At 34.2% G+C, this 72089-nt stretch overlaps 4 protein-coding genes and 1 non-coding gene across 5 annotated transcripts in view; 2 read left to right on the forward strand and 3 right to left on the reverse strand.

Moving 5' to 3' along the window:
• Positions 1-4553: 4553 nt before the first annotated feature.
• Positions 4554-9594, reverse strand: LOC112034607 (protein phosphatase 2C 57). The gene is made up of 11 exons (XM_024067421.2): positions 9163-9594; positions 8025-8153; positions 7792-7894; positions 7364-7474; positions 6781-6860; positions 6597-6650; positions 5820-5936; positions 5583-5637; positions 5414-5446; positions 5270-5316; positions 4554-4925 (listed from the first exon to the last, which is right to left on the reverse strand). Exons 1-11 carry the CDS (start codon positions 9483-9485, stop codon positions 4802-4804), a joined length of 1176 nt encoding a protein of 391 aa, XP_023923189.1. The 5' UTR covers positions 9486-9594; the 3' UTR covers positions 4554-4801.
• A 657-nt stretch (positions 9595-10251) lies between these two features.
• Positions 10252-14538, forward strand: LOC111995748 (protein CPR-5). Its single transcript, XM_065773942.1, has 5 exons — positions 10252-10794; positions 11880-11936; positions 12269-12304; positions 12453-13187; positions 13656-14538. Exons 1-5 carry the CDS (start codon positions 10393-10395, stop codon positions 14190-14192), a joined length of 1767 nt encoding a protein of 588 aa, XP_065630014.1. The 5' UTR covers positions 10252-10392; the 3' UTR covers positions 14193-14538.
• An 864-nt stretch (positions 14539-15402) lies between these two features.
• On the reverse strand, positions 15403-15483 carry TRNAL-AAG (transfer RNA leucine (anticodon AAG)). Its single transcript has one exon. It is a non-coding gene; the product is annotated as a tRNA-Leu (tRNA).
• A 4086-nt stretch (positions 15484-19569) lies between these two features.
• Positions 19570-29470, reverse strand: LOC111995801 (protein HEAT INTOLERANT 4). The gene is made up of 14 exons (XM_024027739.2): positions 28932-29470; positions 27964-28002; positions 27825-27878; positions 27632-27695; positions 27374-27432; positions 25888-26012; positions 25581-25640; positions 24025-24083; positions 23657-23736; positions 23450-23488; positions 22893-22955; positions 22731-22778; positions 22513-22641; positions 19570-19996 (listed from the first exon to the last, which is right to left on the reverse strand). Exons 1-14 carry the CDS (start codon positions 29085-29087, stop codon positions 19949-19951), a joined length of 1023 nt encoding a protein of 340 aa, XP_023883507.1. The 5' UTR covers positions 29088-29470; the 3' UTR covers positions 19570-19948.
• Positions 29471-54902: 25432 nt separating this feature from the next.
• The window catches only part of LOC111995769 (E3 ubiquitin-protein ligase RKP), a gene marked incomplete at its 3' end in the record, with an annotated part of 21164 nt that continues 3977 nt past the window's right edge, over positions 54903-72089 (forward strand). The window contains 8 exon segments of the mRNA XM_065773943.1: positions 54903-55137; positions 56671-58311; positions 61309-62133; positions 62874-63034; positions 64088-64226; positions 64995-65078; positions 67575-67856; positions 67994-68125. Coding sequence (XP_065630015.1) covers positions 56812-58311; positions 61309-62133; positions 62874-63034; positions 64088-64226; positions 64995-65078; positions 67575-67856; positions 67994-68125 — 3123 coding nt within the window.

The following is a 72089-nucleotide window of genomic DNA, read 5'->3' on the forward strand; positions in this document are numbered from 1 at the left end:
CAACCCAGGATTTAATATTGATCTTCTCAATTCATTATGTAGCCATTCATAAAATTATTTGTATATACTAAATTATATGTCTCATTAAATTATTTAAATAAATTACATGGTCTTAAAAAAAAGTTAGTTCCAGCTACAATGAGTGATCAGCTTATGGACAACTTAGGTGCTCAATATTACAGCTCCAATGAGTGATCATCTACCATAAAATAAATAGTCAGCTTATGGTCTAGAGGTTTAAAACTGAATTTTTAAAGGCTATAGGAGCTTTCCTTGTATATCAGATATTTCGTATTTATGCAGTTCTGCAGCTATTGCCTATTCTGCTATAATAAAAACAAATCAAGTTTCTGCTATTGCTGTAAGCCTGTAACACCATAAAATATATAAAAGACCTTATTACCAACAAAGTTTTCTTTAAGCCAGTTTAGTTTTATTTGACAATTCATAATACTATTTACGTGTACTAAATTTTATATTTATATATATATATATATATCATTAAATTTTTTAAATAAATCATATGACTCATGAAATAAGCAATGAGACTAAAAATTTTCATTGATATTTTATGAATTGCCCTACATCATGCAAGAGGACATGGCCCTACCCCCTGGCTCAAAATTTGTAAATAATTTACATGAATTGGCCCCTAAAAAAAAGTTTTTTAAAAAGATTGTAGTATCTCATATAAAAACAAGATTACAAATGGACTATAAAATTTTTATTAAAGTTCCACTCAAATTCATTATTTTTGTAAAGATAATACATGAGAACTCCTTAGTGGTTCTAATAAAATTATATTTAAGGCATTTGTTTTCTTAAAAAAAATTATTTAAGAAATCTGGCTAAAGAAAATACATTGTCATACCCAAAATAAAATGTTGTTTAGTATTCACATGCACTAAAATAACTAAAATGCTATTTTTTAGCACCCAAAACAATAACCCACTACCTCATAGGTGTCAAAAGTCGAAATTTTTAATACCTAATTACAAAAAATTGTCATCTTTGGCATAGTTGGGTGTTAAACACATAAAAACATTATTTAAATGAGAGAGAGAGAGAGAGAGAGATAAGTGGTAAAAGAAAAAAGTAAAGAAAGAATATTTAAATGAAGTAGTAAAAGGATAAAGTATTTGATATCAACGTGGATATAATGTGTATTGTAAAATGAGGTATTAAAATAGATAAAATTTTGATTGCTAAAAGCTAAAATTTTTAACACCTTTGATGTGAATGCTCTAATGAGTTTTAGCTTTTGTCAAACAAGTTCCAACAATTTTTCAATTATGTGTTCAATATGCTCAATCTTTATAATAACCTTGAGTTCTCAATATTTTTTTTCAATTTATTGATATTTTCTTATTTCTACTATCTTGTTTATTTTTGGGACAGAAAAAAGTGCAAATTGATATGAGATTAGTTCAAAAGAAAAATGAGTTTTTTTAGAGATTGATTCTTCATTTGGTGTATTGTTTTGTAATTAATTTGTGGGTCAAATAATTGTTATATATGCTATGTATCTAGTGCATTCTTTATTTTTTCAAAATAAAATTTTAAAGTTCAAGAAGTTAAATTTTAGATACATTTAAATAAAGTTAAAAATATATTGCATATACCATATAAATAATTGATTAGATTATATTTTTTTCATATAAAACTTTAAAATCTTTCAATTACTCAATAATAATATAGTACTTATTTGAATTGATATGAACTCAATAATATATGACTTATATAAATTGACATGAAAGATTATATTTAAACAAAACTTATATATTAAAAAAATAAAAAATGAACTGAATTAAAAATCTCTATAATTTTAATTTAGTTCTCTCACAAAATCTGAAAAAATTCACTCATAGTTTTAAGCAAAGAGCAAATTCATGATGTCTGCACTACAAAAAATGAGTGCTATAGCTGCATTTCTATTAAAATGCAGCTATAGGCCCGTTTGTTTATAGCTGCACTTACACACACAGCCTATACTCTGCAACAATAGCTCCTGCAGGTCTATAGCTGTGTTTTTTTTAGTTTGATATAGTTTCATTTTGATCCTACGAGTTAGTCCTTTTAAAAATGATTTTTAATTTCTTCGTGTGAACTGTCACATAATAAATTTGAGGAAAGAGACTTAGAAGTAAACTCTATCCTTATTATTACAAGATATAATTACATAAACAAAAAGAAAGGAATAGACAGAAACAATTGGCATTCAAGATATACTTGGCTAGAATGGCCATGCACGACGTTTACTAGTTGACCAATCTTAATTAACAGTGAATTTTCCGAAGTAATTATTACTCAAATACAATAATTACTTTGGAAAATGATTATTATATTTGAGAATCATTACTTTGTTCAAAAAATGCTCTAGAGAAGATGTATGTCTATATAGTACAGTCAAAATTGAAAACAAATGGCCAGTAATTTTGTGACTACAATGCAAAGTCAAAATATAATTACAGAAAGAACAAAGCACCTACAGTTCTTTCAGTAAGAGCCAAGAGCCAAGAGATCGGAAAACTCACTTTTAAAATTTAATGGTTTTTTTTTTTTTTTGACATTTTCTGTAATCTTTGTTCTCACCGTCCAAACATTTCTTTCTTGCAATGATTCCATGTTCTGACTGCTTTGAGAAATTGGGTTTCATAAATATCAAGTCAAGAATATACATCGTTATGCACCTTGTAGTTTTCTACTTTCTACACAACACAAAATATTGAAGGATCTATTATTAGTGCCTAGAAGATAGTGGCGGTGGGGGTCCCCAATTGATAGAAGCAAGCTTTGGCAAGTTAGTTCCATCCACTTTCCTCAAAACTATTTAATACTTGATTTTTTTTTTTCCAAATTGATAGTCAAAACTTGGAAGTTTTTGTACATCAATAGTAGGTAATATGCTACTTAATTGCTGTTTTCAACTATGGACTTGAACAACATATGACTATAAAATAACAGAAACCATGCACATGATATGATTTTGGGAATTCAAAGATAGTCTTTTCAACAGAGAATCCAATGGTCTATTGACTGTGACTTTAAAAATATCATTAGGCATCAAACTTCTTAATTACCAGCAAAAGCTGTGAGACTCATTTCTTTTTAGAAGTGCTCCTCAGTGCTGACTTTGTTTTTTCATCCTCTTCTCTGTTACAACATTTTTATTGGAACTCATTTATCTAACACAATTCAACTTCACCATTACACTATGGCTGATCATAGCACACTTAGATTACTGGAAACCTCTAGAGCATGTCTAGTCTCTTTCTATGGATAGATTAGCCCTCTCTAATCGAGGCACAGAATTTCAATAGCACAACTCTGTGGTTTCTCAACCGAGTTAGAACTGCATACATAGTCTATGCACAATCATGGATGGAACTTTTGTGAATTAGACTTGATAGTGACATCTAATCCCTTAAAATTAGGTGCCTTAGTGACAAAAAAGAATTCCCACCCCCCTTTTTTTTCTCTCTCTTGAACATGATTTCTCATGGAACTTGATTTACTCTCCAGTAAGTTCTATTTGACAGGACAAAAAGCTCCCTCATCTCACATTTCTTGTGAGAAAGAATACAGCCCTTTTCCTCTTGCAAAAATCATGGTTCCCCTTCCACCAATTGATTCAAGTAAATGTCCAATCATTAAGGGAAGGATTCAGAGGGTAAACAATGACCAAGCTTTCTATAGATTGATCCCTAACCACAAAGTAAAAGGTCCAAAACTAGCTGTTTATTTGTTGTGCTTATTATTTTCCATGTCCATTTATTTTCTGGATGAATTACACAAATTTGAGCAAGTAACAGTAAAGACAAATAAAGAACAATATGTACACACAATAGAGATAAAAATTTACACGAGTTTGCCTACATCCAAGGAGAGAAAAATCAACTCCACTATTCTCAATTAATATATCAGTGCTCAATCTCTCACATAGCTGCCTCACAACAAAGGCTCACTGACTGTGATTACTCTCTTTGTTTCACTTAAAGTTCTTTTAAAAGTCTTTTCCTCTCCCCCATATGGGAAGACCTTATGACCAAAACCACCAAAACTTCTATTCCTTCATGAACATGATATATAATATTACACCTTGATAATGAATACCAATTGTTTCTTTGACAATGAAGAGATTTTAAAAGAGGTAGCCAAGTCAACTTCTATTTCATACCAAGAAAACCTAAGTAGGTAACCATGTCAGAATAAGAACTTGAAACAATTCCTACTAATTACTCTAGGTATTGTCCTTATGTTAAGAAACTCTGAGACTTATGTGTATGTTGGTCCAAATCCATGTTTTCCTATAAAAGAAGGAATTATCCATGTTGTATAAATCTTTTGTCCAAACAATGCATAGACTTTTGGATATTATAATTGTTCCTTTCAGTTCTCCTACTGGGCTTAATACTGATGCATCTTGATACTAAGATGTTCTTTCCAATCAATGAGGAGATATAACAGGATCGGTCCTATTAATGAACTCGATTAGCTCATTCTGGTGAATGAGAATAGATTTTCTGGTTAGGCTTTAACGGACCAGGAATGAATGGTCAAACCTTGAGATGCATCTCTCATAAATCCTGACTTTAGTTTAGCCATCAGTATGTTGCAGTAATTACAATTACTGAACTTCAGAAGTTAAATATGACATAAACAAAGGTCCTAGTATTCTTTTTAGATCATTCTGACTTTCCTAAACTAACATTATAAAGGTATAAGACATGTACATTTAAATTATACATACAAAATGTGTGGAAATCTATGTTGAATTATTTACATTTTGAGAGGTTTAAGTTTATAATGACAGCTGAGATGACATCCAAATTCCAAGTGACACGATACCAATTGTAGCAAAAGCTTGACCCAATTCAAATGCAAAATTTTGTTGCTGAAGTGGCAAACTTTGCCAATCTGTCTGCCTATGCACACGTCAGAACCAAAGCAAAGTGAGAAAGATTAACAAAAATAGTCAGAATATGGTAAAATTCCATCTCTGAATAATCAAACAAAGTGAATAACTATACACACAGTATTACAAGAATAATAGGTGCCAACAAAAATTTTGAACCATATTTTGAACTTCAGCTCGTAAACAATTAAACCTCCAGTTGGAAAAGAACATTTAATTGTGAATCTTGAGATCCATTGTCATTCTAATGATTTATTAATTTTTGGTCAGAGGATGAATCAGATTTATTCAGTCAACCCAATTTGGCTTCACCAATAAATTATAAAAGTTATATATGAATGAATAGGTGCATACCCTAAATCAGCAATGATAATGCTGACATTATCTTCTGATCGTCGGTCCTGCAGGTCATATGCATTTTTAGGTCATTATAAGTTCCCAAGTAAACTACCTAACCAATTTGTGTAGATTGAAAGAAATGATCATTTAATGCATTACCAGAACTGCTTGAGCCAGTGCTTCACAAGCTAGCTGAAATCAGAACAAGAGGAAAGTTAACACTGCCCATGATTAAAATATAAATGAAAAGAAAAGAATATGCAATTTATACTGACTTTTAGGTTATAAAAATGTTATGGAACTAGTATAATAAGTACTAACACAATACCTGAACATCTCCATGCTGTCGAAGTTGATTTCTAACAAAACTAATTGCTTCTGAGCTGAAAAGCAATAGCAAAAATGTTAAGCAACTGCAAACCAGACAAAAAAAAAATAGCAAAAGTGCTAAGTGATTCTCCTCCGTTAATGTTATCAGACAAAGGAAGCTAATTAAAAAAATTGCAGGTGCTTTTAACCTGACCGCCTAATGAAATTGCCAAGAGAAAAAGGAGGCCCAACAGACCTGTTCATGTAATCCCATAAGCCATCAGATGCTAACAGTACAAACTCCACATCTGACCCAAGAGTTACTTGAAATATATCAGGACATGCACTAACCAAGTCTGCATTGAATTGCACACTGTAAAAAGTAAATGTGTTAACTGTCAAATAAATCTTATAAAGTCTGCCAGATTCTATCAACTGCTATCATACAAAAAAGGGAATATCCAACTTATGCTAAAACTATTTTAGAAACGTCTTCAAATAATAACTTAGAAAAGATACATCCAAATCATTATGGCGGCAACCAAATTTAGAATTTTGAATCATTAAATTCAGACCAAGAAAAGATACATCCAAATCATTTGATAAATTTAAATGGTTTTTGATTTATGGGGAATAACATGAGAAATTTTTTAGGAGAAGAATGGTTCCTCATCCATCCACTCTAAGGGGGAAAATCAAATATTGGGTTCTCAACCATTCGATTGGTAGCCCTCAAGCACAAACTGGAGCTCCAGGAGCACTCAAATAATAACCAAATTACATATAGCTTGTGGCCTTTTGGGACTAATGCCTTGTTGTTGTTTGTGGCCAAGAATGGTCATATAGTTCATTAAGAGTTGACAACAGATTAAACTTTGTGTTTGATTTTACCCAATCATCTGATTTGACTGAAAATGTGAGAACTTAATAATGAGGGCAATCCACTACAGACATATCACAGCAACAAAAATAAGCTGGTCTGAAGTATATGAGTGGAAACACACATTATGAAGAAATATATGAGATTACCTACCGAGAAGCAAATTTTTCAGACCATCTCCCTTCTACTACTCCTTTCTTCAGCATCCTTTTTTGTGTTAAAACACACAAAATCATCAGCAGATGCATATAGTGGTAGGCCATACATTTTAAGTTTAAAGGAAAGAATCATAATTGATAATTTTGTTCTGAAAAAGAAGATAGGAGAAAGACCGAACTCATTTTTCTTTGTCTTGAACCGCATGTCACCAAAAGCACGAGATACAGCAATGTCCCCACAAATCCTTCCATTGCCAATCTGTAGACACCATAAGAACACTTGTTACATGACATGTAATATGGATTAGATATGAACTCCAAATAAACACTGGAGTTTCTATTAATAATCTAAATAATTTGAAAGATAAGAGGTTTTAATTGCAAAAATGCCAAAATAGTAAAAGCCATGTAAAGATGCCAATTGAATTGAACCGAGGATTTTCAACCAAGAATTGGCATCTTAAATGTCTATTAACATTCAGGTGCTCCAACTTCCTAGTATATGGCAATCTGAGAATACAGAAGCTATATAAATTTCACCTTAGGTTATTGGACTCAGGTTCCTATTGTAAAGCTAAATAAAGTTGCAGAGAGAAGTATTGTTGACCTCAAATTCTTGGAACAAGGAAAAAGCAGTGAAGATGAGATGTCAATTCAAAACATCAACCACCCCGGAATACTAAGGTAAATGGATTTTTGCACTTCCATAGCAGTTTCAAAATTTTCTTTATTATTTGGAAGAAAATGAACAGAAAGACACACCCATCCACCTGCATCTCTAACTCTTTTGATTTCTTGAAGTGAGGCCTTGTTGCTTCCATAAGGCCTATGAGGATTGGTTAAGACTTCTGTTTTTCCAGAACGAGATAGAGCCTGCATCAACGAGTTCACCAAGAAAACATGAAAAATCATTAAAATTTTCTAATCTCTTCTTTCATTAAGCTCAATCTAATTCATGAAAACTTATAGAGGAAAAAATTCTTGGAGTCAGCTACTTTTACCCTATTCAATTTTTTTTTTCTTTTTTTTGGTTGTATTTCCCTTCCTTCTTGTATATCTTAATGGGAATCAAGTTTGAAAAACTATCTATAGATAATTCTAAATTCCTCAAAAAATAAAAGGGCTGGAAAACAACCATTAAACCATAAGATTCATGGGCTCCTAAATTAATGCTAGGATGGGATACATACCACACATGAATCACCAACATGTGAAATAAACAGTGTATCATTTCCAAGGAACATAACAGTAGCTGTTGATCCCGATTCGTCTTCCTCCCCAGCCATTTCAAGCCTTTACAAAATGAAACACCATCTAAACCTTCAATGCAGTGATATAGAATATACAATCATATTGAGACTATATGGTTTCTATGTGTTAGGCTGACCAAGACAGATTTTGCCTAAAACATTTATTTGCCTACCAATTTAACAACTTTGCATCAGCTTTTGCAAAAGCCTCCTGTAATGCCTCTCTAATGGTTTTGAGATCTTTTCCACTCAAAAGCAACCCGCCCTGTAAAGCTTCAACACACTCTTTATAAAGCACATCCCTGTGATTGGTACATAAAATCAGATAGGATCTTGCAAAGATAACTTAATTGAGAATTAATTGCTCCAGATTATATTCCAGAGCATTCTTTATAACAAATCCAGACATAAGCAAGGGGCTCAAGTATAGGTTCAGCATGACATGTGATGATAAAATTTTATTGAGTGGATATCATACCTCCAAACAATAGTGTTGTTTAAACCCTATACAGAATAAGATAGAATGTTCCATTTATCCACACCATGTATTGGTCAAGTAACATTTATAGCATTTGAGATACTTAAATATAATTTGAGGAGTCCCTCCTAATATAAAGAGGATACATTTACCTATTTAATGAAAAGGTCAAGAAAAATTCTGCAATATCAACTCAAAATTTTCAAATCCTAGTGGCAATGCTTACACCAAAAGCCTTGTGGTTCAACTGACATCTCTTGATGTTTCTAACAAAGATGTTTATTTATTATACTATTTGCATTTTTGCCTAATATCCAAACTAATATGATAGAACTAAAATAGTGTTTCTAAGACACATTAAATACACAGTTTCAATGCCACATATCAGTTTGGATATTACACATATCTCTAAGGCAAAAATTCAATAGTATTCATACTATACAAAAATCGTGTCTTAGAAAGAATATTTCAATTCTATATATTAATTTGGAAATCAGACATCCAAATCTTTAAGGTTTGGAGATCTCTAACGCAAAAGTTCAAATAGTATTCATTTTATACTGAAATTGTGTCGTAGAAACACTATTTCAGTTCTACCACTTGGTCCAAAAGCTTACAATTTCAGAAAATGACAAATTTAATCATTAAACTACTATTCTAACAAGAAGAAAGCAAGAAAATACAAACAAAGCATGGAAACCCACCAAGCCCATCAACATAAATGCTACTCCAACATTGCATACAATCTAAAATACAAAACATTAAACCATACAAACAAGAAAAGAAACACAATATTCCTCTACTTTATTACACAAATTTCCATGTAGTCTAACCTGAGGAACTTGACTGAAGACAACCCACCATGGCCATCAAACACAGCAGCAAAGTAGAACCCATCAAAGCCATCAGACCTGACAAGAATATCATCTTCCATCTCTTCCCTGAGACCCTGCAGAGCCGTTGATCCCCATCGAACACCGGCTACACCACCAGTGAGTGATGATGGTGCATCAATAGCAATAGCAGAGCAACATGGGGTTCTTGCTTTGGTAGTGGTACTACTACTAGTATATTTCTTAGGTGGCTTGAGGCTAGAGCTACAGTGGGTCAGCTTTGTCAAGAGGAACTTCTGTAACTGTGGGGTTAGTAGTGCCATTAAATGAGTTTGAAACACTCAGTTGGATGTGGGTTCAAAGTGTTTGGAACAGTTGGTTGTGAGAGAAGTGGTGGATGTTTGGTTTCTGTGAAGGATAAGAGAGAATGAAGGAAGGCCTTTAACTGATTTAACGGATTGGATTCCAGATTGGGTGGAAATCACGGGTTTTTTAAAAAAATAACTATAAATTTCAAACTATATTATTAGTTAAGCAAGGTTTGAAACATATTTGGTTTATAGCAATTCGACTTTTCTGGAGTCGATTTCGCCCTTTGAAAATCCACTAGGAAATCGAGTTTCTAAAACTCGATTTCCAAAATCGAGTTTCTAACACTCGATTTCCTAGTGGATTTTCAAAGGGCAAAATCGACTCTAAAAAAGTCGAATTGCTATAAACCAAATATGTTTCAAACCTTGCCTAACTAATAATATAGTTTTAGAAATTTGGTTATTTTTTAATAAAATCCGTGAATTAGGACTAGGTAAGGACCGGAAAGCCACGTGGAACTTGCAGTGAGACGTGGACATATTTTAAAGTTTTTTAATTCTACCTTTTGTCATGTGCGTATTTTTTGTCTTTTTGAGATAATAGCAGGTACTAAAACGAAAATTGCTTTTTAGAATTGAAACTAATCAGTAAAAATAAAATTTAAAAACCAAAATAAAAATCGTCTGAAAACGTGAGAATGAAGATATGATTTACGCCCTTTTAATATTCTTTATCCTCTCGCTACGCTACCTGAAAATATGATTTACGCCCTTTTAATATTCTTTATCCTCTCGCTGCGCTAACTTAAAAGTCTCTCAATTCGAAACTATTTTTACCTTTATTCTTATTTTTATTTTTATAATAATTACAACATTCAAAAATTGACCTTTCCCACCGTCCCACTCTCTTCTCATCTCCATGGAATTGGAGGCTTCTTCTTCTTCGGCTCAACAATCCTCCATTCCCGCCGTCGATTCCATTGCCAATCCGATGGTCCAAGATCCTCCTCCTCTTATAGCCACGACCACGGGTCCCACCGACAACGGTGAAGAGACCGAGAATACGAAAAAGAAGAAGAAGAAGAAGAAGAAAAAGATTATCTTGATCACGAAGAACAACAATAACAAGAAAAGGGTATCTAAAGATTATGATAACCATTCCTCGTCTTCATGTTCATCCTCATCATCTTCGAGCACGCGCGTGGTTCTTAGACGCCGAAACCCTAGGCCTCTGTTTGGTGCGGCGCCGCCTCGTAATGTCGGCAATGTGGACGCCATCGCTCTCCCTCTCGGAATGTCGGTTGCAGCTGTTATTGCTCTGGTTCGAAACTTTGACCCCCCTTTTTGTTTGTGATTTATTTCATTGATCAAGTTTGGAAATTTTGGGTTTTTTTGTTATTTGGATTATTGGGTTTGTTGTTTTTTGGTGATTTTCTTGGTGGGTTATTGTGAAAGTTTCGATTTTGATGTTGTGTTCGATTGTAAAGTCTCGTTCTTTACTCTTGTGTTAGATATGCTGTTGAATTTTGATTCAATGGGAAGTTTCGAAATTTGGAATTGGGTTTAAAGGATTTTGCTTTTTGGGGGTTTTGATATCTATGAATGTTTAAATGCATTAAAAGTCTACTGCTCATTGAGATTGAGGTAACAATTCAGTGATAGGTTATGTTTTGAAACAAGGCATTTGTTGCATAGATGTTTTTTTTTTTTGGGTGATTTGCTTGGATGATCATTGGGAAAGTTTTCATTTTGATGCTGGGTTTGTCTGCAATTCTTGTTCTTTATTCTTATTTTTATCATATGATGTTGAGTTTTGTGAAAGATTGAAAGCAGTTGAAGGTCAAAGAAAGTTGTTACATGATAGTACTGTATGAAAAGTTAGGGTTTGAGGGACTTTATCTGCCTTTTAAATTTTTTAATTTCATGCTCTCACTTACAAGGAAAAAGGGGAAAAAACCGAAGAGAGCATCTTTTGCACGTCTTGATGTGTGTGTGGAGTGACCTATGGGCATCTTCAAAATTATTGGTCTGAACTTAAGTTCCTAATATGAAGGCTTTTTCTTTTTAATTATGCGATGGTTTAAGTTTTCAATTTACTTCTATGAGCTCTGTGTCAATTCTCTCATTGTAATTAGCTTTAATTTTTATGGGGTAAGCACTGCATGGGGTCATATAAAATCAGTGCCGAGGCTTGGTGTCTTGTGTCTTGTATGGTCCTTAGTGAATAAAAGTCTTTGAGCACTTTAAAAGCCAGTAGCCGTGGCTCAAGATATTTGTATTTAGCGTCTTGCTTTAGTGATTCCCACACACTAACCTATATCATACCATACTATCAAACTTTTTATGTGAGATCCCATAAGAGAAGATTATGCATTAACAAATGAATGTTGTACTTGTTGATTTTAGGTTCTGGAAACGAAAGACACGGCAGGTGGAAGGATGTCTATCGATCATCTTTCAACGGTATTCTTATAGCCCTCTTATCAGATATTGTGATTATTAAACTTTGCCTTCCACCAAAGGATATGTGCATTCATGGGTCCTTCCCATGTACCGTTCTTGGCATGCCCCAAAAGCTTTAATTTGATCACTGAATATTTCATTGGGGCTCTTAAATTCTTAATTGCTTATCAAGGCATCATTGATCCTTGGCATCAGTGATTCACATATCAAATGTCTACGGTTGGTAACTTCTCGTTACCGTGGGGGTTGCAACCTTCTAGACACGTCTTCTAAATTGCATTGAAGTTTGAATTGTAGATCATCCACTAATATTGATTTATTCTTGCTTGCAGATCTGCACTTCAGCTGTCAGAGAATCTTTAGTCAATGTAAGCCAGACCTTAAACTGCTGACTCATCCATGACTCTGGTTTTTCAAGTTAAGTTTCCCCTTGAAGTTCATATCAACATCACCCATATACAAGCTGCTAAAGTGGTATCTTTTTGCCTCTTCTCTTGATTGCCTATGTGGCTGCAGGTCTTTGGTGTAAATTTTGATTGTTTTATGAGGAACTTTGAGAAGTCATTTGGTAGCACCTTGAGGACCCTTAGATTGATCAATGAATCACATGTAAAAAGTGGGGGACATCATTTCAACAACCTTAATGAAGAAGGCCCTACTCCAGCTGTGACTCTTGATAAGGGAGGATGTACAAACAACTCCAGTGTAGAAGATTTTCAGTCAGACACAGCCTTGCAAAATTTTGCAACTCAGGATCTATTAAATACCGTTGAAGAGGGGAGAGAGAATATGCTAACTGGTTCCATTACTCAGGAACTTGTCCTTCATGGGCAAACAAATCAAGTGGCTTGTGTCTTTCCGCACATATCTGATTCTGCAATTGAGCAGTCCATGCATGGCAGTATTCAGAAATCTCTCATAGAGCAAGCTCGTTCTAATGACCTTAAAGCTTTGGAGCTTGGTCTTACTATGAAAAGATTGAAGCTGAAAGAGACACAGCTGGCTCTTAACTATGATTCAAATCATTTAGAGAGGTCAAAACTAGCCATGGGAATATCAAAGGCATCTTTTAAAGCTGAAAAATTCAAGAGTCAGTTAGAAGAGACGAGACATTCTGAGCTGCTTAGAAAGTGCATAGACTGTCTTGTTGCTGGTTTGTTTATCATGTCAGCTTCCCTGTTATATGGCACTTATGTGTTTTCATACAAAAGGATTACTGAAGCTACTGAATCTTGTACACCTTCACCCAAGGCAAGTACAATTTATTTCTGCTTTCAACTTCTCTAATTTCTGCTAACATAACATCATAGATGTGCTTCTAGGTTCAATATGGAAACAATAAGAAATAGGTGTATTTGTCAAAATATGTGGTTTATCAAAGAAATTGGCATCCCAAAAATACATTCATCCAAAATAAGCAAAACAATGTGAGTTCTCCAAAATTAGTTTAGGACTTGTTTTGTCTGAGGTCTTATCTTAATGGCTCACAAAATTTTTTTTTTTTATGCTGCTGTTATTTTGAAAAAAAAAAATCCAAATCTTCAAATATATTCTTGAGATTAGTAGCACTTGCTTGCTTATAAAATAAAAATAAAAAATCTGTAGCAGTTGCTTCAGCCAGACAACACTCCACTTATGACAATTTATTTTGGCTGTATTTTCTTCCCAATGCTATTTTACTTGTCTAGGAAATGTTTGGTGATGCTTTTCCTGTTTCAGGAGTCCAAGTCTTGGTGGATCCCAAGCCCAATGGCATCTTTCAATTCAGGGATGCAAGTCCTTCGGTGTCAGGTTCAAGTTGTGAGTCGAATGCTGTTTGGTGTCTTCATGATTATCGCAATTGCTTTTTTGTTTCTCCAGCGTTCATCAACTACAAAACAGATAATGCCTGTTACTGTGATGGTCCTGCTGTTAGGAATTGCCTGTGGTTTTGCAGGCAAGCTTTGTGTGGATACTCTGGGAGGGAGTGGATATTATTGGCTCCTATATTGGGAGATTCTCTGTGTGCTGCACTTCTTCTCTAATGTCTGTACATCAACCTTGTTCCGTTTCCTTCATGGTTCTGTAAATTTATCTCAAGGGACAAAAGGCAATGCAATATTTCCCTACTGGATCCGCCGATTTCTGTTCTATGCATTCTTGCTCTTTTTTCTACCACTATTCTGTGGTCTTGTGCCTTTTGCAAGTCTTGGTGACTGGAAAGATCACTTTTTGCTGCTGGTGAGAGATTATCTAATTACTGGTAATGAACTATAGTTTGGAGCAGCAAGAAGAGCTTTTACACATTCTGTATCAATGTTACTTTTGGATCTTTGAGCTGCATAACTTATTAGTCTCTACTCCCTTCTATATCAAAAGCCGCCAACAATTGCTTTATTTTGGGTGAAAACTCTGCTGGAATAGCTGGGTCATTTATTAATGTATCAGTTATTATAATATCCTTGTTTATTTATTCATCTGCTGGACCAATGTGCATTGTAACATCAAGCTGTTGTATTTTAGTTTTAGTCTGGCACATTGACATAGCTTTGTATGTAACAATCTAGATATGTTTCAAATTGAGTTTCGAGAAACCACAATAACATACAAATTTTGGTGCTCATTTGGCATGGAGAAAAAAGAGATAGTGTGGTGGTTTATAGTACTGAACAAAACATTGATTTCTTTATTTTCTTTGCAGTTAAGTTTGCAAAATACTTGAAACTGTATCAGATATAAAATTAAGTTACTGTTTAAAGTTAGGATTTTCAAGCCAAGAGGTTATCCTATGTTGAGCTAATAGTTGATGATATGTTATATGGTGGGCATTGTATTTGGGTTTTGTCATGGCAAAATCTTGCAAAATCATATGATGGGTCTTTTTGGGATACATGAAAGTATGTTAGATAAAGGTAAAAGTTAGTTGAAATAGTACAGCAGGATTTATAAATAGTATCAAAAAGTATAGTAGACTTATAAATAGTAGCAAAAATAAGTTGAATAGTAAAATAAGTTGGAAAAAAATAATTTTTTCCAAACGCACACAAGTGTTCATCAAATTAATACCAACTTTATTTCGATTCTTTTGATTTTTTTTTTTTTCTTGCCGCTTCTAAATTGAGTTGCTATTAAATGTCTGATCCTAATCTTAAAGCTTTGGATCCTTTCTCATGAAATATGGAATTGTCTTGAATGACAGTTGCCTTATCCCTTCCTTGTAGTTTCTGGATTAACTTGCTAGTTCAATATATTCCTGTGTAGGATTCTTTTCTATGTTTCACAAATTAATTTAACATATTCTTTTTACTGTTTGAGGCACAATCAAACTTGATTAATAAAAAGGCAACTAGTGAGCTTGGGCTATATCCTTACTTGGTTGCTATATTGTTATTTGGAAATTCTTTTGCTAGAATTTAGGACTTAGTTAAGACCATACCACAACCACTAGAGCAGAAAAAAGAAATAGTATAGCGAAAAATACAAGCATTGTTGAGAGTGGGATTTGAACCCACGCCCTTTCGGACCAGAACCTTAATCTGGCGCCTTAGACCAACTCGGCCATCTCAACTTTGGTGTTAATGGTTAGCTGCATTCATTATTTGAATGTATAACTAAACATATATTTTATCTTCCTTTTTTAATTATACTTTTTTCCACTCAAAAAATTGTGGCGGTTTTCATTTTAATCCACTTAGTTTGATTCCGTTTCCAAAATAGCCATTTCATTCAAGTTGATGGCAAATATAACTCTTAAGAGAAAAAAAAATTAAACCAAAAGAAACAACATCATTTTATTAGTACTTAATGGCTAGATTAGTATCCAAAATAGATTGAATAAACATTTTGAAATCCGAATTAAAATTGGTGAACCATATTAAAATAACTGCAAACCTTAAAGACCAAATTGTAATTTAATAAAAAAATTTAATTCTCTCTCCATAAGAGGAATTTTTAATGTAACTAGTGTAGACCAATGTAGAACTCACCCCATAAGAGATAAACGTTACATACTCCTGTCACATCAAATACCGTCTTCCATGAGAGGGTCTCAAACCAACAATTTCAATTAAGTTTTCACTATGCTACAATAAATTGGTTGTTACAAGTTGCAACTTGAAATGAAAATAGTATAATTTGTTTGTTGATGCCCATTTTTTGTAAACTTGTACCCAAAGGCCCATGAGGAAGAAAGCCCAATGAGAAGCAAGGCCCAAAGACCCACCAAGAAGACCAAAGAACAAGAAGGGTCCCACGAAAAATGTGCAAGTGAAAGCAATCTACAACAAAACACAAATTTGCAACAAAATACAAATCTGCTGCAGAATACAGATCTGCCACAAAATACAATTCTTTGGCAAAATGGTTTCGGTAGATAAAGATAAATTGAGCCCAAGACCCTTTTGATCCAGTCAACATTATTTGGCCCACAAATGCCCAAATCCTTTTGTATAAAAAAGATAGGCCTAAAAACTGATATGAAAAAGAACGATGAAAAGAAACAAGGAGCAGTAGGAAACACGTGAAGGAAAGAAAAGCCAAGCTAAGGAAATGACAAACATAGCAAGAAACGTGTGAAGAAATAAGATAGAGACATGCACCAAGACAAAACAGAACTAATCTGTTTCGGCAGGAACAGCGTGGGAACAAAAGAAGACAAAAACAGAAGGACCGAAGCACCACCAACTTGTACCCAGCCAATACAAGGGAGGTGGCCCCACGATCAAAGGAATTCAGAGGGTGTGGTTTGGTGGTGGTGGGAAAAAGGAGTCAATATTTGGTTTCCTGTCATAACTTCTTTTGGGAATATATCCTACTGGGATGGTATCTTACCCAAAAGAAGTAGTAAATGGTTTGAACTATCTAATGCATGCCATAGAGCTAGGTAGTGAGGTAATCCAATCCTTATCTTTGAACCTAGAAGTAGGAGTATACGGCAGGAACAAACAAAAGAGAATTTTGTCGTGTAGCAAACATATACTAAGCAATAACAGTGGTCGGGGCAACCAATGGGTTGGTGGGTAGTCTTAAAAGGATGCCCACAACAAATCAAAAACAGTTGGTAAAACCCTAGGGGTAAAAGGGAGAAATTCCATTGAATCAATTCACTATAAAAGAAGGAGCTAGCCATGGATGAAGGGGGAGACTCGATGGGAACCGAATGGGAAAAGCACCTAAGGAAAAAAAAAAAACCCATGATAAAAGAGTAGTAAATACCCAGAGAGAGGAACCCAGAAAAAGGGAAAAAACCCAAGTAATAAAAACAACCCACAACAAGATAGTAGTTAGAAACTAAGAGTAAAAAAAAAGAACACAGAGGAAGAAAAAGAAGAGAGAAAACATGGCAAAAATAGGGGCATGCATCAATAGACCATCTTTTCTCTCCCTCTTAGCAAACCCACTCTTTGAAGTCTCCAAAAGCAATAGCTAGTAGTCATTTAGGCCTATTCTCTAAAATACGCAACTTTTAAGGCATGAGCCTATGACAAGGTTGTTCAAGTTGGAGTTTGGGTTCCTTCTTTGTTTACTTATTCTATGGGCAGATTCCATACTTAATTTTGATTGCAAATATGTTTGATTTCTCTCATTATAACTTATACCTGCCGTATTTAGTCATCCTGCTGTAGCACGTTTTTTATCATGTATGCCGCATCAGTTGTCCTGCTGTGGTGTCTTTACTTGCTGTACTAGTTATTTTGCTATAGTACCTTTTTATTATATTTACCGTGTTAATTATTATACCAGCTAAACCTTTCCTGCCGAAGCTTTCTTCTTTATTTGTTATTACGTGTTTTACCATTGACACAAACTAATCATTATCCTGCCATAAGTATATATATATATATATATATACATATATCTTTATTTACGAACATGTGTACATGTTTGAGAATATGCTAACCCGTTTAAACTAACATTTGTTTAATGGATATTCTCTTTGGGTTTTAGATTTGTTTATGTGCAGGAAGTATTTCTGTAGTAAAAATGAAGAGTAGTCATTCAAACAGCAGAAGGCTTTAAAGCACAGCAGACAATTTTAAAGCACAACAAAAAGTTTTAATACACAGCAGACAACTCTATTGTACAGTAGAAGGCTTTACGGCAGGAAGCTTTACTACACAGCAAACAGCTTCACTGCATAGCAAAAAGTTTCGCTGCACAACAGACGATCTTATTACACGGCAAAAAGTTTTGCTGCACAGCAAAAAAATCAATTCTGCTGCAGAAACTGGAGAAAAGTTTTCTATGGCAGAAACAAAGGATAAGCCCACTTTGCTGTGTCTTCTCTTGGACTTGGACTTAACGTTTGCGCACAAGTCGAATCAAATTGAGTTGCAGTTGGACCGGTCTCAACTCCCTTACTCAGAACACTCGAGCCCACTACCGCAAGAGGTAGCCTAACCCAACACACAACACAAAAAAGGCCCCTACATTGTTTGTAATGCAATTACATTTTAAGCCCCATAATTCATAGGTAAACCTTAAAGCTTTAGAAACCATAAATTTTCCAAAATGTTTTAATTCAACCCTAAATGATAAATCTATTTGCATGACATAAACGGGAAGATGCTAAAACAAAATGATAATGTAAGGTTATTTCAACTCATGTGCTTATTATTATTATTTTTTTTTTTTTTTTGAGAAACATGTGCTTATTATATATAAGTTATTTTCGTTTAGTGTAAATATAATCTATTAACAACTTCACTTGACCCTTGGTGTGATGGTCACACCACAAGTATAAAAGCTTGTGGAGTGCTGGGAGCAAGGGCCAGGATTCAATTCTCCAAGAGAGAGTTTCACACACATATACACTTAGACTAGACTAAAGTAAAAATTCTATCTTATAAAAAATAATAATAATAAATAAATAAATAAATAAATAACTTCACTTGTAATGAGTTTTATGTCTGGATTTAATTTTTTTTTTGAAGGAAAAGTACTACTTCCACAATATTTTCCCAACAATTTATAGGTGATAAGTTGTTATTGATTTTAATTTAAACATAGCACTAGAATTACTTTTTTGCTCATTAATAACAACCCGTTACAACCTGTCATTTATAATTTTTTGTAAGAATGTTATGAACGTAACATTTGTATGATTTAATTATAGAATTTTTGAAATTGTGAAATTTAATTTTGAAACCATGTCCAACCTAGAGGGTTTAAGCGTAATTTACCAAACATATATTAAAAGAAAAACTCCGACTGCAAAGTATTAGTTTCAAAGGGATTAAAACCCTTGCGTTCGAACTTGCACTCTCCCTATTGTGAAAAGACGGGTACCACTCGATCTGGTGATTTTTTTAAAAACTAAATGGACGTGGAGTTGCTCCTTGCATTGAGGTGAAAGTTTTAACCAGCCATCAGTCATCTTTGTGGCTGACATTACATTGTATGTTACGGTAGACAAGTACTGTTCTTAGCTCTCATTAGGCAGACTCTTCAAGGTACGGCAATAATGAAAATATGTAAATAGGACATTGCTTGTGAAGCTCCATACTTGGTAGTAGGTACTAAATTACGATAGGAAAACCCCGGGTTTGTACATTGATAGAATTCCCAGCCTCAGGAAAAGGAATTCGCCCTTGCATATTACACGTCGCATTTCATTAAGTGTAATGATTTGTTCTTGGTAAAAAGAGAAACAATATTTAAAAAGATCGTTATTTTTCTTATTTGTTTGTAAAGTTTGACATTTTAGTCATCCGAATTTCAACTCCGTCGCAAGTTTGCAACTCGGGAAGCTTAAAAATTTATATGAAATTTGAAAAGCCTCTAGATTGTATCTTACAATTTCCTCCTAGGGTGAGAGAGCACCACAATTTTTGATCTAAAACTTCTGAAACTAATACTAGTTTACATCTTTTCCTGAGACACCTAAACTCTGATCAAGGAAATATATGATGAGGCAACAGGGGCTTGCCTCCCAACTCTCTGCGTAATAAACAAAATCTTTGAGCATCTGAACTGCTTTGATGCTACCATAGTGGGCTTAGATCATCTCTCAGGCATATTGGTCTTGAGAACAATCACAGAATCTCATGAGCCTTCCCATAATACCTGTTTATGAATGGAGCCTGCAAGGCAAAAAAATAAAACCAGCAATCAGATGATTTAATCAATACAAAGTCAATTAAAACCTTGTGAAAGACATGGCCACCTTTTGTAGTAATGTTCTGATAAACAAAAATCCCATTTCCATAAAACTGTCATAAAGCCCTCACAAAAAATATGCAACCAATCCAAGACTAGACCATAAGACAACATTCTTCTCTCCCAAGGATGCTTTTCTCCACAAATACTTTCCATAAGGAACACCTCTAATGAAAATTTTTAGTTCAAACATCTTTTATGTTTTTCAGGGGCAAAAATTGGAACTTTATTATGTTTAAACAATGAAAATTTGCCCAGGCATAATGACAGTAACCAAATGAATATTTCAGCTTTCTTTCTTTTCTTGTTTTACTATGCATGTGCAAACATAGTTGGAAATTTTGCTAATTTGAATTTGATAAGAAGAAAGTGATGTTCATGCAATCCCAAAATTTAAGAAGGATATATCTTATGAAGCGTTACATTTTGAATTATTACTTTTCATTTTGGCCCTATTCTCATTAATCATATTAAGCAATATGTTTGGCTAAAGTACACTTTTTACCCTTAAAGTATGGGATTTTTTTTTTTTTTTTCATTTTGACCCTTCACAGCACAAAAATACTATTTTGACACTTCATATATGACCGTCCAAAATATATTTTTTCCACTACAACAATAAAATTCCTACATTCCACTGCATTTTAGAGCTAGCATTCCATGAAATAGTTAAAAACAAAGAGCATTTAACAGTTAGATTACTAATGAAAATGAACGACAACACCAATATGAAAATGGAATCAAACATAAAGAAAACATAACGAATTGAATGAATTTTTTTTATATAGGTAGAGTTAAAATGAAAACTTTAAAAAGTAAAGGGCCAAACTGAAAATGATATTAAGCTTTTAAGGTCGAAAGTATACTTTAGCCTCTATGTTTCAAGAGCATATAAATTTTAAGACCCCAAGCTTCCACAATAAAGAGAAAAAACTATATTAAAAAAGAAACATGACTGTTTTTTTTAAGGGAAAAAAATAAGAACAGTCAAGTAAACTTTTGTTAGGCCAGGTAGCCAGATATTTATTATAAGAGAATACAATCTTCATATGGGATAATGTTTATTTGGTCCTACTAAAACCACACAAATTGAAGCAAATAATTAAAAAGGAGTTCAAGTTTGAGAAATACATGAACACTGAAAGCTTGAGTCATTCATTTAAAGTGTTGTTTTGGCCAATTATCCTTAAAGAATAATATATGCAGTAAGCACCAATTTCACATTTAATTAGGACAAGAGGGAAAGGAACCGAAGATTTGAATATGTTAACAGCATCATGTAAGCACACTTATAGTAGACACTGAAGTGAATTGTCAGATCAGATGTTCAGGTTCTAAGATTATTTTATGCCCAAACTCTGTAATGTACAACTAAAGCATGAATAGCAATTTTCCAGGCCCCTTTTCCTCTATTTTATATTTCTTCTTTGGCATGCAAGAAAGGAGGCAGGATCAGGAGTGATTAAAACTTAATGCACTCCTACAAAATAAGGCCACAATTCAATGCTTTGACCGGAGTACTTTTTTCTGTTTCTAAAGACTAAGCATACAAAAGAATGCAGTTTTCTGTATTCTTCTGTAAAGTGAAAATTTTCCTGACTAGAAAGTTGAAACCTGAAAGGTTCGGCCTTGCTGCAATGGCAAGTGCCTTCCACCAAAAGCAAGAAATCATGGGTTCAAGTCTGGGAATCAATCTCCTCAAAAAAGAAATTTGGGGATAAGACTGTAGAACAATCATTTCTCCCAAACCCTGCAAAAGTGGAAACATTGTGCACTGGGTACAACTTTTTAGAGAGTTGAAGCCTTCATAGAATCCTTTTCTTTTCTTTTTTTGTGTAAGTAAAACCTTCATAGAATCCTCAAGTTCAAACCTTTAATAAAATCCCCCAGGTTAAGACAAACTCAATCAACTGATTCAATCATTCACAAAATGAATTAGCAAATAGCAAACTTTTGCTAAACCATGACTAGTAAAAATTCAACTAAGTGCACCAACAGAAATCATCCTACTCCATCAGATTAACACATTCAACCCCATATTAATAACTAGAAACATGACAGTCAAAATGACCACAAACTGGTATGACTACAAGAAGTTGTAAAAGGCCAACAAATGCATCTTAACCTTACATGCTTTGTCAGCATGCAACACATCTCTATACAGATTGAAGACTTTTATTCTGGTAATAAGGGTTTTTTTATAGGCAAGTTATATACACCTGGTGGGTTTTACACCAACGATCTTCACCCATTCTTATGGGAGAAGGAATTTTCATTTGGACTAAGAGCTCATTGACCTTATTCTAGAAAATACAAATTACTCAAAACCATAAGTTTTGCAGGTTAAATCAAGGCTGCTTTGACAAGAAAAGATTCTAATAATAGTTTAGCAATCCTAGCATTTTTTTAATAAATAGAGCAATGACTTTCAAAAATTTACCTTAACACTCGATACATCAGGAGAATCTGGTGTTTGTACAGGGTAGAACTTGTAAAACCTCATATTCTCAAACGCTGCCTTACTTTCCTCAGTCATCTCTTCAAGGGCTTTTTTCCGGGCTTCCCTTGCCTACAAAAGATGGAATTAGTAAAACTGCTCAACAGAGTTTATGCTCCTAAAACAAAGAAACTTGCAACTGTATCTGCCAGATAACCTACCTCACGATTAGCTTTCTTCGCTTCTCGAACTTTCTCCTTAACAAACTCCTGAAAGACCAAAAAAAAAAATGCATCAGCTCAAACCCCAAGTAAAGGCTTATAGAGAGAGAGAGAGAGAAAAATAATGAGTTGTTCATATATCATTCAGTTCTAGTTTTTTACCTTGAAGGCATCCTTCTGATCTTCAGCCAATTCCTCCTCCTGAATCAGCTTGTCCGTGAACTCCTACAAATTATTGGTGCAATTCAGTACAAGAAAATCATATTTTGCTTGTCCTTGTTACACTTTAAATATTTTGGGGTGGGGGAAGAGGGGGGGTAAGTTTCACAGAATTGACAAAATAATGGTGCGAGACATTATCCTCCACAAATGCAGAAACACACCACTCAGTACAGATATTCCACAATAAACCCCAATAATGTCGTAACAAGTTGCAAGTAATGTAAGCAAACGAAACTCTATCATACAATCAATGCAAGGGGAAACAATTAAGGGGACAAGTCCATCAAATGGAATAGTAATCTGGCGACTAAAGGAAAGAAGAAAAATCTGCAGAAACTCATTGTTTAGCACAAAATCACCCAGGAATGGGATAATTGGCATCACTATAATAATATTTGTATAAAATAAATTAAGTGAGGAGACAACATTATTACAACTTCACAACTGTAGCAGTCTTGGATATACTACATGCAAATATAAAAAGGCTAATTCTGTACCTCAAGCTCATCTAACTCCCAATCAAATTCGCAGAATATCTACAGGAACCAAAAGAGAATGATCAGTTTAAAAAAATTTGTGCAGTCCATCTATCTCAATTATTCCAACTCCAATGAGCATCACTGACTTTATGTATAAACATAAATTCATCTGTATCCAAACAATCATATGCATCAGTTCTTTTTCCATCACATTTTGTAACTTACCGGCTTTGGTTCTACTGGGAAAATTATTTGAACCTCAGTGCTTTGCTCAAGTTCATCTTCCTTGAAAGGCTGGTAGAAATCTGCCAAAATAATGAAGCACATCAGATGCTAGCAAAGTAACATATTATGGAAGTATGGAACAGAGATAAACATGAAGGGAATCTTTGTACGCCTTAATAACCAAATAAAGTGATTAAATATGGCCAAGTAAAATATATCTTATTTTGAATCTTCCAGGATTGTCTACATAGTCGCCAACTAAAGAAACACAGAAATTTTAATCCATATTTGAACTTTTTATATTGAAGTCATTGATAAAAAGATGTTCATCATCCAAGCAAAGATCAAAAAGAAGTTTGAGAACTAACAAGGCAGGCAGTACTCATATTTCTTGAGACGGTCTATCTTCAAATGCTTTAGAGCAGCCCTGCACAAACAATTCATACAAACAAGTATCCAAATTAAAAATGAATCCATTAGCAAAAATAATGCGTTATCAATAGCAAACAAGTTTAGAGACAATAATTTAAATAAATAAAAAAAATTGTCTAAATTCAATATGGGGATCAAATGGGACCCATCTTAGGCTATTTTCGTAATACTACATCTTAGGTTTTAGTTTCTTTATGATAATAACTGGTTTAGTCTTGTCATATATAAGAACCCTATGTAAAATCCTAAAAGTTCGCTAAATGTCTTTTTATGTTACAAAATCCTAGTTAAAAACTCTTACAAACAAACTATCCAAGACCATCTAACATCCAAGAAGATTTAAATTTGTTTTCTTGGTACTTAAAACAGGCCCAGAACAGCAGCACCCCTGACTTTAGATTTCCTTCTTAATTTTTTTTTTGGATAAATAAGAATGTTATATATACGAAAGGCTACTTTATGCATGAAGAACATAGAGCAAACCCATAAAATACAAGAAGGAGAAAACAAAGAAAAAACAAAAAAGAAAACCAATCAACAGATTAATTACAAAGAGAAAAAGAACTAAGGAAAGAAGGGAGAGAATCACTAGTTGTGAGTCCCCATGCTCGAGACCAATCAAAAAGAGTCCCACTAAAAGAAGCAAGCATCTGATCACTGGAGCTATCCAAATCCTCAAAAGTCTGTCAATTCTGTTCCTTCCAAATACACCAAAGGATGCACAACGGAACTAAATTCCAAATCTAAGACGAGTACTTCCCCAACTAATTCTACCAGCCAAAAAGAAAATCTGGGATCGATCTAGATACAACCCAAGACAGGCCAAAAGTTACAAAGACAAAGCTCCATAACCGATAAGTCATCTCACAATGAAGAAGTAAGTGGCCTACTGTCTCTCCACAATGTCAACACATAATACACCAATCCACAAAAAACAATCTCCTCAATCTTAGGTTATCACCCGTTAGGATCTTATTTCAAGCTACACACCAAACAAAAAAGGATACTCGCCTAGGGGCCTTTGCTTTCCATATAGCTTTCCAAGGAAAGACAATTGAGGGAGAATTCCTTAATTTGTTATAATATGACCGGATATCCTTCTTAATTTCAATCCCAGACCCTCTCCCTTTGCCTATGGTATTGCAAACCCAAAGCCCACACATTTTACATCCGTGATCCCTAATTTAGCACATAGCCACACTCCCAATTAACTGTTCCCAGAAACTTCCGTAACATCTACTACTTTTCACTTAATGAAACCCTTCAAAAAAAATGAAAATCTTCAAAAATAAAATCAATTTCACCTTTTTTTCTCATCCACAACCAGAAATTTAGTCACAAACTACTTATATCAACCATAGGAAGCCTATAATCTGTTAATAGGGTCATTCCAACATAAAAGAGAGAAAGAATCCAAATAGTACCATCACTAAATTCAGGAGATAGAGAATATATATAAAGAGGGGAAAGAGAGAAAGTGACAAAATGGTACCTTCTTTGAGTGCATCTTAATATATATATTTGAGACTTCAGCCTATCAACTTGGCTATCTCTGTAGAAGTATTATATTTACAATGACAGCAAAAAATAAAAATAAATCAAATTGTATCAGTGAGGAGAAAACAAAAACAAAAACCACCAAAACAAAACAAAGGGGACAGATGAAGTATATTAGCTATACACCCACAAGATCCTCTTAATACAAAGAAATCAACAAATAAATTTTTGAAGATGCCCATAAGAAATGTGTTATGATATCAGTTCAAAAAACCCAGCAATAAACAATAGAGATCCCATACCTGTCCTCAAGAGGAATATAAGGAACCCAGTCCATTTTCATTTGTTTCATGGGGATAATTTCTTCAGCCTCTCTCTGAACAGAGTTAATCCCTATCTTATCAGAGGGAGGGAAAGGAGATACAACCTGTAAAACAGGAATCCAAAACAGATTAACAAGCCAGAAATATGAAATATTTGTTGAGTTATGGAAAAAAAATCTACTAGCACTAGCAACACTCACTAAAGAATAAAATTATTTGTTGCCTAACAAGAAAGTATTAGAACAATGAAATAGAGACCAAAACACTTGCTTGCATCAAAAAGTGGTAGGAAAACAAAAATACACATTACAAAATGACAGTCCTCATGATATAATAAAACAAAATTAAAAAGGTAAAAATGGTGAGGCAATAAATTTGGGCGAAAAATTAAAGAAATGCTCAAAGTCCAGTCGTTCAGGATCAATTTTGATATATGTCAGTGTCATACTAAAAACTTATACAAACCATATTAATTTCAATTAATACAAAGTTCTTTTTTTATAGGTAATATGAATTTTATTGAAATAGAAGAACATTGTCTTCACAATGATGAACACTCTAAACATGAAACAAATACATATAACTCAAGAATTAAAGCTAACAGATGGTAGAAATGCAGAAAGTATAAGACAAACGACATCCACAATGCAAACCTAAAAAATAGATAGAAATGCATCATGTTCAATTAATACAAATTTCATTTGAAATTTAGTCTAAGACATTAAAAATTTTCAATTGATCAAAATAGATAAAAATGAACTAAAATATTGACAAACATTTTCAAGGCAAAGCCCCTTCTCACAAACAACATCCACAATGTAAACCTAAAAAATTATTATCAATCAAACTAACATACAAGTTTTTTTAAATAATTTAATATACAAAATTTTACTGTGTATAAAGTATAAGACATCAAAAAATTGCTATTGAGTTGCAAAAGAATTGAAAACAAAAGTCCTTTCTCAAAAAATAAATACCACAACTATGGCAGGATCGAGTAAATTGTGCATCCAAGATACAATGCTCCAAGCCTTCAACTCCAGATCTCAAAGTTGTGCCTTAAAGTAACAGCCACATGGTTTATACCAGATAAGCCTCAAGCGTCTAAAAATATGAGCATAGGTTTTACCATTGGTTGCAGATTGAAGAAGCTGAAGGCTTGGAGGAAAATCAATGAGGCAAATGTAAAGTACCCAAAAGCCACATGGTGATATGTATATAAAGTATGAACCCAGTGAAAATTGCAACTCAAGAAGCCACTATTAATTTAAAATTGAAAAATAATAATAATAATAATAGAAAAATGAAACCCCAACTAAGTTACGACAATTATTAAGCAATTGAGAAATTGCAAACCTAAGAAAATAACTTCCACAAATTAACATTAAATACAATTGATCATCACCAAAATTACATATAATCTTCAATACAAACTGATATCAAAAGGCAATACTGATTAACTTACAGCCACTACAACAGGTATGCAGATAACTTTGCTTTCACCCTTGAAAGAGACCAATTGAGCTGCAGTACCAGAAAATAATATGAGAATTGAATGTGATGGAAAAATGAAGTGAAAGTGAGAAATAAGCATTACACTGTCTAGCAACATTGTACAAAATCTGAAATACAATCAGATATACTTCTACGTGCAATATATTGTCTCAGTAATTCAAGAATGGACTCCAGACCAAGATTTATAAGAAATCTGTAAGCTACTCACGTTCTGTACAACCAAAGAGATAAACTTTCTTCCCATATAGCTTTCCATCTTCTTCAAATGCATCCTAACCACAATTAAAACATTTCTGTTAGAACTAACCATTCTAACGAGCCCTTTTAAAGTAATCTTACAACAAAAAAAGTGAGGAAAACCTCAATGAAATATTGAAGTCCAAGAAATGTTTGTAACTCACTTCTAGATTAGAGAAATTCCAGTTGAATTGGTAGACAGCATCCAATTGATCCCACTGTTATAATTTCCCTATAAATATTAGCCATAACAGGACAAATTATAATAACTTAAGATGAGAGAATCAAAAAGAATTAGCAAACCTCTGTCCCAACAGGGAATACTTCCTTCCATAAATCTTCCTGCACAAGCACAACAAAATATAAAACATAATCAAAAACACAAACTTGCAAGTTTCACTTAGGTGCACGCCTTTAACGTGCCCACATCACAATGAAATTTTCCTTGCGCAAAACAACATTAAGACAAAGCCAGAGCACTATCAATTAATAACTATCTTTTGAAATAACAATGCTAAGCAAGAGAAACAATTCTTTTCTTTTTTTTTAAATAAATAATAAAAACTGTATTGATAAAGCTACTTTATGCAAAAATAGAACAAAGAAGGCAAAGTGTACAAAGAAGAAAAAAGAAAATAACAGAGGAACTAATGAACAAAGGAAGGGAATCACTAGATGTGAGTCCCCAAGCCAGAGATCAGTCAAACAAAGAACTACTAAAAGAAGCAAGCATCTGGTCTCCCAAACTTTCCACATCGTCAAACGCCTATTAAGCTTTCAGTTAAAAAATCTAATTCTAAAGGATAAAGCCAAATATGTTATTCTAAGAAAGATTTATGCTCAGTTGGATGGAATTTTTCAACTTATTGTTAGGATTTTTGGTCATTGTGTTCTACTATTTGTTAAGTTTTAGAAACAAAACTTAACAAATAGCATAACCCAATTACCAAAAAGTCAAAAACTCCATCCAACTAAGCCTCTAGATTAATAAAATTCACAAAGTCTTTAGAATTAGCTTCTTCTTTTTTTAGCTGAAAGCTTAAATTAAACGCAGATTAAAAAAAAATTGATAATAACTGATCACTTTCAGATTCGTACAATGCAAATATACTATACTACCAAGCTTGAAGAATCAACACAAATCACAATACAAACAATATCGAAAATAAAAAAAGGCTCGCTACTATAAACCAATCCAAGGAACAAACTATGTATTATTACAAAAGTGGATTCAATTTGCAAATAATAACTAGAAATTATCGATCTACTACCAAGTTACGCTTATCCTCGAAGTACTCAGGTTCGGTTTCGGGCTTGGATGCTTTGACCCGCTTAGCTCGAGAAGTAGCTTTCTTCGATTCCTGTTGTTGAGCTTGAGGCTTTGCTTCTTCCTTCTGGCTCGCCTTTCTCTTTGCTCCTTTCCCCATTGTTATTCGTAGCTCACAAATTGCAAAGCGAAAACCTAAAGCGAGAGAGAGAGAGAGAGGGGGAAATAGGGTTTGGAGCTTGATCGAAAGCGGTGGATCCGGATTTGAAAAATAAGAACTTATGAGTTATGAGTTATGACTTATGAGAGAGAGAGAGAGAGAGAGAGAGAGAGAAACAATTATATATTTGAGAGGGCTTTGTTTGGGCGTGAAATAAACGCTGGTCCGAATTTGAAGAGAGAGAGAGATAGGCGCGGAAGGTATAGGGTTTGAGATGGGATCGAAATAATTCAAATTTTCAGGGCTGAGACCAAAATTATAATACAAAAAACTAGCGTACGGACAACGGCGACGCGAGTGTAAATGCGAAAACGTGAGATGGGACAACGTATTTCTGTTTCGCCCACGGAGAAGTAATTCTGTTTCTGTGTGGGTATGTTAAAGATACACGTGTTTGGTGTGTTTAACAAATAATCGGTTTTGAAAACAAGTTTAACAGCTATTGAAATTTTTTTTTTTTTTTTTTGGGCTGAATAACAACTATTGGTAGGATGTTATTGATTCTCATATGGGTCAATTACTGTCACTCTTTTATTATCCAACTTTAAAGGTTTGTAAATTCCCACAAAAGTGAAATTTGTTGTAAATTATATTGTGATTATGTATTTGTTGTTTAACAAATGTCATATAACGGTTTTTGGGTAAAAATTTTGTTAATGATTATAGTAAACCCACGAAAAAAAAAAACCTTTAAACTATGCGTAAATATATAAAGTAAGTAATCATGGTTGTCTCGTACTGAAACAAATACTTTATTTCTATAAGTTTATGATATTCATTATTTACACAAACAAAAATTGGTAAGCATGAAAGGCCATTGTTAAAGCAAAGGAAAAGGTTAAGCATTATTTCAAACCTCAAAAAATGGTTTATTACGTAAAGAGAAAATTACACTTTACACATTAAATTATATGTCATATTATACTTTAAATCCTAAACTTTTTGAGTGCACATTTTGCATCCCAAACTATAATTCTTGTTACACTTTGTACTTTGATGTTAAGTTTGTTCTTAACTTTGACTAAAATTCAAAATTTAGGGTACAAAATGTAAGCATGAATCATAGTTTAGAGTACAAAATGTGCATTTAAAATGCTGGGTGCAAAGTGTAATCAAGAATATAGTTTAGGGTGGTAAAGTATAATTCTCACTTAAATAGTTATACCTTTTAGTCCATGAGTTTCGGGACAAGATTCAACATAATATAATGTTTGGCAATATACAATACAAAACATCAACGCAATGTCCTTAATTATCTTTAAGAAGCTTAGCCTCAATCACCATCCATACCAACCAACCTTGTCATCACCTTACAATGGACCAAACGCAATAATAAACTAAACTAGGCTCCCAAGGGAATATTTCCTTCAATTGGAATTAGGGATAACAATGGGGCGGGGCGAGGCAAGTCCGAATGATGGAGTCTTTGCCCTCACCTCGCATGGTTTTGTCTTACCCTATCTCCGCCTTGCCCTGCATGACAAGGAAAATTTTCTACCCCATCCCCGCCCCTTAAGGCCCCGCGAAGCCCCACCCCACCCTGTAAAACTCTACTTTTTGTTAATTTACCCACAACTATTATAATTGTTTTTAATAAAACTTATTTCGTTAATACAAATATACTTAAAATTACAAATAATTTTATCACATCAAATCAAACTAATTTTTAACAAGACAATATCACAGCAAAAACAAAAATCTCATAATACAAAATCAATTATTCCATAGTATATAAATTTGTTTATAATAAATATAAAAGAAAATATTAAAATTGGTACCTTATTACCAATCTTGCTAAAAAAAAAAAAAAAAAGACAAAAATCCTTGTTGGGTAGAATAAAATAAGCTAATGATATGTTTGTTTAAATAGTAGGGTTTTAAGGTATGAAAAAAATTACAATTTAACCTTTATCAATGCAAAGCGAGGCAAGGCAAGGTGTGTTGGGTAAAAAAAGTCTAAACCCATCCCCGCCCCGCCCCGTCCCATGGTATAGGGCTAAAATCTCGCTCCATCCCCGTCTCACCACCTTTGCGGAGCGGGGAAATCCCGCATAGGGTGAAAAGGGGAAGCAGGGAAAGGTGGGGCGGAGCAGGGCAAAATTGTCATCCCTAGTTGGAATATGTGTAACACCCCATTTTGCGACATTCGTTTAACCTCAATTGGAGGGGGCAAATTTGTCATTTTATGGGCAAAATCATGATTTGGACTATTGAGTTCCCGAACTCTTAATGCAAAACAAATCTATAAGTCGTAACAATTAAAACGATATGTTGCTTTAATCAAATCACCAAATTGAAAGTTATGGTCAACTATAGTTTTTGACCATTGGAATACATTAACATGGTTAAAGTTTTTTTTTTAGGGTGAACATGATTAAAGTTGGTCACATGATTATGAGTAAATAATTATGATTGGTTCCATGTGGAATTAATGTTAATTTTTTAATAGAAGAATTAATGTTAATTAACGGTGTGTTATAATATTGTGGGATGAGACTCCATGGAGTAATAAGGATGCATGTATTGAATTAAGTCGAACTTGTTGGTAATGTTTAATATTTTGAAATAATTTCCAAAATTACCATTAAATAAATAACTCCAATAAAGAGGTCTCCTACATTCTCTTGATCCACGATCAATTCCAAACCCTCTACTAAGGGGGTTTGATGTCATCAAAAGTGTGTCTTGGTCATTCCACTCTAAGTGCTGCTTCACATCCAAGCATATCATATTGCCATTCAATACTTAAAATTGGCAAGGAGATATTTGCTCCACACCTACAGCTCCTCATTCGGCTCATCCCAAAATCACAACTAATCCACTGCCAAGTCATGTAACATTCTCATACCATCATACATAATATGATGATATGGGAAGACATCATGGGCTAAGTCTTGCCTCATGTGAAGCCCAAGTATAACCTTTTAGTAAGAGAAAAACCTGCTTCACTGAAGCCTACGAAACAATCCATCCTAAATCTTCAAAGCCACACTAAACCTAAAATTTAATTGAAACTTTTTTTATTTTCCGCCCCCTAGTATTGTTTAGCGCATATGATTGTGTTAGATGGTAATTGTGGGGTCAATTTTTGTGGCCCAAGCCCAAAAAATCTAGAGTCTGAGCCCAATGAACCCAAAACAATGAATTTGTAGAGAATTGGTGAAAGAGCTGAGCTGGATAGGAATTAAACAACGGCTAGCATGGGATTCAAAGATAAATAAACATAAAGGCACTCGTAAAGCCTGACTGAATAAACATTCGAAGAGATAGTTCATAAATTATAATCTTATTTTCGAACTCTAACAATCTTTTGTACTACAGTTTCCCTTTCTTTTCTTTTTTTTCTTATGGGGGATCTTTCACATTATATAGTGCCTTTTGGATCATCTTGATTGTACACTTGTAAGTCATCTGAGCATCTACTCGAGTATATCCCATCAGACCTCTTCTTTAGTTCTCTGTGAGTGGTGGTGGTTGAGAGTGCATTGTTCAGGGGTCTTCTCCGCATTAATGCGGCTAGAAAAGTTGTTGCAGTGTATTTAATGTGGTGGTAGCAGCTTTTCCTCCAGATATTTATCTGTTCTTATTATCTCCATACATGCTTGAAGTTTATCCTTATTATTGGAACCATCAGGAAGACCATTTGAACCGCCCAGGTACTTGCTTGACTGAGAATCACCGTATCCAAGGAGATCATACTCTTCGGACCACTGACGCTCTCTTCGAACTATACTCTTCACTCATTTCCAGGTATATTTTGCCCACCTGGGTCCTTTCTCAATCACTTTCTCCTCTTCGGACACACCCTAGTCTTCAATTAAGGCCTTAGGCCAATTACATAACTCTGGGCTTTTACCCTCACAGTAATTTAGAATGAAGGTTTCTAACTTTTAATATAAAAGTGCAGCTTTAAATTGATCAATATATGTTTAACTTGTTTCCTATGCTATAAAACTAAATCCAAAATGAATAGTGTTGATGTAAATTTACACGGTTATTATTAATCATGTATTTCTACATAACTTTACATGACCTAATGTGGGTGAATTTTCGGTTTAGTTGGCTAAAATGTGATACTTTTTAATATTATACAAATATTAATGCAAGTGTTCTAATTGTGTAAATATATACAATTACCGTTGATGAAGCGTAAGTTCGTCAGTAGAATGAATTCGTCAGTAGAGTTGGTTAGATGAAGGCAATCCTCAACCTGTATGATCGTACTCTCAAAGGTGGTCATCGGTGTGATGCCTGCCACAAGGCCTCCGATGCTAAAGTTAGTATAAGAAGCTCTCTGGGAAATGAACAATATAATTGGAAAGAATGAAAAAGATCTCTTAGTATTTGAGTGTGTATGTACCTGGTCCTTAGCAATGTGGGAGACTTATATATGCTCTTATGGCCTCTAGCCGTTGGGGTAGTTATGGAGGTCTTAATGCTCCTTTTAGTAACGTTTGGGGTTGTTTAATGTGCCATCACTGTCCTTCAACGAATTGTACAGTTGTCCCTGTAACCGTTTTGGGTTTGATTGCCTACATTGAATGGCCTGGATATCTTCGTCAGTAAAGCATATAACTGACTCACCTAGCCAGAGTTTGGATTCGTCCGTATCGATGGGATCGTCCGTGTGTACATGAACTCGTCATACTCGTCAATTGCCCCCCGATTCTGTGTTCGTTATTTAAATGACGATCATAGAATACGAAGGGTTACAGGTTATAAATGACTCTTGGGGTTTTGTTCCGTATTAAGTGTGAAGCGGCGACGCTTCACAGATCGTGGCGCACGCTGATTCGTGCAATTAATGCCCAAGGTGATGAGACTATTAGGTTTCTCGCCGACTTTTCCGTTTTTCGAGCTTTTCTTTTTAACTTCCTTCTCTTCTCATTTTTCTCTTTCACATTTCAGCCATTGCTCTTCTTTTAGCCTTTTCCTGCTGCTTTTCTTTGAGTTGATACATTGGTCAAGCAAAGCTCCCTCAGTCCGCCATTGATTAAGGTATGCTTCTCTTTCCCTCTCGTTTCTCTTTTCTTGGTTATGCTTGTGGTACTGTTCCTGATTTTCTTTTTCTTTTTTTGCTTCTTTTTGTTTTTAATTTTCCTGTGATTTAGTTGGGTTGTTTTCCTTTTCTGTGTTTTTGTTGGGTTTTTATGGTTGGTAGTTCTGAGGTTAGAGCTGTTTGTCCCTCAGTTTCTTTTCTTTTTGCTCGTTTAGGGGGGGCTTTAGGCACTTTCTCTGATTTTGGGAATTTTGTTTTTGAGGGTAGTGGCCTTAGTGTGGTATTGACTGACTTGTTGCCTTTAATTTGGCAATCAATTGATTGGTTCGAGGGTCAGGTGAGGAGGGAGAATATTATGTCCGAGGTCAGATCCAGCGATCTCGAGACTGGGTTGTCGTCTAGCGGCAATCCAGTGGAGGGGGATACAGCTGTCTCTTCTCCCCGTGTTGTTAGGGCTTTCTATGCCCTTGAAGAGGTTTATGGTCTGGATGCCGAGACGGTGAGTAGATTTAGGGATAGGTTTCAGTTTCCAGAGAGGGTTTGTGTTCGTCGGCCTAACGACGAGGATAGAGCTTGTCATTTCTTCCCGGGTGAGGTGTGCTTTTATGAGGTTGCCTTTACCTGTGGACTTAGATTCCCCATCCACCCTTTCTTCATGGAGCTTCTGAGCTATTTTGGGATCGCCCCTGGGCAGTTAATGCCTAATTCATGGAGAATAGTAGTCAACTGTATGGAGATATGGTTGGCTGCTAATGGAGATATGATTAAGGTGGGTGAACTCGTCCACCTTTATCGTTTAAAAGAATCAAAAGAGTATGGGTATTACGAGCTGGTTCCTTGGGAAAGAAGGACCAGGATTATTAAAGGGCTGCCTTCGTCCTTCAGGTATTGGAAGTCAAGATTTTTCTTTGTGTCCGGGGATGACTTTGAGACTCCCTCCAGTCAGGAATGGGGTGACATTCCAAGGTTGCTTCGTCGGTGGGCAACCCCGATCTTAGGTGCGTCAGTTTCCCTCTTTGTCGTTTTAGTTTTGTTGTATTCATTTGCTTGTGGTCGTCACAATTTTTTGTTATCCTTTTTTTTGCAGTGAAGAGACGGCCTAAGCTTAAGAGCAGGTATAAGGAACGCGTTGAGCAGGCAATTGAATACGCCCAGACAATTGAAAACTGGGACGACTTGGTAGACCCGAGGATGTTAGCCTTTTACAACCTTGGTCCAGATCCTTCCTCTTTCGTTTTGTGAAACATCGAAATCGAAGGAAAGAAAAGTAAGTGTTGAATCCGTCAGTGTTTTTTTTTTTTTTTTCCTGGCAGAGATGACGACGAAGTTTAACAAGGACCTTTACGCCTAGATGAGGTCGAAGAAGGTTGAGCCGCTGTCTAATCCCGGCAAGAAAACAGTTCGTGTTATTGGGAGGGGCACCCCCGTTACTCCAGCTGCTTCCGTCCACCCGATCGTCTCCGTGGGGGAGACGACGAGGACAGCTTCTCCTACTGTATCGTTGGAAGAGATAGGTACTACTCCCGTCTCGAAGAGGCCACGTCTCTCCGAAAAAGGGAAAGAGAAGGAGAAGGCTGACTCTCGTCCATCTACCATCAGGAATGACGAAAAAATGGCAGTGGATTGAGCCTATGAAGTAGTGACTGCTGCCGATTTAAAGACCTTGTCTGGTGTCCCCCTTAGTGGGCTAGCTGCTGGCCACGTCCATAAGATCATCCAGTTACTTCTTCCTTGATTTTTTTTTTTTTTTTTTTGAAAATCTCTAACTCTCTTTTAGGTGCTGGGGGAGAGTCTTCATCTTTCCTCTGAGTATCTTACTCAGGAGGCAAAGGTGGCGTCCCTGACTTATAGGGTGGAGGCGTTGGAGGCTGAAAATTCAGGCTTAAAGAAGGATCTCATCGAATCCATGGGCACTACGAATACCCTGAAAGAGCAAGCAAAGAAACTTACAGATGATCTTAGGGTGGAGCGTCAGCTGAACATTGAGAAGGACGAGCAGATCGTAGCAGCCAAGGAGAGCTTCAAGACCATTGCAGCTAGATCAATAGCAGCCTTCCAGACCACTGACGAGTACAACACCGTGCTCTTCAGTTGGTATTTCAAGGGTTTCGAGCTTCTGAGGAGATACCTCGTCAAACACCCTTCCGGAGTAAACATGGAGGCGCTTGATCTGGAAGAGGTGGATCAAGAAATGGCGGCTGACGAGGCGGTTCAATTGTCTGCCACCAAGACTGAGGCTCCAGCTGACGCTCCAAATGACGCCGCTCCTGCTGAGGATGCCCCTGCCGACGACGCGGTTGGACGAGTTTGACACTTTGCAGAAAAATTTCTTTCTTTTATGGTGCCTGTCATGTTTTGGGCTTTTTTTTTTTTTTTTTTTAAAATCTATTTGCCAAACAATTTTATTTATTTTGAGGACAGTATTTTTAGCCCAGCGTTTATGGGCTTTTTAGTTGTAGAAACAGTGGCAATTGGCCTGCTAGCCTCTGGCTTTTAATTTTATTTCTTTAGCACTTACTTGTATTCGTGATTGCACATCACTCTTCTTTTTCGTTTGATGCATGTTAGTAACTTGTATCCGTCTAAGTGGGACTTTATCACTTAGCCATTTTTGGCTTTTTAGGGATCTTCGTCAGTCTTTGGCTTTTTAATCACAAAGTGATCTTCGTCAATAACTTACATCCGTCTAGGCGGAATCTTGTTACTGAGCCGTTTTTGGTTTCTTTTAATCACTTAGTGATCTTCGTCAGTAACTTACATCCGTCTAGGCAGAATCTTGTTACTTAGCCGTTTTTTGGCTTTTTTAATCACTTAGTTATCTTCATCAGTAACTTACATCCATCGAGGCGGAATCTTGTTACTTAGCCGTTTTTGGCTTTGTTAAACACTCAGCGATCTTCATCAGTAACTTACATTCGTCTAGGCGGAATCTTGTTACTTAGCCGTTTTTTTTTTTTTTTTTTANTCGAAATAATTCAAATTTTCAGGGCTGAGACCAAAATTATAATACAAAAAACTAGCGTACGGACAACGGCGACGCAAGTGTAAATGCGAAAACGTGAGATGGGACAACGTATTTCTGTTTCGCCCACGGAGAAGTAATTCTGTTTCTGTGTGGGTATATTAAAGATACACGTGTTTGGTGTGTTTAACAAATAATCGGTTTTGAAAACAAGTTTAACAGCTATTGAATTTTTTTTTTTTTTTGGGCTGAGTAACAACTATTGGTAGGATGTTATTGATTCTCATATGGGTCAATTACTGTCACTCTTTTATTATCCAACTTTAAAGGTTTGTAAATTCCCACAAAAGTGAAATTTGTTGTAAATTATATTGTGATTTTGTATTTGTTGTTTAACAAATGTCATATAACGGTTTTTGGGTAAAAATTTTGTTAATGATGATAGTAAACCCACGAAAAGAAAAAAACCTTTAAACTATGCGTAAATATATAAAGTAAGTAATCATGGTTGTCTCATACTGAAACAAATACTTTATTTCTATAAGTTTATGATATTCATTATTTACACAAACAAAAATTGGTAAGCATGAAAGGCCATTGTTAAAGCAAAGGAAAAGGTTAAGCATTATTTCAAACCTCAAAAAATGGTTTATTACGTAAAGAGAAAATTACACTTTACACATTAAATTATATGTCATATTATACTTTAAATCCTAAACTTTTTGAGTGCATATTTTGCATCCCAAACTATAATTCTTGTTACACTTTGCACCTTGATGTTAAGTTTGTTGTTAACTTTGACTAAAATTCAAAATTTAGGGTACAAAATGTAAGCATGAATCATAGTTTAGAGTACAAAATGTGCATTTAAAATGTTTGGTGCAAAGTGTAATCAAGAATATAGTTTAGAGTGGTAAAGTATAATTCTCACTTAAACAATTATACCTTTTAGTCCATGAGTTTCAGGACAAGATTCAACATAATATAATGTTTGGCAATATACAATACAAAACATCAACGCAATGTCCTTAATTATCTTTAAGAAGCTTAGCCTCAATCACCATCCATACCAACCAACCTTATCATCACCTTACAATGGACCAAACACAATAATAAACTAAACTAGGCTCCCAAGGGAATATTTCCTTCAATTGGAATTAGGGATGAAAATAGAGCGGGGCGAGGCAAGTCCGAATGATGGAGTCTTTGCCCTCACCCCGCATGGTTTTGTCTTACCTTATCTCCGCCTCGCCCTACATGACAAGGAAAATTTTCTACCCCATCCCCGCCCCTTGAGGCCCCACGAAGCCCCACCCCACCCCGTAAAACTCTACTTTTTGTTAATTTACCCACAACTATTATAATTGTTTTTAATAAAACTTATTTCGTTAATACAAATATACTTGAAATTACAAATAAATTTATCACATCAAATCAAACTAATTTTTAAAAAGACAATATCACAGCAAAAACAAAAATCTCATAATACAAAATCAATTACTCCATAGTATATAAATTTGTTTATAATAAATATAAAAGAAAATATTAAAATTGGTACCTTATTTCCAATCTTGCTAAAAAAAAAAAAAAAAAAAGACAAAAAGCCTTGTTGGGTAGAATAAAATAAGCTAATGATATGTTTGTTTAAATAGTAGGGTTTTAGGGTATGAAAAAAATTACAATTTAACTTTTATCAATGCAAAGCGGGGCAGGGCAGGGTGTGTTAGGTAAAAAAAGTCTAAATCCATCCCCACCCCGCCCCGTCCCGTGGTATAGGACTAAAATCTCGCTCCATCCCCGTCTTACCACCTTTGCGAAACGGGGAAATCCCGCATAGGGTGAAGCGGAGAAGCGGGGAAAGGTGGGGCGGAGCGGGGCAAAATTGTCATCCCTAGTTGGAATATGTGTAACACCCTATTTTGCGACATTCATTTAACCTCAATTGGAGGGGGCAAATTTGTCATTTTATGGGCAAAATCATGATTTGGACTATTGAGTTCCCGAACTCTTAATGCAAAACAAATCTATAAGTCGTAACAATTAAAACGATATGTTGCTTTAATTAAATCACCAAATTGAAAGTTATGGTCAACTATAGTTTTTGACCATTGGAATACATTAACATGGTCAAAAGTTTTTTTTTTTAGGGTGAACATGATTAAAGTTGGTCACATGATTATGAGTAAATAATTATGATTGGTTCCATGTGGAATTAATGTTAATTTTTTTATAGAAGAATTAATGTTAATTAATGGTGTGTTATAATATTGTGGGATGAAACTCCATGGAGTAATAAGGATGCATTTATTGAATTAAGTTGAACTTGTTGGTAATGTTTAATATTTTGAAATAATTGCCAAAATTACCATTAAATAAATAACTCCAATAAAGAGGTCTCCTGCATTCTCTTGATCCACGATCAATTCCAAACCCTCTACTAAGGGGGTTTGATGTCATCAAAAGTGTGTCTTGGTCATTCCACTCTAAGTGCTGCTTCACATCCAAGCATATCATATTGCCATTCAATACTTAAAATTGGCAAGGAGATATTTGCTCCACACCTCCAGCTCCTCCTTCGGCTCATCCCAAAATCACAACTAATCCACTGCCAAGTCATGTAACATTCGCATACCATCATACATAATATGATGATATGGGAAGACATCATGGGCTAAGTCTTGCCTCATGTGAAGCCTAAGTATAACCTTTTAGTAAGTAGAAAAACCTGTTTCACCGAAGCCTACAAAACAATCCATCCTAAATCTTCAAAGGCACACTAAACCTAAAATTTAATTGAAACTTTTTTTATTTTCCGCCCCCTAGTATTGTTTAGCGCATATGATTGTGTTAGAATTTTTGTGGCCCAAGCCCAAAAGATCTGGAGTCTAAGCCCAATGAACCCAAGACAATGAATTTGTAGAGAATGGGTGAAAGAGCTGGATAGGATAGGAATTAAACAACGGCAAGCATTGGATTCAAAGATAAATAAACATAAAGGCACTCATAAAGCCTGACTGAATAAACGTTCGAAGAGATAGTTCATAAATTATAATCTTATTTTCGAACTCTAACAATCTTTTGTACTACAGTTTCCCTTTATTTTCTTTTTTTTCTTATGGGGGATCTTTCACATTATATAGTGTCTTTGGGATCATCTTGATTGTACACTTGTAAGTCATCTGAGCATCTACTTGAGTATATATCCCATCAGACATCTTCTTTGGTTCTCTATGAGTGGTGGTGGTTGAGAGTGCACTGTTCAGGGGTCTTCTCCACATTAATGCGACTAGAAAAGTTGTTGTAGTGTATTTAATGTGGTGATAGCAGCTTTTCCTCCAAATATTTATCCGTTCTTATTATCTCCATACATGCTTGAAATTTATCCTTATTATTGGAACCATCAGGAAGACCACTTGAACCACCCAGGTACTTGCTTGACCGAGAATCACTGTATTCGAGGAGATCATACTCTTCAGACCACTGACGCTCTCTTCGAACTATACTCTTCTCTCATTTTCAGGTATATTTTGCCCACCTGGGTCTTTTTTCAATCACTTTTTCCTCTTCGGACACGCCCTATTCTTCGATTAGGGCCTTAGGCCCATTACATAACTCTGGGCTTTAACCCCCACAGTAATTTAGAATGAAGGTTTCTAACTTTTAATATAAAAGTGCAGCTTTAAATTGATCAATATATGTTTAACTTGTTTCCCATGCTATAAAAAACTAAATCCAAAATGAATAGTGTTGATGTAAATTTACACGGTTATTATTAATCATGTATTTCTACATAACTTTACATGACCTAATGTGGGTGAATTTTGGGTTTAGTTGGCTAAAATGTGATACTTTTTAATATTATACAAATATTAATGCAAGTGTTCTAATTGTGTAAATATATACGATTACCGTAACTTCTTATTTTATTGTTTTAATATGTTTTGTTTTCTTTCTCTCTCTATCTATTCTCTTACTCTCTTTAGTATCCACCAAATGAAGATAGATAGTGTGTTGGTAGGGAAATAATAATATATGATTATTTAAAGAAAATAGCGTGTATAATAAGCAATATGATGTTGGTGTTTTGCAAAATGTTTATATAAAATAGGAAAAATCAATTCTTATACTAAAATAGAATAAAAATTTTAAACAGGATAATGTGAATACTTTAATCCACTACCAATTCTTATAACATTCTTATATTTTGACGTGGGAATACATCATGGGCTAAGTCTTGCAAGCCCAAGTATAACATTTAGGAAGAAGAAAAACTTATTTTGCCCTAGCCCACAAAACAATCCCACCTAAATCTTCAAAGCCACCACTAAACTTAAAATTACATCAAGGCTTCTTTATTTTTTTTGTCCTTCAAATATTGTTTAGTGCATATGATCATGTTAAATGGTAATTTACAACGAATGCTTTTTTTTTTTTTTTGATACAAGATAAAAAATCAACTCTAGCATAATCAAAATGTATATATGTGTGAAACTCCCTCTTGGATACTTGAACTTTAACATTTGGCCCTCACACCTTACAAGCACTCCATCATGTCAAAGGTGTGGGGTGGTACAATAAATGCTTCTAACTTTTAATATAAAAGTGCAACTTTAAATTGGTCAATATCAAAAGAACTTCTTTACCTATGCTATAAATATATACATATAATGCATTTTGGAGAAGCCACTGTACGTTTTGGATGGTAATGGAATATGAAGTGAATGGCCTTTTTACTCTCTCTACTTTCAAATTTATGTAGTTGGAATAACTTATGAATTGTGAGAATAATTAAGGGTAAAGTTATGTACAGATCAAATCTTGGATTTGCTAAGCTTGAACTCCTCCACCCATTTTACTATTTGGTTATTAAGATCCACACAAAAAAGTGATCAAAATGTTTGGCTTAGATGAAATTTATAAATTCAAGTTATTTTTAATTAGTTTCATTTACCTTCCCCCCCTCCCTCCTCCCCCTTCCACATAATTTCTTGACAATTAATTATGGTTTATAAATTACACATTATTGGGGGCATTTTACGACAAGGGCCAAAAATGCAAGACGATCCAAATCTCCACTTAGGTTATTTAGAAGTGATTATTTGTGGAGAGTATTAAACCAAAAGTTTCAATACTAAGTAAATAGAGGCTAGTGGTGCTTTAATAAGAGAGAAATTAAAATGTCAATAACAAAAATGCAGAAAAATGCATAAAACAATAGGTTTGAAACTTCAACCCATATGCATTAAGAAGAGAAAATTAAGAGAGGTCATGACAAAGAGAAGGAAGATTCCTTTATACTAGTATTTCCACCCCCAAGCTTCAGAATTGGGAGAATCATTGTTGGCTAAATGAGCTTTTGCTCTAAAGTTTTAACTATACAGGTAGAACATGGCTTACTTGTTTTTAAGCTAAAGAGAGAGTTCTATACTAGCCTTGAGGCGTCCTTTATGACTGGTTTTTAGGTAGCGAAAGACGATTTTAGTCCCAATGACACTAATTTGGTGTTTTGGCTTGGGTTGCTCTTGTTTAGGAAATAGTTTGTCATGCTTTTAGCATGATATGTGACATAAAGTGGCCCTAACTTAAGGGTTGTTGTTTCCTAGTCAAATGCAACTCTTCGAGTACTTGTAGCAGTGGAGCTAAAAAACTATATATCTATTTTAGCTCTACCAAAACACAAAAATAACCATATAGCAGTGGATCTAACGCTATTTTTTTTAGCTTTATTGCTACAGTGTACATCTATCTATGGATATGCATTGTAGCTTAGAGCTAAAAAAAAAAAATTTATTCCCTGCCCAGTTGTGTGTGTGGCTGTGTGTAGTGGATGTATTATTTTATTGTGATGTTTACATTATTTTGTGTTGAAAACTAAAACAAATTCACTGCTGCAGCATGTGTGTGGGTAAAATAGATAAAGTAACTTTTTATGGTGCCAAATAGCTAAATTTTTAACTTCACTACTGTGAATGCTCTTAGCAACTAAATTTGGTGGTTATAACTTGGGCCACGAACAGCAAAAGCATAAGACCTCATTTGGGGTGGAAATTTTGGGTACAAGATCTCCCCTATAAGCATGAGATGCTACTAGAGTCCCTTGCCCACTTGGTAGCACACGTATGCTATGCTCATACAAAATGTCTGAAAGAAACCAACCTATACCCTTCAAACCACACTTCCTCAATTTCCTTAATATGTCGCATGGGCTTGGGTCGTGCTTAAAAGAATAAAATAAAAATAATACATGAATTGAGTCCACAAGGAAGTCAGGCTTAGTTGAATCGGGCTTGTAAAAAATGTGTCGCGAAAATGGTCAACACATGCACATTAATGTGAATTAGCATGTAACTCATGCAGCAAACGCATAAATGCATTCAAAATTAAACACAAATTTTATTATAAAAATATAAATAATTAGTCAAATTATTAAAAAAAAATAGCATGTAACACATGCATACATATGGATATTTTTAAAATTAAATACAATTTTTATCATAAAAATATAAATAAGTAGTCAATTAAAAAAAAAGTAAATGTAATTAATCACATATATAAATTATTACCTAAATTTAATACTACTTATGACAAATTTTTTCTAATTTTTAATAAAATAGAACATGTGATGGTCTTTATTGTGTGGTGATTTTAATTGAGTATATGTGATTGATTTTTTTTTTTTTTTGAATTTCATGATTCATTAATATTATATTCTTAGTATTTTGCACTCATTAACTCATTTGGTACAAAAATTAAAAAATTAAGTGGACACATGGCACAAACTTAAGTGAATAATTATGGTGTGGTCCCCGCATAAATTTAAACACATGGCGTAAAATTTGATTCTAATTTCAAATTATAATTAATCTTTCTCTAGGCTTTACTTTTATAATATATATATATATATATATTTGAAGATTTCAAAGTGTCTAATAGGTGTATGCTTGTATTTTGTAGATAATTCGATAATCGGGAGAGAGGGGATTTGAACAATGAATATCCCATTTATAAAATACCAAGAAAATATAAACTAATTGTGTTATGAGACTTTTGGTGTGTATGTCAGTCATTTAATTAGAAGGTTGTTTTTTTAGCACAAAAAAAGATTAGCATTTGGTATCTAATTTCTTATTCACTTTTCATGGGTTACAATTATCTCAATTGGTAAAGTAATTTGTTATTGGATAAGAAATTTAGGGTTCAATTAACGTCTACATATAAAACCAATTAGTATATTGACTTGATGATAAAAAACAATCATCACGAGCAAACATCATATGTTGAAATAATATCGCATTTATCAAAAATAAAATAAACAAATCTCATTCACTCTTCACACTAAATTGAGTATCAAAGCAAGCACTTTGAAAGGCAAAGACTTACTAGAGAAATGAAAGGTGTAAGATTTGAGCAAAAGACATCATAAATAAAAATAATGCAATTACTGTTAACCTATCACTCAAATCTTACAAATTTTATTTCACAACTCTTATAAATTGGCATCATAGTAAAAATCACTCAAATCTTACAAATTTTATTTCACAACTCTTATAAATTGGCATCATAGTAAAATTGATGTGACGATGAATACAATTGATAGAATTTTGACCCTGGGGTGTAAATAGGTGAACCTAAATAGAAGGAAGAAGAAGAGACCGTTTACCCAATATTGGTTGATTAATCATGTCATACAGCATGCAAAAAGGAAGCAAAAAATGGGCTCTAAAAACCTTATCTGGAATCTGGATCCCTCTTTGGATGCTTCCTATCGTGAATTACCACCAAAATGTCCTCTAGTTCAACGTGTAACCCATGACAACCATTGATTTAAAAAAGAGCACGTCCAAATCTGGCAAATCACAATAGTTGTTCAACCAAATTAATGTAAACACCCCTTAATTGAACACGTGATGCTGTATGCCGCCAAGTACTTTTTGATTATAATTATTATTTTTTTTTTAATTTATTGATGCAAAGAGTTTGAGCTTAAACGTAATGAAGCAATTCAAGTTTGACTCGCTTTTTGTAGTAGTGGAAAAGCTAAAAAGGTAGTGTATATATGTGATTGCGAGGAACAAAGGAAAGGAACGGAGGAGAAGAGTCGATAATGAGGTCATAAACTCATAATAGGGGGAGCGTTTATAATGCGCGGGTGGTGTGCAGTACGCACCTTGAGTGACCGAGAGCATCAATAGGGGAATCTAAAGCCTTGAGTGCGCATCTAGTGAACTGTAGCGTTACCATATGCGGAGGGCAGTATACTCCTCTACAGAAAAAATCACCATCTGGGGAATAATTGGGTGTACTTGCTCTTATGCTTTTTTTTTTTCCCGTGTTTTTTTAGAATATACTCTTATTCTCCTTTTAGTTCTTACTTAGGCACAATTTAGTGGGATTTTTTAAAAACTTAAAAAAAAAAAAAATAGTATACCATATTTGCACTTATTCTTTCTCTATTAATTCCTTTATTATATTTTAAAATACTATGTATTTATTCAGATTTGATTCACAACTAACATTATTGCATGCAACTAATAAATAGAATTTTTTAGAACATCTACATCAACTCGTGCAAAAGATTATGTCTATATTAGCATAAAAACTTACATTTTTCAAAACATCCGATATCATATTACCGATTTTACCCAATCATGATCAAATTGATGTGAGTTTTTTTGGCAAAATTGTATAAAATTTACATTATTATAATACGAGTGCTCTTAAATGCTGGTGAAATAGTGTCAGGGAAAACGTATATATAATATGTATAGATGCTTTGGTTATAAGGGACATGAATGAAGGCCGAAGATGTTTTTGAAATACTCCATTGAATGTAGTTTTCATTTTCAAATTTAATTTATATTAGGTTGTAAACACACAATTTTCAATGCTAGAAAATCAAAAAATTGAAAAAGGCGTCACAAATATATTTTTGTATTAATCAAATAGTGAGTACAATCTTTGTTTTTTGACTCCTTTACAAAAAGTGCTTCTCTGATTCTATCTTCGTTGTGGTCTTAACTTGAACGCGAAACTTCGAATGTTTTTCAAGTTTTTCAAAGATTCTTCAAGTTCTTTGAGCTTGTTAGAGACTTGTTAGAGACGTTCTATGAACTTGTTAAAGACTTGTTAGAGATTTGTTATCCTTTAAGTTCTTCAAGCCCTTCGAATATTTTTCAAGTTCTTTAAAGATTTTCTCTAGAGCTTGGGCTTCTTGAAAATTTAGTTTCCAAATGAAAGGGGATATCCTCTATTTATAGTGGTTTCAGAGTATAAACTTTACTATGAATTGATATGCTTAAAAATATGTAGTAGACTTTTGATTGACCCATATTTTATTTAGAGATAATTATATCTATTTGTCTATTTTGATAAAGATAATAAATAAAGATAAATAATTATCTCTGTTTTATTTATTTATTTTAATAAAGATAATTATCCATCCATTTTGAATATAAAATTTATCTTTATTTTATTTATTTATTTTAATAAAGATAATTATCCATAATTTTTGAATATGAAATTTATCTTTATTTTGTGGGCCAAGTGACACGTGGCAAATTATTTATTTATTTATTTATTTTATACAAGATATAATTTCTACTATAGCCTAATCTAAGTGTATATGTGTGTGAAGCTTCCTCTAGGAGACCTAAACCCTGACTCTTATCCCCCACACCCCACAAGCATTTATACTTGTGGAGTGACCACCACACTAAGGGTGTGCAGTGGTAACACGTGGCAAATTTTAATATGCCAATGTGATGTCAATTTGGATGATACATATCATCATTTGATTTAATTAATTTAATGACATATTAATTTAGAATTTGTTACTAAATTTTGATGTGATATTTTATAATTGGCTTAAAATTTTGACTCCTACATAGGCTAAGATGTATATGTTATTAGCTGATTAATGTTTATTTATGAAGTACCTTTTTCCCAAAAAAAAAAAAAAAACAAAAACAAAAATCCAATCAAGGCAATGAATTTCCATGGTAATTCAAATGTTTGGTGGACTTGGATTCAGTTGATTTGAGAGGCATCAGAGTACCCCTCAAACAAATGTCACCTTTATTCAGCGTTAAAAAAAAAATCACCTTTATTAAATAAATAAACAAATTTGTGAGTTTATAAAGGTTTTAATCTAGAACCAAGTCAATTTTTTGTTTGAATTAGTATAAAGTGAAAGTAAAAATCAATTTTGTCCATTAATACAACCAATTGATGTTGCTAGGCTGCTAGCTCTAATTTGCAGCTGGATATATATATATATATATATACAAAGTTTGTTCAAGTTACACATGATGTAACTCTAAACGATATTACACCATTTAATAACTTATTATGAGATGTGAATTTTGACAAATCTACCGTTGGATTACATTATATTTATATACTCTCCATGCTTGCAAAATTTCACGGTGATCAAAGATTAATAGTTATGTTATCGATTAATTGTTTAAATTCAAGTTTTTGTAGTTTAAAATAATTCATAAAATATGAGTTTATGAATTATAAGGTAAATAATATCCGATTAGCGTAAAAATTGGCATGCATGTTAAGCACATATAAAGCATATAATTCAACGGTGAGATTCTTAAAATATGAATTTAATAACAAGTTATTGAGTGGTGTAACATTGCTAGCTCTAATTTGTAGCTGGATATATATATATATTATATATAGAGTTGAGTTTAAGTTACACCTGGTGTAACTCTAAGCGATATTACACCACTTAATAACTTATTATTAGATGCAAATTTTGACAAATCTACTGTTGGATTACGTTATATTTATACACTCTCCATACTTGCAAAATTTCACGGTGATCAAAGATTAATAGTTATGTTATCAATCAATTGTTTAAATTCAAGTTTTTGTAGTTTAAAATAAGTCATAAAAAATGAGTTTATGGATCACAAGATAAATGATATCCGATTAGCATGAAAATTGGCATGCATGTTAAGCACATATAAAGTATGTAATTCAATGGTGAGATTCTTAAAATATGAATTTAATAACAAGTTATTGAGTGGTGTAACATTGCTAGCTCTAATTTGTAGCTGGATATATATATATATATATATTATACAGAGAGTTGGGTTCAAGTTACACCTGGCGTAACTCTAACCGATATTACACCACTTAATAACTTATTATTAGATGCGAATTTTGATAAATTTACCGTTGGATTATATTATATTATATTTATATACTCTCCATGCTTGCAAAATTTCACGATGATCAAAGATTAATAGTTATGTTACCAATCAATTGTTTAAATTTAAGTTATTGTAGTTTAAAATAATTCATAAAAGATGAGTTTATGGATCACAAGGTAAATAATATCTAATTAGCATGAAAATTTGCATGCATGTTAAGCACATATAAAACATGTAATTAATCGGTGAGATTCTTAAAATATGAATTTAATAATAAGTTATTAAGTGGTGTAACATTGCTTAGAGTTATACCAGGTGTAACTTGTACCTAACTCATATATATATATATATAAAATTTATTATTAGTAATAATGGAACAACCTCTTCAAACGGTCACCCGAAGATGATTGAAAAGAAACATATCAATTTTTTTTAACAAGTAAATCAAACATGTCATTTGAAGTATTATAAACGACATTAGTGTACAACTTTTTGTAATGATTATTGATATAATGATGTATAAGAGTGATACGTAAAGATACTACACAACATGCACAGTGACTTGTATATTGATGATGATGTTTTTATATAAACATATGCAGCATACATTCCCTGTCTTTTAAATTATGGATATGGCCAAATAAAATTAATAAGGGGAACCAAGTTATACACATATGTATTGGAAACATCAATTAAAAAACTATAACAAAACAAGGGCTTAGCTGGTTGCTACCATGGAAAAAAAGAGTTAACAAAGGGTTTAGCCACCAAACTAGATTGTGAAGTTATTACTACTTTTTTGGACAAATTAGTATGTTTGGCTATACAAACTTGAACCTCCACCTATATATAGATTATCATTTGTTTAAATGTTGTATCTTGATTCTCCAAGTTAATCAATAACCTTTTTGAAAATCCATAATTTTCGGTAACTTATTTGTTAAACATGAAGTAAAAAATTATAATTTTTAGTCTTTGTTTACCAAACGTGTGACAACAAGAGTTTGAAAAAACTAAGACAAAAAATAAAAAGTAAAATTTCTTTTTGCTAAACAAACACGATTATATAATAAAAGTTTAAATTTATTGATATGAACTTATAGTACTCCTGATTTTTGTTTTAAATTATTTATTTTTTAAATGTATGATAATAATTGAGGTTTGAAAATTTTAAATTCTTAATTTCTCCATTAAAAACAACAAAAAATGCAAGTTAATCTACAATACTCACACTTTTATGATAAGTTATACCTATAAATTCTGGCCTTATTGTATTTTGCATAATTTAAGCAAAATTAATTGTTGGTAAAAAAAAAAAAATCTGTTGAAATAATCAGAGTCAAGTGTGCATATAAAAAATCATTGATTCCTTGATGGGTCTGAGTAGCACACTATATAGTGACAACGTTGCCTTTGAAAATAGCTGAGTTGACCGAGTCACAGAACAGAACAATACTCTTTCAAGCAGAAAGGGCGGCTTGCACCTGGTGGCGCACATTAGCTGAGGCCTCCACGTCAGCAACCCGTAAGTCCCACGCGAGGTGGACACGTGTCGGTCAATTTCGTTCGATTCAGCGCTCTCTCTCTCTCTCACAGTTGAGTTGGCTTGGCGCGACTGCTCTGTCTGACAGTCCCTAACCTATGGCTTCGGTTCGTTCATTCACATCTCTCCCCAAACTTTTGGCGAACATTTAGAAAATCCAAAACAATCTCTCTCTCTCTCTAAAACGCTGTCTCTCTTTAAAAGCTTTCTATTTCTCTCTCAACCAACGGTCTCTGCAAAACCCTAGCATGCCTTGCCTCCGCCGCCTTTCACAGTTCCAAAGCGAGAATAGAAGGATAGCATGAGCCACACCTGTAAGTTGTTATAACTTAAAAAATTTAATGTCAATTTCGTTTCCAAATTTTGAGTTTTGATTTCTGTTTGGTTGCCGAGAAAAAGGAGAAGCAATAGAAATCAGAAACTTGCATGTTCTCGTGCTTTTTACTCAACTTAGCTGGGTAACTTTTATGTATTGTTTGGTAAATCGAACGAATAGACAGTGTACTTGCTGGCTAGTTATCTCAGCAACCAAACTGTTCTTTGTAGATTGTTTTTCAATTTCTATGGATTGTAAGTTCTTAAAAGTTAATTCATTTTGAATTTGATTTGTGTTTGGTTGCCGAGAAAACTTAGGAATAAAAAGCAAGAGCAAATAAAATTAGAAATTTGCATGTTATCGTGCTTCTCAGTTACCTTAGCCGAGTAGCTTTTATGTATTGTTTGGTAAATCAAACGAATAGACTGTGTGTATTTGGCCTTTAGTTTTCTCAGCAAGCAAATACTAGTTCTTTATAGATTGTTTTTGAATTTTTACGTATTGTAAGTTCTTAAAGTTAATTCATTTTGAAATTTATTCGAATTGGTTGCTGAGAAAACAGAAGAAAATAATATTAGAAATTTTCATGTTCTTGGGCTTCCTAGTTAACTTAGCTTAGTAACTTTTATGTATTGTTTGGTAAATCAAACGAATAAACACCATGTATTTGCTGGTTTTTGTCTTTTGGCCTTTAGTTTTCTCAGCAACCAAACAGTTCTTTTTAGATTGTTTTTGAATGTTTTATGTATTGCTTAAATGTTAATTCATTTTAATTTGATTTATGTTTGGTTGTTGAGAAAACTTAGGAAGAAAAACAGGATCTATAAAACTAGCACTTTGCATATTCTTGTGCTTCTTACTTAACTCAGTTAAGTAACTTTTATGTATTGTTTGGTAAATCAAATGAATAGACAGTGCGTATTTGATGGTTTTTGTTTTCTGGCCTTTAGTTTAGTCAGCAAGCAAACAGTTCTCTATAGATAATTTTTGAATTTTTTTTATGTATTATAAATTCTTAAAAGTTAATTCATTTTAATTTCATTTATGTTTGGTTGTGGAGTAAACTTAGGTAGAAAAAACAGAAGCAAATAAAAAAAAAAAAAAAAAAAACAAAAACAAAAATCCAATCAAGGCAATGAATTTCCATGGTAATTCAAATGTTTGGTGGACTTGGATTCAGTTGATTTGAGAGGCATCAGAGTACCTCTCAAACAAATTTCACCTTTATTCAGCATTAAAAAAAAAAATCACCTTTATTAAATAAATAAATAAATAAACAAATTTGTGAGTTTATAAAGGTTTTAATCTAGAACCAAGTCAATTTTTTGTTTGAATTAGTATAAAGTGAAAGTAAAAATCAATTTTGTCCATTAATACAACCAATTGATGTCGCTAGGCTGCTAGCTCTAATTTGCAGCTGGATATATATATATATACAAAGTTTGTTCAAGTTACACATGATGTAACTCTAAGCGATATTGCACCACTTAATAACTTATTATGAGATGTGAATTTTGACAAATCTACCGTTGGATTACATTATATTTATATACTCTTCATGCTTGCAAAATTTCACGGTGATCAAAGATTAATAGTTATATTATCAATTAATTGTTTAAATTCAAGTTTTTGTAGTTTAAAATAATTCATAAAATATGAGTTTATGAATTATAAGGTAAATAATATCCGATTAGCATAAAAATTGGCATGCATGTTAAGCACATATAAAGCATGTAATTCAAGGTGAGATTCTTAAAATATGAATTTAATAATAAGTTATTGAGTGGTGTAACATTGCTAGCTCTAATTTGTAGCTGGATATATATATTATATATAGAGTTGAGTTTAAGTTACATCTGGTGTAACTCTAAGCGATATTACACCACTTAATAACTTATTATTAGATGCGAATTTTGACAAATCTACTGTTGGATTACGTTATATTTATACACTCTCCATGCTTGCAAAATTTCACGATGATCAAAGATTAATTTATGTTATCAATCAATTGTTTAAATTCAAGTTTTTGTAGTTTAAAATAATTCATAAAAGATGAGTTTATGGATCACAAGATAAATGATATCCGATTAGCATGAAAATTGGCATGCATGTTAAGCATATATAAAGTATGTAATTCAATGGTGAGATTCTTAAAATATGAATTTAATAACAAGTTATTGAGTGATGTAACATTGCTAGCTCTAATTTGTAGCTGGATATATATATATATATATATATATATTATATACAGAGAGTTGGGTTCAAGTTACACCTGGTGTAACTCTAATCGATATTACACCATTTAATAACTTATTATTAGATGCGAATTTTGATAAATTTACCGTTGGATTATATTATATTTATATACTCTCCATACTTGCAAAATTTCACGGTGATAAAAGATTAATAGTTATGTTACCAATCAATTGTTTAAATTTAAGTTATTGTAGTTTAAAATAATTCATAAAAGATGAGTTTATGGATCACAAGGTAAATAATATAATATCCGATTAGCATGAAAATTTGCATGCATGTTAAGCACATATAAAACATGTAATTAATCGGTGAGATTCTTAAAATATGAATTTAATAATAAGTTATTAAGTAATGTAACATTGCTTAGAGTTATACCAGATGTAACTTGTACCTAACTCATATATATATATATATATAATTTATTATTAGTAATAATGGAACAACCTCTTCAAACGGTCACCCGAAGATGATTGAAAAGAAACATATCAATTTTTTTTAACTAGTAAATCAAACATGTCATTTGAAGTATTATAAACGACATTAGTGTACAACTTTTTGTAATGATTATTGATATAATGATGTATAAGAGTGACACGTAAATATACTACACAACATGCACACAAGGGTCGTCAATGGGCTGGGTCGGGCTGGCCCAGCCTATTTTTACTTGGCCCAAGGGCACAATAGGCTGGGCATAATGGGCTATTAACTAGTTAACGGGCCGGGTCGGGCTGGGCCAAAAGAGAAAACCCCAGCCCATGACCCTGCCCATGGGCAATGCCCATTTTGTCTTTAATGGGCTAGGTTACTAAGTTAGGCCTAATGGGCTACCCATGAGATTGTGTTAGCATATTATTTTATTATTTGTAGAAATAAATAATCAATTTTTAATAAGGGAATAATCAATCTAGTTTTTTTAAAAGAAAAGAATCAAAGAATTTAATACTTAATTACAATTTTTTTTATCGTCAAATCTATTTAATTTTTTTAAAATAAGGCTTCAAATAGTTTTTTTATTTTTTTCTTTAATAAAAAAAAATCAAATGGTTAATTCAAATTTGCTAGACTACTAGGAAAATATATATTTAGTAAACTAAGTTTAGCACAATTTCTTTAAATATCTTAGTAGTTAGGAGAGTTTTCTTAGGAAATTCTATTACAATATCTCTAGATCAATCCTTCATACACTTCCTATATATTTTTGTTAAAAATTCTAAATTATTGGACTGGGCAACGGATTGGGCCAACGGGCTGGGCTACTGGGCTAGCCCACCGGGTGCCCATGGGCATAAAAACTAGCCCACGGCCTAACCCACTGGGCTAGTGGGCTACCCATGAACTTCAATAACAACGGGTTGGGCCGCCCATTAGCTTGATGGGTTGCCGGGTTTTTGGGTCGGCCCGTGGGCCATGGGCTATTTGATGACCCTGAATGCACAGTGACTTGTATATTGATGATGATGTTTTTATATAAACATATGCAGCATACATTCCCTGTCTTTTAAATTATGGATATGGCCAAATAAAATTAATAAGGGGAACCAAGTTATACACATATGTATTGGAAACATCAATTAAAAAACTATAACAAAACAAGGGCTTAGCTGGTTGCTACCATGGAAAAAAAGAGTTAACAAAGGGTTTAGCCACCAAACTAGATTGTGAAGTTATTACTACTTTTTTGGACAAATTAGTATGTTTGGCTATACAAACTTGAACCTCCACCTATATATAGATTATCATTTGTTTAAATGTTGTATCTTGATTCTCCAAGTTAATCAATAACCTTTTTGAAAATCCATAATTTTCGGTAATTTATTTGTTAAACATGAAGTAAAAAATTATAATTTTTAGTCTTTGTTTACCAAACGTGTGACAACAAGAGTTTGAAAAAACTAAGACAAAAAATAAAAAGTAAAATTTCTTTTTGCTAAACAAACACGATTATATAATAAAAGTTTAAATTTATTGATATGAACTTATAGTACTCCTGATTTTTGTTTTAAATTATTTATTTTTTAAATGTATGATAATAATTGAGGTTTGAAAATTTTAAATTCTTAATTTCTCCATTAAAAACAACAAAAAATGCAAGTTAATCTACAATACTCACACTTTTATGATAAGTTATACCTATAAATTCTGGCCTTATTGTATTTTGCATAATTTAAGCAAAATTAATTGTTGGTTAAAAAAAAAAAATCTGTTGAAATAATCAGAGTCAAGTGTGCATATAAAAAATCATTGATTCCTTGATGGGTCTGAGTAGCACACTATATAGTGACAACGTTGCCTTTGAAAATAGCTGAGTTGACCGAGTCACAGAACAGAACAATACTCTTTCAAGCAGAAAGGGCGGCTTGCACCTGGTGGCGCACATTAGCTGAGGCCTCCACGTCAGCAACCCGTAAGTCCCACGCGAGGTGGACACGTGTCGGTCAATTTCGTTCGATTCAGCGCTCTCTCTCTCTCACAGTTGAGTTGGCTTGGCGCGACTGCTCTGTCTGACAGTCCCTAACCTATGGCTTCGGTTCGTTCATTCACATCTCTCCCCAAACTTTTGGCGAACATTTAGAAAATCCAAAACAATCTCTCTCTCTCTCTCTCTCTCTCTCTAAAACGCTGTCTCTCTTTAAAAGCTTTCTCTTTCTCTCTCAACCAACGGTCTCTGCAAAACCCTAGCATGCCTTGCCTCCGCCGCCTTTCACAGTTCCAAAGCGAGAATAGAAGGATAGCATGAGCCACACCTGTAAGTTGTTATAACTTAAAAAATTTAATTTCAATTTCGTTTCCAAATTTTGAGTTTTGATTTCTGTTTGGTTGCCGAGAAAAAGGAGAAGCAATAGAAATCAGAAACTTGCATGTTCTCGTGCTTTTTACTCAACTTAGCTGGGTAACTTTTATGTATTGTTTGGTAAATCGAACGAATAGACAGTGTACTTGCTGGCTAGTTATCTCAGCAACCAAACTGTTCTTTGTAGATTGTTTTTCAATTTCTATGGATTGTAAGTTCTTAAAAGTTAATTCATTTTGAATTTGATTTGTGTTTGGTTGCCGAGAAAACTTAGGAATAAAAAGCAAGAGCAAATAAAATTAGAAATTTGCATGTTATCGTGCTTCTCAGTTACCTTAGCCGAGTAGCTTTTATGTATTGTTTGGTAAATCAAACGAATAGACTGTGTGTATTTGGCCTTTAGTTTTCTCAGCAAGCAAATACTAGTTCTTTATAGATTGTTTTTGAATTTTTACGTATTGTAAGTTCTTAAAGTTAATTCATTTTGAAATTTATTCGAATTGGTTGCTGAGAAAACAGAAGAAAATAATATTAGAAATTTTCATGTTCTTGGGCTTCCTAGTTAACTTAGCTTAGTAACTTTTATGTATTGTTTGGTAAATCAAACGAATAAACACCATGTATTTGCTGGTTTTTGTCTTTTGGCCTTTAGTTTTCTCAGCAACCAAACAGTTCTTTTTAGATTGTTTTTGAATGTTTTATGTATTGCTTAAATGTTAATTCATTTTAATTTGATTTATGTTTGGTTGTTGAGAAAACTTAGGAAGAAAAACAGGATCTATAAAACTAGCACTTTGCATATTCTTGTGCTTCTTACTTAACTCAGTTAAGTAACTTTTATGTATTGTTTGGTAAATCAAATGAATAGACAGTGCGTATTTGATGGTTTTTGTTTTCTGGCCTTTAGTTTAGTCAGCAAGCAAACAGTTCTCTATAGATAATTTTTGAATTTTTTTTATGTATTATAAATTCTTAAAAGTTAATTCATTTTAATTTCATTTATGTTTGGTTGTGGAGTAAACTTAGGTAGAAAAAACAGAAGCAAATAAATTTAGAAATTTTAAATTCTTGGGCTTCTTACTTAACTTAGCTAATTAAATTTTATGTATTGTTTGGTAAATCAAATGAATAGATAACATTTTCTTAAAAAAAAAAAAAAAGAAATTATAGACAGTTTTTGAATTTTTATGTTTTTTAAGTTATTAAAAGTTAAATTCATTTTGAATTTGATATCTGTTTGGCTGCCAAGAAAACGGAGGAAGAAAAAGCAGAAGCAAAGAAAATGAGAAATTTTCATATTCTCGGGCTCTCTAGTTAACTAAGCTAAATATTTTTTTTTTCTTAAATTATTTTATTGTTTGATAATCAAACAAATGGACTGTGTGTGTTTGCTAGTTTTTGTTTTTTGGCCTTTAGTTTTATTAGCAACCAAACATTTCTTTGTAGCTTGTGTTTGCAATCATATGTATTGTGAATTGGAAATTTCAGGGTCAGGAGGATGGTGATTTTACAAGAGTTCAAAGTGTTGTTAGAAAGGATCAATATTTCTGGAAGGATATTTGAATTTTGAAGATTTTTGATTGTGTTTTGTGAAAATTGAGGGTTTTGTAGTGATTCTGCATATTGCCAATGGCAGAAGACGGCCTACGGATTGGTGGGCTTTCTTCTGGTTTGGCTGTAATCTTGAAGGGTGAGGATGGCAGAGAGAATTCGTCAAAAACCCGTCTTGTTTCATATTGTGATGATTTTTGTCACCAGTCTGTGGAGCGAATGATTGAATATGTATTTGGTCTCCCTCACAAATCAATTGGTCCATTGACTAGTCCAGTTGACAGCAATTTTGTTCGCTCTATTGCAAAGAGTGAGTTCTCAAAGTTTCATGAGAGCTCGGGCTCTTTGGTTAGAAATAGGGATGGACTTTGTATATTTGATAATGCTTGTGGTCCCCTTGTCATTGGTCTTGAAGATATTAGCATTTGTGGTGATATAAGAATTATTAAGTCACCATTGCTTGTAGAGAGCTTAGCAATGTTCAGTAGTGCCAGGGCTAATGCTTGTGTTTGGAAGGGAAAATGGATGTATGAAGTTATCTTAGAAACTTCAGGTGTACAACAGCTTGGATGGGTAACTCTTTCTTGCCCTTTCACTGAACATAAGGGTGTAGGTGATGCTGATGATTCATATGCCTTTGATGGAAGAAGGGTTAGGAAATGGAATAACAAAGCTGAGGAATATGGTCAGTCATGGGTTGTTGGTGATGTCATTGGATGTTGCATAGATTTGGATTATGATGAGATTTCATTCTACAGGAATGGCGTCTCACTTGGAGTGGCTTTTCATGAGATTCGCAAAATGGGGCCTGGTTTTGGGTATTATCCAGCAATTTCTCTTTCTCAAGGTGAACGTTGCGAATTAAATTTTGGGTCCCGCCCCTTTAAGTACCCGATTGAAGGATATTTCCCAATTCAAGCTTCTTCCTCTGTAACTTCTTTTGCTACACAGTTGCTGCAATGCTTGTCAAGGCTTTTGGATATGCAACGGAAAGAGCAGGGTGACCATGCTTCTGTTGAGAAATTGAGGAGATTGAAGAGGTTTGTTTCATTTGAAGAACTTTTTGATCCTGTCTTCCATGGGATATGTGAAGAATTTTTCTCTATACTTGAAGCAGATGCTGGGAGTTTGGAGTATATAGGTCGAGGTCCATTTCTGTCATTCATGATGGAAGTGTTTGGAGTGCAGGCACCACATGATTATTTAAGCTTGGATAGAGCTATTAACATCTTTCTAGAATTTGAAAAATCTCATTTGTTATTTGAGCACCTGATAAATGCCCTTTCATGTGGTTGTAAAACAGCACCATTTGTTCTAGCAGAATGCCCATATTCAGGATCATATTCTTATCTTGCATTGGCCTGTCATATCTTAAGACGAGAAAAATTAATGATGCTTTGGTGGAAGTCATTAGATTTTGAATTCTTGTTTGAAGGATTTCTTTCACTGAAGTCTCCAAACAAGGAGGATCTTGAGTGCATGATGCCTTCAGTGTGGTGGCCTGGTTCATCTGAGGACGTGTCCTGTGAGAGCAGCATGATTTTGACAACTACTGCTTTATCCGAAGCAATTAGTAAGGTGCATTTTTAACTACATTATATATATATATATATATATTTTTTTTTTTTAAGTGTGTATGCTACCTTAGATCCAAAAAGTGAAAAAGTAGTATACTGCTTTATCCGAAGCAATTAGTAAGGTGCATATATAACTACATTATATATATATATATATATATTTTTTTTTTTGAAGTGTGTATGCTACCTTAGATCCAAAAAGTGAAAAAGTAGTCAGTGAAAGACAAAGAATTTCATTTTTAAATGCTAATAATATAATACCAAAAATAGAAGTATGCAAATACTAGTTAAGAAATTTGAGTAACTTGCTGAATTTTGCCTCATCATCTCATTTAGCTTGCACTTCTTTAGAGGTGAGTCCAAAGGTCTTTTCTTTAGAAAGGTTCCCTACGTTATCAAAAAAAAAAGTTGGGATATTTGTTGACGTAATCAGAAACTATTGGAAATTGGTTGCAATGTGTAAAATACCAATTTTCCTTTTATAGTTGCAATGGCCAGCGGTTTCGGTTTAGTATGTATTGCACCAACCGTTGGGAGCTAATATTAGTCTGAGTAAGCTTGCTCCCAAACAACTGGACTAATCCTGCTGCTTCCCTGACAAACTGACCACTTGCTCCTCTTTTGGTTTTGAAATTTTGGATATTTTCTTTATGTTTTTACAATGAGACTCAAATTTCTTGAAGCATTTTACTTTCTGTAATGGCATCATCAAGCATGTGTATTAATAGTGCATAAAATTTGTAAGAAGCATGAGTGTTAATGCATAAATAATTGATGTTAATCGATATATTTTATTGCCATGTTTTAATTTACCCTAAAAGTGTCCGTTGTACTGTTAATGGAAAAATTGGCATTTTATATTCTAATGAATTCGTTGATGTAGGCAAAAGATCCCATCAGTTATTTATGGGATGGTGATCTGTGTGGAACACATAAGGGAGGTTAATGTGTAATTTGAAACAGGAGAGGATGCATGTAGGTTTGCAAAATATGGAGGGAGGTTAGTGTAATTTTCCCTTAAAAAAAATATTGAGGTCAGTTCCCAAATATCACATAATGCGATTACCATGAGATAGAATGCAATAGAAGCAAATCTTTCTAAGTAAGTCAAATAAAAATTTCTATCTGAATTTGAAGGATTTAGATGAATCAAGTCTTTTCACTCACGATTGGAATCTACAACTTAGTACTTAGCAGCCTACCATTCTATATCGAGCTAACAAGGAGAAATGAGATGATATTTTAGTTAAATTTTTGTTCTAAACCTGTGTCAAAAATGAGTTTGAATTTTCTGTTGTAACTCTTACAACTTCTTCGTGTTCGCCATTTTTCCCAGAGGTAATTTAGGCATTTTATAGGGAAGGATACAAGGTTTGCATGTGGCTCTTCTCTTGTAAGCACGCTTATTGACCTAAAAAAAACCTTGTTGCACATGTGAATTTGGGCTACTTATGTTTACCCAAATCAAACTCTTATTTTCCTATTTTATTTTTTATTTGTCTGATTGATATTCGTGTTCAAGTTCAGATATTTATTATTGTTACTCTCCATTTGTCAAATAACCTTTTTGTCTCTCCCTCTTGTATCTTTTTTTTTTTGACAATTACAAATGGTAGTTGGCATGGCATCTTGATATAGCATATTCACAAGGTATAGCATGTGAGACATGCACAATACTCTTACTATTTCTACAATTAAAGATGCTGGTGCTTCTAAATTTAATCTATTAAGAGACAGTTTACTTTTTTGAAATAATGAACTAAGCAGACCTTTTGTCTTTGTTTAACATGAATGTGGTCACCCAGTTGCAATGTTGCTAGCATAAAAAATGTAGCATTTGAATTTTTAACCCATTTTTTAGAGTTCAGTGGGAAATTTTATTCATACTGATGAAGTTGTGAAAACATGCCCGACCTTGAGGTGTCTAGAAGGTGTTACAGCATCCAACCTAAAATCTTAAGCTTGTAGGCGGAGGGGCCAACAAGTAGATATACCAATAATCAAGCACAGACCACCCAATGTGGGATTCTTTGACATCTATTAATGTCTAAGCTCCAAATAAACTGAAATCATGACAAATGACCCTGAAGACTTAACTAAAACAAATAGATATAAGCTTGGCACATGGTCCAAAAATAAACAAAGTGGGTTTTAATACCATACTAAGTTGTTCAACCTAAAAGCTTAAGCTTGTAGGTGGAGAAGCCCAACAAGTACTTATATCCATAATCTAACCAAGTACATACTGAACTTATGTGGGATTCCAAGAAGTCAAGTACAGATGGTCCATATTTGTGTGAGAACTTGAAGGCATTACTGTTTTTATTTAATAAATGGCGCTACCAAGAATTGGCAATGGGTTGAAGTCTTTTTTTTAATTGCTGCGAAGTTACTTAGTTCCATGTTGAAGTAATTCACACACTTTATTTGTCTGCTTGTAATTTAATCTTTGACTTGTAGGAAGAAGTCCCCTTCCAACTATATGTTGTAGGTTTGAATTGTTGGCAAACTGCTATTGTTTGAGTGGTGTCGATCAGTTAAATATTTTTTGATGATGTGGAACCTTACCAAGGTAGGGCCCTTTGGACCCACCCTTGGGGAGTAAACCACGGATACTTGACCTCACCCGCTAGAATCGTGTATCAGGTAATCCAGGGGAACTCCTAGTGGGGATCGAGCTTATGATGTTTGGTTATACAGCTTATCCCAAGCCTCCAACCACTAGGCTGCACCCTGACAGGTCGATTATGTGTACTACTCACATATGGAATGTACTGATTTTTTTAAAGTGTATTCTCTAAGTTCTTTGTACAAGGGCTTATCATGGTTGAGGCTTGACATTGTGGTGCAAAATATTCAATATGACTTCTTGACTGTTTGGGGGGTTCCTTCAATTGTATATTCTCTATAGTATATTTAGGTGCATAAAATACACATATTTGTCTTGGATGCTGGTGTTATGATTTTCCATTAACTGACTCACATATTCTATTTGCAGATAGAGGAGAAGCATAGGGACCTTTGTCTCTTGGTCATTCATTTCATACCACCTATTGCACCTCCTCAGTTGCCTGGTTCAGTGTTCAGGAAATTTTTACAGAATCTTTTATTAAAGAATAGAGGAGCAGATCGTAATGTACTGCCTCCTGGACTTTCAAGCAACTCTGTTCTTGTTTCTTTGTACACAGTCATACTTCATTTTCTATCTGAAGGATTTGGTACGGGGGACATCTGTGGCTGGTTGAAGAGCTGCGAAACTGACCCTGATGTTGGTTTTCTTCATAGGGGCGGCCAACAAAGTTTTCCCATGTACTTGTTTCTGAAAAATGATCCTTATCGAACTGGCATATCTAGGCTTGGAGGGTCATTCAATCATCTATTGAAATCAAATCCTGCAAAGAATGAGGAAGCAGAAGTGATCCGGTGGGAGGAAGGCTGTATGGATGATGAAGAAAACAGAGTAACTCATTTAACCAGGCAGAAACCATGTTGTTGTTCAAGTTCACAGTATGATGACTTCACAAGAATCTCAAAGGATCCAATTATATACACAGCCAAAAGTTCTACTGGCCATTGCAAACATATTCCAGAGAGATCGGCTCATGTTGCTGCAGAATGTAGTGCTGGAACTTTGAATGATGAGATAGCAAATAAGCCTAGCTCCAGTGATCAATCTGAATCTGAATTGGATTATCGTCCAGTCCAACATGTGATGATTGTACCCAGGGAATGTAATGTGTCTTCGGCTACACTAACAGAAGAGGAACTTCTGGATGCTTTACTGTTGTTGTATCACATAGGCCTTGCACCAAACTTTAAGCAGGTGAGGAAGCAACATGGAAAATTCTCTTCTTTAAAGTATATAAGCTTTGATGTTGATGGATGTTTCTGTTTTTGCATGTTTGTAAACCTTATATCCATATTGTTATGCTTCATTGGTGTGACTGCTTTGACTGAAATCCATCCACTTTCTTGAAATTATAAAATGCAGTGTCAAGGTAAAAATGAGAAAAACAAAAAGATACAAAGAAGTGAATAGATAAAGCACTCGCTCTTTATGTATATGTGTTATTGATTGAGGTTCAAAGTCCCCATGGACTCATGGTCATCAGCAAAATATCAGCGATTTTGATCACTTGATGAAGCTCTATTTTTTTTTTTTTAAAGATTTGTTAATGTTGTGAGTAAAATTTTGATATTGTTGTTATTACACATGATAAATTAGCTTAAGTTGATAGGAAAGGATGAATTTAATCATTAAAACCATTATTCTAACACCCGCTCATGTGTGGTCTCAAACTCCCCCATCATTTGACTTCTAAATCACTGCCATGCCTGGTTATTTCAAAGTATTTCCTTAAACGAGCATCTGTTTTAGTTTGAATTTGATTTTCCACCTTCCCCCCCTCCCACTCCCCCTCTCTTTTAGTAGCATTCTCTTCTCATGCTCAAGACCTTTCACTTGTCTACATTGTTGTTTTACTGAGTAACTAACCTGTTGTTACATTCCTAGATTCTTTTGGGATGTTGTGAATAATCTGAAATAAAATCTTCTGATTGTAGGCATCATATTACATGTCTCATCAGTCACATTCAATCTCTGTTCTGGAGGAAACTGATAAACAATTAAGAGAGGGAACTTGCACTGAGCAATTAAAGCGTTTGAAAGAAGCTCGGAATCTTTATCGTGAAGAAGTTATTGACTGTGTGAGACATTGTGCATGGTAAGATGAGCACAATGAAATATTTTTCAAGTTCAATTTTGTTTGTATTTATGGTTTATTCTTTATCATCTCTACCCTTATTGTAGTTTGTAACTGAGTCATATGTTTTGGGTGCATATGTTGCCCGGTTAACTTACTTTGTCATGAAGTTGGTATCTGCTGATCTTTGTATGGGAAAATATGATTGTTGAAAATTTTTGTGACTATATGTGAATGTATTTCAGCTGTGAAGGCCATTCCCTTGTGTTTAATGTGATGTATTTGGATAGAAGGAATGTGTGGACGTTTGAGGGAAGAGAGACCTCCAACTTTAAGATTGAATAATGTGTTCGTAATGACTCTATATGAGTAGACTAAAGCAATCCATCTTCTTGCTCGAGTTTTCTTGATTTCCCGCATATGTTAAATTTTAGATCTTAATTTCTTTTTATTTTGGGTTGTCTCTTGTACACACATTGTGTACTAGTGAATACCCATGTTCTCTCCTTTTTATGGAAAATGTTTCTCTCCAAAACCCTTCAAACTCTTATATCTTTTGATTAGATGTGAATTTTGAAAATCTAACTGTTGGACATGTTCTTATTGTATCATCCACGCTTGCAAAATTTTAGGAAGATCAAAGATTAATAGCCATGTCATTTATGACATGTTTAAATTTCAAGTTTTTGTGGTAAAAAATTACGCATAAAAAATAAGTTTATTGATTGAATAGTAAATAACACCCGATTTGGATGAAATTTGAGATGCGTGTTAAGAACATAAAAAACATGAAATCTAATGATTTGATTTTTAAAATTCACATTTAATGAAAATATATAAGAGGAGTTTGAACGATTTCTCTACAAACTAGTTTGGAGAGAAACCTTTTCCATTTTTTATCATTAATTAGATAGGTTATTATTTATGAAAGAAAAACATGTATGTATTTAAGCTTCCTTGCTGTTAGTTGGGAATCTTGAAAGAAAGTTGGTGAAAGTGACAGTTCACCTTGTGATTCAAAAAAGTTTAGTGTTTGCATTCTTATTTTCTAATTGTGACTGTCATGCTTTACAGGTACCGCATTTCTCTCTTTTCTAGATGGAAGCAAAGAGGGATGTATGCTACATGCATGTGGATTGTCCAATTGCTTCTGGTTCTTAGCAGAGTAGATTCAGTGTTTGTTTACATCCCGGAATTTTACTTGGAAGTTCTGGTAAATAGAGACTTTATTCAACATAAAAGCTTGTAAAATCATTTTATATGAGAGTTGTACATAATGGTTATTGTTTAATTTGTTGCATGAGCATATAGAAACTCTTTTCCCTGCTCTTCTTTCTTCTGTTGCAACGTGTGCACATTGTTACAAATATATTTGCATCTTTTGCCATTAGTGTATCAAATCAATGCAAACTGCAGCGAGCTTGAACAGAATGTTTTATGGCTACATTATGGTGTTATAGAGTTGCATGGTGAAATTGCAGTTTGACATTCAAAGATATTGAGTCTCATTCTCTCTCTCTTTTCACATGTGTGCCTGCATGTGTAGTAGTGGTGGTTGGCTACTAATCAGTATAATCAGCATGGTACAATAGCAAGATTCTCACCTGTGTCTGTGTATGTGTCCTCCAATTGTGGTAGTGAATATGAAGATACTAAGACAACCACACTTACTGATACTTATATTTCCACCTGCACACACACACACCCTTGATCTGTCTTGAGCCTTTTTTCTTTGTATGACTTTCTGCTCTTTTCATGCTCTTTTCATCTTCTACATGTTCCAAAATTAATATAGTCACGTGTTAGGATTTTGAAAAACTGCACATAGCCAGTAGTTATGAACTTTTATGAGTAATTTTTACCGCTAACATTCATATTATGCTTGTTCTTAATTTTTATTTCCTGTATGTTTAATGGGATTTTGACATTCTGTTTCCATTAACCATATTATTATTAATCTGTATTCTAATCTCTGTCACAGGTTGACTGCTTTCATGTGTTGCGTAAGAGCGATCCCCCATTTGTTCCCCCTGCGGTATTTATCAAGCAGGGACTTGCTTCATTTGTATGTCTCATCTGTCAATATTCTTCTTCTTCTTCCAATTGTTTTTGCTATTTTGAGTTTAATTTGGAAAAATAAGAGTCTATATTGAAAAATATGAATGTCTTCTCACAGCTATTTTGAGTAATCTATTGCTGGATTATTGATGATGGGAAAGAACATTTTTCATTTATCTCAGACATTCGAAACTTAAAACTTTGCTAAAAAAAAAGAAACTTAAAAACTTTTTTTTTTGATAAATAACGTAAGAATATTATTAATAATAAAAAGATTGCCAAACCGAGTACATTGGGAATGTACTATGGAGGCACAAATCAGAAAACAAAAGAACAACGGTTAAGAAAAAAAGAAAAAGAAGAACAAGAAAAATGAGAAAAAACCACACTCCATTCAAAGAGAGCGTGTAAGAAAAAAGACTTAATCTCCAGCAAAGGTCGTTCACAACCGTCAAAGCTTCTAGCATTCCTTTCACGCCAAATGCACCAAATCAAGCAATGAGGCACTAATCTCCAAACATCAATGTGACGATGACGCGCAAACTTTCCTTGCTAAGCCCCAAACAACTCAATAACAGTGCGAGGCATAACCCATTGAATACCAAACAAACAGAAAACCAAGGACCACAACTCCCAAGCTATGGAGCAATGAAGAAGAAGATGATCCACCGACTCCCCACACCTCTTACACATATAACACCAGTCAAGCACTATCACTCTTCTTTTACGAAGGTTATCTGTTGTTAAGATCTTTCCTAAGGAAGCAGACCAAGAAAAGAAAGCTACTCTTGGAGGAACCTTCGATTGCCAAATCATTTGCCATGGAAAGGAAACAAAAGTAGGATGGTAGAATGAGCTATAATAACCTCTAACCTCAAAACCTCTATTCCTTGCAGGTTTCCAACAAACCTTGTTTGGACCAAACCCTCGCACTGTCGAAGAATAGACCAACCCCATAAACCGGTCAAAAGCTTCTTCTTCCCAATCTTGTGGTGGATGACGAAATTGCACATTTCAGTGAAACCTCCCAGCAGACCAACCCATAACTTCAGCCACCGAGGAATCCTTTGACCTACTAAGACAATAAAGCTCCGGAAAGGCCTCTTGGAAAGTACACTCTCCACACCACACATGCTTCCAAAATTTCACTCTAGTACCATCCCCCACCTCATAAACCAGAAATTTAGAGAAGTTCAACCAGCCGCTTCTAATATATCTCCACAAGCTGACCCCATAAGGACTTGTCACCTTTTTCGTACACCAACCACCCCAAATGTTCCCATATTTTGCCTCTATAACCCTCCTCCAAGGTGAGACACCGTCACTGATGGACCAGCCGTACTACCCACAGAAAAGCCTGATAATTGCCCAACGGAGGCAGCCACATCCAACATACGACTTAATGCCTCCATCACAATATCAAACAAAAAAGGAGATAAAGGATCCCCTTGCCGAAGCCCCCTAGAACTTCCAAAGAAATCTGATGGGCTACCATTGATCAGGACGGAGAACTTTACAGTTGAAATGCAAAACCTTATTCATTTTCTCCATTTCTCTGAGAAACCACAACGCTGAAGCATATACAATAAAAAATCCCAACTCACATGATCATACGCCTTCTCCACATCTAACTTACACAACACACCTGGAACTCCTGACTTCAATCTACTATCAATACATTCAGAAGCAATCAAGACGGAATCCAAAATCTGTCTACCCTTCACAAAAGCATTTTGTGAATCCGAAACAATCTCATGCGCCACCCTACGAAGCCGATTAGCCAACACCTTAGAAATAATCTTATAAATCCCACCAACTAAGCTGATAGGCCGAAAGTCCTTGACCTCCACAGCTTCCACTTTCTTGGGAATAAGAGCAAGGAACGTAGCATTAAGACTCTTCTCAAACACCGCCTGAGTATGGAAATTGTGGAATACAGCCATAATTTCTGTTTTCAAAACACCCCAACAAGACTGGAAGAATGCCATTGAAAAGCCATCCGGGCCAGGTGCTTTGTCACCATTAAAGTCAGTGATGATATTCATGGCAAATGGAATGTCATGCATCAAGAAAAAGAATGTTCCTATCCTTCAGTGATGATATAATCTTTGTTGTCAATGGCCTCTTGATATGTGCAACATGAATGACAAAACAAAGTACAGGGTTAGCTCTTGTAAAAAATTCTACATATATTTATGTATCTTCCATGTCCTAAACAAAGCAACCAAATTTTAGAAAGCTCCAATAATTTTCTATAGTGGGTTTTTTATTGCTTTGATACAATATCCAAGGTATTATTTGTCCTGCTTTTCTTACATGCAGTTTGGAATTAATTATGACATGCTTATGATATGTTGACTTCCTACATGTCTAGATCTTACATGTGCTAAAACTTGGGCCTGTTAGTCAGGCAACAGACTCATGATGTTTGCTCTATTCAGAATGTTAAATGTGTGTAATAGTGCGGGTCAAATAAATTACATACGGATGTCTTTTTGATCAGGTCACTTTTGTAGTTGCCCACTTCAATGACCCAAGGATATCAAGTGCAGATCTTAAGGATCTTCTCCTTCAATCTATATCAGTCCTGGTCCAGTACAGGGAATATCTGACTGCTTTTGAGAGCAATGAAACAGCAATCCAGAGGTTGCCAAAAGCATTGCTGTCGGCATTTGATCAAAGATCCTGGATCCCAGTTACTAATATTCTTCTGAGGTTGTGTAGGGGTTCTGGCTTTGGTTCTTCCAAGCATGGGGAATCATCATCATCGTCGGTGGTTTTCCAGGTGAATAGTGAAGTTTTTTTTTGCTTTGATTATAATGATGTTTTATTCTTGCTAGATCTCTCTCTATCTATTCTGTTGAGTAACTTCTGACCCTTTTTTTTCTACTTCTATTTGGGCCTCTTCATCCATTTATAAAGAGATTACTACGGGAAGCCTGCATCAATGACAAAGATCTGTTTTCAGCTTTCCTCAATCGCTTATTTAATACTCTCAGCTGGACAATGACTGAATTCTCAGTTTCCATTCGAGAAATGCAAGAAAAATTCCAGGTATGCATAATCTTGTTCTTATTGAGACATGAAACAAATTTTATTTATTTATTATATAAATTTTAATCTTACTAATTAATAGTTTTTTGTTTTTGTTTTTTTTTTTCCAAAACATGGTTATTGTTGAAGTGATGGATTTATTTATTTATTTTCCTCATTTCATACATTATGGGTCCATTTGTGAACAGTTTATTTAGCTGAAATTGAAAATTTTTTGCTGAAAATACTGTAGATAAAGCTAAGATAAAGCTAAAAGTTAGCTGAAATAATAAAGTACCATTCATGAATAGTACCAAAAAGTGCAGTGAGATCCATGAATAGTTGCAAAAATAAGCTGTCCAATATAAGCTATCCTAAACGCAACCTACATGTGGCATCTATAGTGCATGGTGGACTTCTGGCAACACTCTGGGAGATCGGGAGGACTTAAATGAACAAAAGCAAGGAGAAAGAGAGAAAGAGAGATTGGGGGGGGGGGGGGTTAGGGGGGGGGGGTTTGCTAGGGAATGTGAGAGGAAAAAGTTATAGACAATTTTTGGAGGATCACAAGCTAATAGAAGAAGTAGCTATTAAGTGGATTGGATGAACAAGTTCACAGCAGCCAATCTTTATCTTTAGAGTAAATTTGGTTAATGATGATACTGATTATAGATACATAATGGCCAGGGTAGCAAAATGTTGGGGAAATAGGGTGTTGAGTTGGACCACTATTGAGCATAATGACTTCACTTAGTGTGAACCTGGGATGGGACTAACCTGCATCTGGATTTCATACAACACTGATTAATTGAAACCACCTGGTTTAAGCTGGATAATCTGAAACGTAGTTGTGCAAAACTGGGTGACCTACAATAATACATTTTCCCATTTTTTTAGTAATTTTTTCCCTGCCACATTTTATAGCACTGGGATGTGTGGTGCAAAGTACAAAGAAATGTGCTGGAAAATTATAGCCCAATCTTTAGATATCATTAACCCAACTATGCACGTTTTTACGTAATATATGAATTAAAAGACAAATTTCACAACATTGATGCGGGAAATTTGTTTACATGTGCTTGCGGTGAGTACTGTGGATGCTGTATGGTGCAGTGTGGGTATACTGACATGCTGATGTGGTATATAATAGATACGAATATGATTTAGATTTATCACATAATACCTAAGAACATCTAGACCAAATGATGTAGGCAGACGTCACCAACCCTTGGAGTTTGGCTTAAGGAGGGTGACAAGAATTCCATGTTTTTCAAAGGATGGCAATTTTTCATAGAAGGTATAATCATTTAGGAGTTATGGAGGTGGATGTTTCATTTTCTGAGGAGGTGAGGGATCAGGTGGTGCATTTCTATATGGTTTTGTATCAAGAAATGGAAGGGTGGAGGCATATGGTTGATGGGTGGGGCTTTTGCCACTATTGGGGAGTCTAATAGCCTGTTTGGCATCAGTTTCAGCTTCAGCTGTTTTGCATCAGCTTTTACCTCCAATTGGTTTCTTTTGCAGCTCTCGTGGCCTTCGCCAAGGGGATCCCTTATCTCCACTTCTATTATTATTGGTAATGGAGGTATTGAGTATGTTGTTGAAAAGGACAGAAGATGGAGGCTTTCTTAGTGGATTCCAAGCAAATCCCAATACACGTGGAGGTTTGCATATCTCTCATCTTTTGTTTGCTGATAATACTATTCTCTTTTGTGATGCTTCCAAGGAACAATTATTACATATTCGTATGGTTCTAATTTTCTTTGAAGCTATCATAGGACTGAAAGTAAATGTTGGTAAGAGTGAGATTGTACTGGTTGGTGAGGTTTGGAATTTGGATGCCTTAGCTCGAATTTTATGTTGTAAGGTAGGCTGTTTACCCATGTCTTATTTGGGAATGCCCTTGGGGCCACATTATAAGGATTCCTCAATTTGGAACCCTATCATTGAAAGGATGGAAAAAAAGCTTGCAAGTTGGAAGCGGTTATATTTATCAAAAGGAGGTAGACTTACTTTATTGAAAAGTACTTTATCAAATCTCCCTACTTATTATTTATCTTTGTTCACTATTCCACAACATGTGGCGGACAGATTAGAGAAAATTCAGAGGAACTTCCTTTGGGGGAGATCTAATGATGTCTTTAAATTCTCACTTGTTGCTTGGGAGAAAGTTGTGTGGCCAGTGGAGTCTGGTGGCTTGGGGATTTGGAAAATTGGGTTGTTTAACCAAGCTTTGCTTGGGAAGTGGCTCTGGCAATTTGGGAATGAGGTCACATGTTTATGGAGGCAGGTTATAGCTTCCAAATATGGGGAGGACAGTGGGGGATGGTGTACTAGAGTGGTTAGAGGGACACATGGATGTGGTCTGTGGAAGAACATTAGGAAGGGGGCTGAGAGTTTCTTTGGTCATGTGTTGTATGTGGCAGGTGAGAGTTTTCGTATCAGATTTTGGTATGACCCTTGGAGTAGCCCTACTGCCTTGAAAGATTTATATCTGGCACTGTTTGTTATTGCTGTGAACAAGGAAGCTATGATTTCTAAAATGGTTGATTATGCTCTGGATGGGGGTGGTAGAAGCTAGAACTTACGTTTCTGTTGTGCATTTCAGGACTGGGAGACAGGGATCTTTTATGATTTCTTTGCGTATATCTCCTCCAAGTTACCTAGGGGGGGTGATGATACCAAGATATGGCATTTGAATCATAGTGGTGTTTTTGATGTGCGTACTTTCTATACTTCATTGCTAGTAGCCCATTGGTGTCTTTTCCTTGGAAGAGCATTCGGTGTGTTAAGGTACCTAAAAGGGTGGCTTTCTTCTTATGGACAGCTGCTAGGGGTGGGCTTCTTACTATAGACAACCTTGTTAAAAAGAAGTTACCTCTTGTGAATTAGTGCTACCTTTGTCGATGTGAAGAAGAAACTGCGGATCATTTAGTATGCATATACCTTGTGGAGTGAAGTCCTTCGTTTGTTTGGGGTTCAGTGGGTGATGTCGAAGAATGTTGTTTCTCTTCTTACTGCATGGTGGAATTGGTTGGGGAGTCACACTTCAAAAGTGTGGAATATGGTTCCAGCGTGTCTTATGTGGTTAATTTGGAAGGAGCGCAATGCCCGTATTTTTGAGGAAACTGAGACCTGTAGGCTGTGTGAAGTCTTTGCTCCTTAAGACTTTGTTTGAGTGGTCCCGGATTTGGGGGTTTATGCATTGTCATTCTTTGTTTGACTTTCTTAATTTTGTTAGTCTTTCTTTTTGATTGGTTTGTATTCTTTTCAATGCAATGAGTTTACTATCGTAAATTCATTGTGCTTTTATTATCAATAAAGCTGTTATTACCTATCAAAAAAAATGTATAGCTTTTTAAAACCTCTTTTTTTCTTGCTTTTTCTCACTTTTTCAAAGTATAAGTATACTTTAGCATACTTTCAATAAAAAAACTAAATAAGTTGTTCCCAAATGGACACTAAGAGTAGTCTACTTGAGAGGAGGTTTGAGGAGGATATTTTACCGGTAGTGAGTGAGTTTTTGGGGGACAAAGCACTAGGGTCAAACAGCGGCGACTCCAAGAATTTTTTTTAGGGTGTTCCTTAGTGGGCTTGCCCTGTTACAATTTTTTTTTCTTCAAATTCTTTGTTACAATTTTTTCCTTTTTAGATTTTAGTTCAATTATTTTTTTTTTTAGCTTTTTCTTTTTGCTTGAAAGCAATGTTATGAATACTGTTTTGGATCCTGTTTTGGTTTGTTTTGTGGAACGGAATATTTTGGTACTGATTTATTTCGACGAACAGTTTCAGGGTGTTTCAGGGTTTTAAAAAAAAAATTAAAAATAATATATATTTATATTTTCTTATACAACATAAAATTATTAATCCAAATAAAAAAACCTCAAATAAAACAAATCATTTAGGGCCCGTTTGGTACATGTGTTTAAAAACTGAAAATTGTTGTTTGAAAACATTTGTGGAAATACATGTGGGTGAAAAAGTG

The sequence above is a fragment of the Quercus suber genome, unplaced genomic scaffold (assembly GCF_002906115.3).
Source record: "Quercus suber isolate HL8 unplaced genomic scaffold, Cork oak 2.0 scaffold_83, whole genome shotgun sequence".
Taxonomy (NCBI): Eukaryota; Viridiplantae; Streptophyta; class Magnoliopsida; order Fagales; family Fagaceae; genus Quercus; species Quercus suber.

Bases quoted from the DNA above. Each gene is read 5' to 3' on its own strand.
- LOC112034607 (XM_024067421.2), bottom strand. From the start codon at position 9,485: ATGGCACTACTAACCCCACAGTTACAGAAGTTCCTCTTGACAAAGCTG. The intron at 5,638-5,819 runs GTCTGTTGGGCC...ATTGCTTTTCAG, and splicing joins TTATGGGATTACATGAACAG to CTCAGAAGCAATTAGTTTTG. The intron at 5,447-5,582 runs GTATTGTGTTAG...TTCTGATTTCAG, and splicing joins GACAGCATGGAGATGTTCAG to CTAGCTTGTGAAGCACTGGC.
- LOC111995748 (XM_065773942.1), top strand. From the start codon at position 10,393: ATGGAATTGGAGGCTTCTTCTTCTTCGGCTCAACAATCCTCCATTCCC. The intron at 11,937-12,268 runs GTATTCTTATAG...TCTTGCTTGCAG, and splicing joins CTATCGATCATCTTTCAACG to ATCTGCACTTCAGCTGTCAG. The intron at 13,188-13,655 runs GCAAGTACAATT...TTCCTGTTTCAG, and splicing joins CTTGTACACCTTCACCCAAG to GAGTCCAAGTCTTGGTGGAT.
- LOC111995801 (XM_024027739.2), bottom strand. From the start codon at position 29,087: ATGGGGAAAGGAGCAAAGAGAAAGGCGAGCCAGAAGGAAGAAGCAAAG. The intron at 26,013-27,373 runs GTAAGTTAATCA...CCTGTTTTACAG, and splicing joins GCATACCTGTTGTAGTGGCT to GTTGTATCTCCTTTCCCTCC. The intron at 19,997-22,512 runs GTAAATTTTTGA...TTTGCCTTGCAG, and splicing joins CTGATGTATCGAGTGTTAAG to GCTCCATTCATAAACAGGTA.